Genomic DNA, 60948 nt, shown 5'->3' with positions numbered 1-60948 from the left:
TCTCCTGCCTCAGCCTCCCGAGTAGCTGGGACTACAGGCGCCTGCCACCTCGCCCGGCTAAGTTTTTGTATTTTTAGTAGAGACGGGGTTTCACTGTGTTACCCAGGATGGTCTCGATCTCCTGACCTCGTGATCCGCCCGTCTCGGCCTCCCAAAGTGCTGGGATTACAGGCTTGAGCCACCGCGCCCGGCCAGATCATTTTTAAAAAAACAATGTTCAGAAGCAAACCATCACAAATAGCACTTTTTATTTGACACTAATTGAAGTCTGAACTTTAAACAGATTCTTGGACTGGTGGTTCATATCCATCAGCTCGTTCAACTTTAGCACCTGTCTCGTCCCCAGTGGCTTTTCCAGAACTACTGCCTTCACCATGAAGCTCCATGAGCTTTCCCACTAAAAGGCAAAAAAAAAAAAAAAAAACTTGTTAGTGTATCTTGAAACAATGGTCATCAGTACTATGCAAGCATGACAGGAAGAAAAAGAAGGCCATGATATAGCCCCAAACTCCTCCTCCACCCAAAAACAATGTATTTGGCCCTACAGGAATCATGTGATTTCTCACTTACATTCAAACTTGGGCTTCTTCAGCATTTTTACTTTTCTAACGAAGACATCATGGAGAGGATAAATAGATTGGCAAGCCTTTTCTATGTCTTTTCCAATGCTGTCTGGAATCCTGCAAACCAGTAACAGTAAATTTTTTTTCTTAAAGTCCTAGTTATGAGATATAAGGGGATAAGTCATTTCCTTTAAATGTAGAGAAGCCTTGGAATAAACTTACACATGTAACACCTACCTCATTTAACCTGCATAAATCCTCCTGTAAGCTAAGCTATTATTTTCCTTTCACATGTAAAGGATAGATGATCTATCTGAATTACACTTAGTAGAGTCTTCTGAGTCCAAGTCTTATGCTTTTTCCATTACACCCTCTTAGCTAACTGTATATTGCATGGGAACATCAGAAAAATGTAAGTTATCACTGGCCATCATCTGGGACCGAAACTTTTTTCATCACTTATTCCCATGTGTTATTAATCATGAAAGGTTTTGTCTGTTCAGTATATTTTCTCTGTGTGTGTATATATATATATGTATGTTTATTATTTTTTGGAACAGGGTCTTCCTATATTGCCCAGGCTGGCCTCAAACAATCCTACCGCCTCAGCCTCCTAAGTAGCCAGGACTCCAGGCACATCCCACTGCACCCAGCTTATTCAGTCTATTTTCCAAGTAGGGGAAAAACATTTCCTGTCCTTCAACTCCATCTACTGTGAGACAGCTTCATTAAAAAAAAAAAAAAAAACAACTATTACCATTTACGGAGTACTAGCAGATCAACTGAAGTCAGGAGTTCAAGACCGGCCTGGCCAACATAGTGAAACCCCATCTCTACTAAAAATCAAAAAAAAAAAATTAGCTGGGCATGGTGGCAGTCCCCTGTATTCCCAGCTACTCAGGAGGCTGAGGCTCGAGAACTGCTTGAACCCAGGAAGCAGTGGTTGCCATGAGCCAAGGAGGATCGCACCACTGCACTCCAACCTGGGCAACAGAGCAAGACTCTGACTCAAATAATAATATTTACTGAGTACTTACTCTTTCACGTAAAGGGATATAGCTAGAAGGATTCACAGACAGGATTTCAACAGACCTTTACCTTGTCTCATATGCTTTCCCTTATCTGAGGAATAATCAATACTCAAGGTTCTGTTGTGTGAGGAAGCAAAGAAACACTTACAATTTATTGACCACTTCTTTCAAGTCATTTGTCTGCACCTCTCGGGTCATGATTTCCATCATCTTCTTCCGGATTTGGCGGACCTGTTGGTGCTGAGCATAAGAGGTCTTCCGTATCTGATTGTTGCGTTTTTTAGTAAAACCAACACAGAACAGACGAAGCAAGTAACCATCGGTAGTCTTGACATCAACATGAGCTTCAATCATTGTCTGGAGAAAAAAGATACTGTCAGGTTTAACAGGTTTTACGTTATCCATTTATCCCTGAAGTTCTAATTTTAAAAAGCTGGACTGTCACATTCATTATTAAATATAAAGTATCCTCATATAAATAACATCTCTTAAGTTTACAGAATTAACTTCCTTGAACCTACCAACAGTTACCCCCAAATTCTTACCCAATTAAATAACCAGGTCCTCTCAACTGCCCTCCCTCCTCCTTTCTACCCTCTATCACTACTACTATGACGGCACCCAAACCCGCATCCACTGCATATACATACACCCCTTTAAACAGCTCATCCCCCTTCAAGTATATAACTACGCCAGAGGAAAACAGATTCTGAGAGGATCCATGGTATTTTATGATATGAACTTCTACAGTGATTATGTCATTTTTCAAAAAACTGTGTTGTGAATGGGTGACTGCTATAATAACTCTAAATGTACACCTTGGAAGATGTCTTTTATGTTCCAAACTAAAGCCATGTTGATGATTAAATACCCAATTTCAGAGCTAAAATATAATTAAAAACCCCTAATTAGTGGTCATATTATTGCCTACATTGAAAAAACAAAAACCATCTTGGGTAGTGATGAAAACTGATTTACCTTGTTTGCGTTTTGTAAATTTTATTCCTTAGTATTAAAACAAAAAACAAAAAAAACTCATCAAATACAATTTACAGATAAGGGACCTTAAAATATTTCCAGAAATGTAAACCATGAAGCCTTAGAGGAATGTCAGGATAAAACGGTATAATCAGTATGTATCATTTGGGACCGAAACATTTTGTCATCATTCATTCCCACATACAAAATATTCAAACTATGCCAGGTGCAGTGGCTCACACCTGTAATCCCAGCACTTTTGAGAGGCTGAGGCGGGCGGATCACTTTAAGTCAGGAGTTCAAGACCAGCCTGGCCAATATGGTGAAACCCTATCTCTACTAAAAATACAAAAATTAGGTGGCGGGTGCCTGTAATCCCAGCTACTCAGGAGGCTGAGGCACGAGAATCGCTTGAACCCAGGAGGAGGAGGTTGCAGTGAGTAGAGATGGTGCCACTGCACTCCAGCCTGGAGCCTCAATCTCCCAAAAACAAAAAACTCCCACAAAATATTCCAACTGGATAGTTAGCCAAAAATATCTGAAATATTTTCATTTCATCCTCACAATTCAATAAAATGATACTCTCACCTGCACTTCACAAATAAAGAAACTGAGGCTTAGAAAACAAGTTACTTTCCAAAGAGAACACAATAGGGAAATGGAGCCAAGATTTTAACCTCACACCAGAGGCTCTGCCACAATTATGCTCTATTGCCACAGTTAATCAACACTCACTCAATTCTGAGGTCAAAAAATATCCTGAAGACAGGCAAAACCGTCCACCTGCACCTAAACGTTCCTCAAAAAACCACTGATCTATGCAGCAAGAAAATCTGACTTTGATTATACACCACTATTAAATCTTAGATTTAAATATTAAGTAAAGTATCATGGTGTGGCAACCCCAGAGTTAGCACTCAATAACGGCAAGAAAACAAAATTTTAAATGAACTTTGTGGACATTTCACTGGTCTCAGTCAATCAATCAATAAATAAATAAAATGAACTTGCTCCTTCCTGTCATATCAAACCATGCTATCCTTGGTCAAACACCCGTAGCACAACACACTCTAAGGAACTCTGGGTCTCACCTGCCACTTTTTGACCATGGAACACATTTTGTCACGGGTAAGATCCATGCCATGGAAGTTAGTCAGGCAGTTTTTGCCCTGAACATCTTCAGTAATCAGCTTGAATTTTCTAAATGCAACTTCATCATTCTGCAAATCAGCAAGACTCACTTCAAACACACGACCCTTGAGACCATCAGATGCAATTTCTACAAAAGAAAAAACAAGTATCTTAACATTTAGGAACCATATAAGCAAAAGTCAAGCCTGTAAACTGAGGGTAGAAATTAAGTTAATGGTAAATTGTAAAGACCTTAACCTTTGTGGTCAAATCCAGACACCAGAGACTTATCGACAGTACTTATTAGAAGCTCAGAACTACCTATGGCACATTTTCTTAATTCAAAAAGCACCATCTTGCTTCTCCAAGTGCTGTACTAAAAACAAGCACCACAGGAGCCAAGGCTGCAACCGAGAGCTGACATTCCCTGAAAGTCTCCCACCACAGGACCAACAACAGACCAAGATGCCTGCTACAATATACAAGCGCCAACTTAAGGAAAATACAAACCAAAAATAAGCTACTTACTGGTTCCTTGGGTCCTGGTGACGAGCGTCTTTCCAATATTTCTTATATTGAACATAGCAGGTGCTTTCACATCATACCAATCTTTCTTAGAAAATGGATCAACCCTGGATTTTAAGAAAATGCTTAAGTTCCATTGCAGATCATTCTTACTGTGTTTATTCTGTGCTTTCTTCACTCTAGTATCACTGTTAATGTTATTTCCCATCAATATTTTAAAAAGCTAACCGGCAATTTGATACTAAAGTGTATCACACAGTGAGGTGAGGGGCATAAACATAAACCTAGCTCTTCCCACTCTATGTTTCACTGCATGCATCAGACTTCGAAAGGTTATGTCCACTTCCCACCCTCATCGGTCCTTCCACTACACAGACACGAGGAACATCCATCGGTCCTTCCACTACACAGGTACGAGTAACATGCAATCTCATTAACTTTGCTGGTACGTAACGGCATGTACTGGTAACTAAGACCCTGCATGGCCTCAAAGCTTAGTAGGAGCTCGCAGATTCCAGCGGGACCAAGCAAAGGCAGGATTGCCAGGTCCTGAATGGATAGGAGGATGCTTTCCTCAACTCCTGCTGTCGCAGTGCCATCAAACACCCGCGGAATTGAGGCAGCACGTGAGCCCACAAAACAAACATTCCAGCCGAGTCGCGGCGGCAAGCCGGCTCAAATGCGAAGTGCGCAAGGACCAGAAGGCCTGGGAAAGGCAGCCGACCTGCCGCTACTCAACACCCAGACCCGCCAGGCCGCGTTCCTGGGTGCACCAACCCGCCAGGGCCCGCACAATCCGACTGGAATCCTCGCCATCCGGCCTACGCCGCGATCTAGGACCAGCCTGCCGATTCCAGCAGACATCCAAAAAGCAGGACGCCACGACAGTCGCCACTTACACTTTCTTCTTGGCTCCCTTTTTGCCGCCTTTCGTAAGGCGCTTGTTCTTGCCAACCGCCATGGTGCTGATCAGAGAGCCGAAAAGGCGGAAATGGAAGTCGCGCGAGAACTTAGGCGTACGGGGCGGGGCGCGCCGTCTACGTGACCTTTGCGCTCTCATTCTTCCGGCCTCAAGAATTCCGCGACAGTAGAGAGCGCCACTCCTGCTACTGTCTTTGCGACAGCGCCTTCGTGTGTGGGGAGGTCGCGCGGCATGCCGCGGCACTGGAAGCTGCGCTGTGTAGACCAAGGCGTTGGTGGCCTGACGTGCAGGCGTCTGGTTACCTGTGGTTTCTGTGGCTGTGACGTCTGGAAGTAAGTTTCTGTAAAACGAGATAAAACGAGACGCCCACTCAACATCGTTCAAAGCTGAACTCACGGTCTAACCCCCAAACCGGCATCTTCTCGAGAGTCAGTCAGCGGATCTGATTCAAATGTCGGTTTCAACAGGGCTTTGCTTGAGACCGACCTCTCCACGCTTGTTTCCTGATGCGTAAAATGGGGGTGATAAAACGGTCGGCTTCATGAGGTTTCGCAGGGTTAAATGAGTATCACTCCAGAGATGCTAGCAACGTTCTGCTTGTTCATGTGGGTGCTGGTTCATCTCAGGTGTTGTTGCTTTGTGAACATTCACTGAGCTCTACGCTTATTTGTGTCCTTTTCTATATGTCTGTTATATATTGATTAAAAGGTTTGTTAAAAGTGGAGTGAGACCGAACTCGGTGGCTCACACCTGTAATCCCAGCACTTTGAGAGGCTGAGGCAGGGGAATCAGTTGAAGCCAGGAATTGGAGACTAGCCTGGACCACACAGCCAGACCCCGTCTCTACAAGAAAATTATAAAATTAGCAGGGCGTTGGCTGGGCGCGGTGACTCACGCATGTAATCCAAGCACTTTGGGAGGCTGAGGTGGGCGGATCGCCTGAGTTCAGGAGTTCGAGACCAGCCTGGCCAACATGGTGAAACCCCATCTCTACCAAAAATACAAAAAATTAGCCGGGCGTGGTGGTGGGTGCCTGTAATCCCAGCTACTCGGGAGGCTGAGGCACGAGAATCTGAGCTCGGGAGGCGGAGGTTTCAGTGAGCCGAGATCACGCCATTGCCTGGGCAACAAGAGTGAAAGTCCGTCAAAAAAAAAAAAAAAAAAAGTGAAATCTCCAAATTTTTCCATTTTTGCAATTAATCCGACCTTTCCCTTCCCCATTTTTTTTAACTGTAAGGGTTAACAGAGCACATCTTGGCAAGATGTGGCTGACTAGCTCAAGTGTGCAGCCCTCGGAAAGCGTCTGGCCCATACAGGCTTGGTACTCAGCCAGTGGTGTGTTGAGTTCCTTTCTCTAACTTCCTGTCTGGCAGAAAACCCTGTGACCAAGCCAAAAACCAACCCTCACTTACAAGGCCCGCTGCAAGCTTTTAAACTTACAATCCCTTCCAGTCCTGCTGGCCTCCATCACCTACCTCCCACTACGCCCACCCCTAAGACAACCCTCCTAAACCTCTAGTAGGGTCCTGAAATCTTTCAGTAATTCCATAAATCTCCGTTGCCTGGAGGATAAATTCAAAGTCTTAGTTTCATAATAGTATGAATGTACTTAACACTACTGAACTGTACACTTGAAAAAGGTTAAGGTAGCCTTGCCAGGTTCCTTGGACCTGCAGTTCCAGGTATTCAGAAGGCTGAGGTAGGAGGATCACCTGAGGCTAGGAGTTGGACTCCAGCCTGAGCAACATAGTGAGACCCCATCTCTTTTTTAAAAAGATGGTTAAGATGGTAAATTTGGCCAGGTGTGGTGGCTCACACCTGTAATCCCAGCGCTTTAAGAGGCCAAGGCAGGAGGTTTGCTTGAGCTCAGGAGTTTGATACCAGCCTGGGCAACATTACAAGAGCTCATCACAACTAAAAATCAAAAAAAATTAGCCCGGCATGATGGCTCATGCCTGTAGTCCCAGCTACTCGGAAGGCTGAGGTAGGAGGATCCCAGCACTTTGGGAGGCCGAAGCAGATGGATCACTTGAGGCCAGGAGTTCGAGACCAGCCTGGACAACATGGTGAAACTCCATCTCTACTAAAAATGCAAAAATTAGCTGGTGGTGCACACCTGTAGTGCCAGCTACTCGGCAGACTGAGGCACGAGAATTGCTTGAACCTGGGAGGTGGAGGCTGCAGTGAGCCGAAATCACGCCACTGCACTCCAGTCTGGGCTGGACAGAGTGAAACTCCGTCTCCAAAAAAAAAAAAGTGTGTGTGTATAGATAGATAGATAGATAGATAGATAGATAGATAGATAGATAGATAGATAGATAGATAGATAGATAGATAGATAAAATGGGCCTCCAGTCTGCTTACTGCAGCATAAAAACCAAACTTACCTTCTTGCTGGTCTGATTCCTCTTTCTTCCTAAAAGTGAAAGCCACAGGGAGAGGCCTTAATGAAGTCAGCTGCATCTGATTTATTTTAGCAGCACCAACACCTAAGAGATTTGTCAGACGTCTGTATTTCTTTTTTTTTTTTTTTTTTTTGAGACAGAGTCTCGCTTAGTCGCCCAGGCTGGAGTGCAGTGGCGCGATCTCGGCTCACTGCAAGCTCCGCCTCCCGGGTTCACGCCATTCTCCTGCCTCAGCCTCCCGAGTAGCTGGGACTACAGGCGCCCGCCGCCTCGCCCGGCTAATATTTTGCATTTTTAGTAGAGACGGGGTTTCACAGTGTTAGCCAGGATGGTCTCGATCTCCTGACCTTGTGATCCGCCCGCCTCGGCCTCCCAAAGTGCTGGGATTACAGGCATGAGCCACCGCGCCCGGCCAAGGTCTGTATTTCAATCCTCAACTCTGTTTTGTAGTAAACGCTTTAAAAAATTTCTAATTAATATTTTCCTGACCCTGTTACATTAAATGGTGCAATAAGCAGTTTTAATGTAAGTATGTAAGTATGTTGAATACAGTTTAGGGGGTGTGAAATCAGTTTATTGGGTCTCAACCATCATTTAATATTTTCAGATGGAATAAAACGGAACAGGCCAGGCACGGTGGTTCACACCTCCACGTCTAGGGAGGCTGAAACGGGTGAATCTTTTGAGCTCAGGAGTTGGAGACCAGCCTGGACAACATGGCAAAACCCTGTCTCTACAAAAAATACAAAAATTAGTCAGGTGTGGTGGTGACTTGTGGTCCCAGCTACTTAGGAAGCTAGGTGGGAGGATTGCCTGAGCCCAGGAGGTTGAGGCAGCAGTGAGCCATAATGGCACCACTACCTGAGACCCTGTCTCTGAAAAAAAAAGAAGAAAATGGAACAGAAAAATGTCAGAATACATCAAACCTAGTAAGCTGTCAATGTTGTTTCATTGGCTGGGCATGGTGGCTCACACCTGTAATCCCAACACTTTGGGAGGCCGAGACGGGTGGGTCACCTGAGGTCAGGAGTTGGAGACCAGCCTGGCCAACGTGGTGAGACCCCGTCTCTACTAAAAATACAAAAATGATCCAGGCATGGTGATGGACGCCTGTAATCCCAGCTACTTGGGAGGCTAAGGCAGGAGAATCACTGGAACCTGGGAGGCGGAGGTTACAGTGAACCGAGATTGCGCCACTGCACTCCAGCCTGGGTGACAGAGCGAGATTCCATCTAAAATTAAAAAAAAAAAAAAGTACAGTATTATAATCTTATGGGATACTGGTATTGACTGGAAGTCATTATGTGGCACATAACTGTAGTAGACATTCAGTAACTTTAACTTTTCTTTTCTCTGTTCCCTAAAATAAATAATCCGATTTATTATCTAGCTTTCTCTCCCTGCCCACTGACATTTATATCAGCATCTCCCTGTCCTCAGCCCTGTGATAACTTTACGTCGAGTGTTGCTCTTGTTGGAGTCATCTCCCATCCCTGCCTCCCCCGCAGAGTTTGTTGTGATTACCAGGTAGGAAGAAAGAACTCGTTCCAGGATATAAAGCAAGAGAATTGAGAACAAAAGCTGAGATTAAATCTGTACATGGTGATATTCGTGTCATTATAAAAGTCCAGAGGTGCAACCAGACTGGATTCCTTCTTCATACCATTGCTGTTCCTAAGAGCAGCACACGTCCAGGGCAGGGGCACTCCTTTTGGTTCACTATCCACACTGCCATTGTTGCTGTTTTAACGTGGGAATTGAAACCAGTGCACTCCTGTGTGGGTGACAGAGAGACTCTGTCTCAGAAAAAAAAAAAAAATAAATAAAAAACACTTTGCTCATACTCTAAAAGCACAAGTGCCGGAACTTTCCTTCTGGTCAGCAACATTTCACAAAGTAAAAATCTAGGGCTAGAATCTAGAATCTTGTACAGTAACTATTTGGTATCATGTAGGTCTAGGTTCAATCCCACCTTATCACATAGTAGTTTTTTTTGTTGTCATTTTTGTTTTTAAACATTTACTTTAGGTTCAGGGGTACATGGGCAGGTTTGTTATATAGGTAAACCCATGTCATGGGGGTTTGTTGTGATTATTTTATCACCCAGGTACTAAGCCTAGTACCCACTAGTTATTTTTTCTGATCCTCTCCTTCCTTCTACCCTCCATTCTCAAGCAGGCCTCAGTGTCTGTGTTCTCCTCTTTGTGCCCATGTGTTCTCATTATTTAGCTCCCACTTATACACTTTATAAGTGAGAACGTGGTATTTGGTTTTCTGTTCCTGTATTAGTTTGCTTTGGATAATGGCCTCAAGCTCAATTCATGTTCCTGCAAAAGACATTTTCTTGTTCTTTTTGTATGGCTGCATAGTAGTCCATGGTGTGTATATACTACATTTTCCTTATCCAGTCTGCCATTGATGGGCATTTAGGTTGATTCCATGTCTTTGCTATTTTCACGTAGCAGTTTGACTTCAGAAAAATTTTTAATCTTTCTGAACTTGTTTTCTCATTGCCATATTAGTTCAGGTCAAGGCTGCCATGTTGGACAACTCCAGGAGAGCCACTCACATAGATTGCACAGGGAATTACACAACAACTTGGTTCAGAAGCTGTAACAGAGACTTAAATAACAGTGGCATCAACAAAGTAGAAGTTGGCCGGGTACGGTTGCTCACGCCTATTATCCCAGCACTTTGGGAGGCCGAGGCAGGCAGATCATGAGGTCAGGAATTTGAGACCAGCCTGGCCAACGTGGTGAAACCCCATCTCTACTGAAAATACAAAAATTGCCTGGGCGTGGTGGTGGGCACCTGTAGTCCCAGCTACTCGGGAGGCTGAGGCAAGAGAATCTTTGGAACCTGGGAGGTGGAGGTTGCAGTGAGCCGAGATCATGCCATTGCACACCAGCCTGGGTGACAGGGCGAGACTCTGGCTCAGAAAAAAAAAACAAGGTAGAAGTTATTTCTCACTTATGTGACAGTCCAAGTGGATGCTGCCCAGGGCTGATGTGTAGGCACCATAGTGTTAGTTACCTAGGTGACAGTGATTTCATCAGTCTTATTACTCTGCTATTCATGCTGTGCTCTCATCCATGTGGTCTGGAATGAAAAGTCAGCATTTAGGCTGGGTGTGGAGTGGCCCATACCTGCAATTCTAGCACTTTGGGAGGCCAAAGCAGGAGGATCGCCTGAGCCCCAGAGTTCAAGGCTGGAGGGAGCTGTGATATTACCACTGCACTCCAGCCTGGTTGACTTGTCTCTAAAAAAATAGAAAGAAAAGTCGACATTTAGTTCAACAGGGAGAGGGAGAAGCAAAGAGGAGGGCACATTCCTTTCCTTACACAATACCATCCACAAGTTATACACATCCATTCTGCTCATGTCACTTCCCTGTGTCCCTAGCTATGAGACAGGCTGATAAACGTAATCATAGAACTTAGCAGAAGAACCATGTGCCCACCAAAAATTCTGTTACTTTCCGAGAAGGGAAGAACCGATATTTAGGAACAATTATTATCTGTCTCCCTTACTTATAAGGTTTTTGTGAAAATTAAATGCATAGTAAAATATCTGGCGCAAAGTAGATGCTCAAAAAAAGTTGCTTCCTTTCATTTTTTTTCCCATTCTTCTTACCCTTACCCTTTTACCAAAAAAGGCAACTTATTTCCAGTAGTTGCTGATTAACAATCCATTTACAACAGATCAATAACAATTGTATGGAGTGAATTTTTTTCTTTTTCTTTTTCTTTTATTTTATTGAGACAGTGTCTCACTCTGTTGCCCAGGCTGGAGTGCAGTGCCACGGTCTTGGCTTACTACAACCTCTGCCTACTGCAACCTCCGCCGCCCGGGTTTAAGTGGTTCTCATGCCTCAGGCTCCCAAGTATTTGAGACTACAGGCATGCGCCACCATGCCCAGATAAGTTTTTTGTATTTTTAGTAGAGACGGAGTTTTGCCATGTTGGCCAGGCTGGTCTTGAACTCCTGACCTCAGGTGATCTGCCCACTTCAGCCTCCCAAAGTGCTGGGATTACAGGTGTGAGCCACCGCGCCTGGGCTGTACATCTTACATGTATTGATTGATGTCCTGTGTCCCCCTAAAATGTATAAAACCAAGCTGTAGCCTGACTGCGTTGGGCACAGGTTCTCAGGATCTCCAGGGCTGTGTCATGGCCCATGGTCACTCATATTTGGCTCAGAATAAATCTCTTTAAATATTTTGCAGAGTTTGACTCTTTTTATTGACATGCAGAAATTAAAGGCTTGGAAAATAGAACAAGCAGTAAGAACCTTGAATGTGCTGATTTCGATCAGAAGCTTGGGCTATAAAAACTGAGTAAGATACATTCCAGCACTTTGGGAGGCTGAGGCGGGTGAATCACGAGGTCAGGAGATCAAGACCAGCTTGACCAACATGGTAAAACCCCGTCTCTACTAAAAATACAAAAATGAGCTGGGTGTGGTGGCGCGTGCCTGTAATCCCAGCTACTCGGGAGGCTGAGGCACAAGAATTGCTTGAACCCAGGAGGCAGAGGTTGCAGTGAGCTAAGATCACGCCACTGTACTCCAGCCTGGTTACAGAGCAAGACCCTGTCTGAAAACACACACACATACACACACACACACACACACACACGCAAACTGAGTAAGATAATGGAAATGGTAATGAGCAAATATATGTGAGCAGTCCAGAAGACCCCAACATAGTCCGGGGCCAAATGACTGTGAGAGTCACTTTGAATCTGTCATTTATCTTCCCCTAGATTAAAGGGAAGAATGGATTTTGTTTCTGGAGGGAATTCAGTCTCGTCCTGGAGTGGAAATATTTTTGACTAAGGACAGAATAGCGGCCCAAAGGGTCAGAAGTAGAGAAAGGTACTTTTGACAAGATGAGTTGGAGAAGGATAATTTTAAAGAAAATGAATTTATTCACTCACTCATTTATGTATTCATTCATTAGTGCTAGGTACTGTGATGTGGATGTGAGAGAGATCAGGGTCTATCCTCAGGGATCTTGTGGTCTGGAATCTAAGGATATTGAATAATGTGTGTCTGTTTACGTACACACTCCCATATCCAGTGATACCTTCACGTGGTTTACTAAAACAACAATGTTCTGTACACACTACCATGAAGTCCATGTCAAGTCAAATTACAAAGCTTTCTTTTTTTTTTTTTTTGAGATGGAGTTTCGCTCTTGTTGCCCAGGCTGGAGTGCAATGGCATGATCTCGGCTTTCAGTAACTTCTGCCTCCTGAGTTCAAGCGATTCTCCTGCCTCAGCCTCCCGAGTAGCTGGGATTACAGGCGTGAGCCACCATGCCCGGCTAATTTTGTGTTTTTAGTAGAGACAGCGGTTTCTGCATGTTAGGCTGGTCTCGAACTCCTGACCTCAGGTGATCCACCCGCCTTGGCCTCCCAAAGTGCTGGGATAACAGGCATGAGCCACAGTGCCTGGCAAATTACAAAGCTTTCAAAAGATTCACTCATTTGGTTTAAACTTTTATTTTGTTTTACTTTTTTTGAGACAGAGTCTTGGTCTGTCACCCAGGCTGGAGTGCAGTGGTGGCATCATGGCTCACTACAGCCTCGACCTTCTGGGCTCACAGGTGATCCTCACAGTAACCTCTTCCTCCCAGGTTCAAGAGATCCTCCTTCCTCAGGCTCCTGGGTAGCTGGGACTACAGGCATGCACCACCATAAGCCTGGCTAATTTTTTGTATTGTTTTGTAGAGACCAGGTTTCACCATGTTGCCCAGGCTGCTAAATTTTGATCAGAATAAATATCCATACATATGCTTCCTACCCTCTGTTCCTAAAATCTGTATTGGAAATAGGAAGTTCATCTTAAATAGCATGGAGATCCTCTTTGCTTCCTTTCCTATGCAAATGGCATTCATTGTATATATGCAATGGTATTCACTGTAATAAGATTTTCACTGGCTGGAAGTGGGGCTCACACCTGTAATCCCAGCAGTTTGGGAGGCCAAGGTGGGTAGATGACTTGAGGTCAGGAGTTTGAGACCAGCCTCACCAACACAGTGAAAACCTGAGTCTACTGAAAAAAATAATATATATATATACAAAAATTATCCGGGTGTGGTGGCGAGCGCCTATAGTCCCAGCTATTCAGGAGGTTGAGGCACGAGAATTCCTTGAACCTGGGAGGTAGAGGTTGCAGTGAGCGGAGATCACATCACTGCACACCAGCCTGGGCAATAGACGAAGACTCCATCTCAACAACAAAAAATTTTTGTTTGTAATCCGATATTTATTTATTCAATAGCTGAATAATACAATAGTATTATACAATAATACAATTATACAATAATACAATAGTATTATTCAGCTATTGAATAAATAAATATCTAATTTATAAGTGCATAATGACCCTTATCCTCTCAGTATGACCTTTATTTTGAGATATTATCAAAAGCTCCAAGACTATGTAATTTGTAATTAATTGACATGACTTCAATTCCAGCTTCCTCATCAAATAGTTTTATAATCACAGACAAGTCACTCAATCCCTCTGTGTTTTAAGTCCCTGTAAAATGGAGGTAATAATGGCTGTCCTACCCACCTCAAAGGATTATTGGCATTCTCTCAGTAAAATAAAAAATACATAGAATGGTGATTTTTTTTCGGTTATTTTTATTTTTATTTATTTACTTTTTGAGACAGAGTTTTACTCTGCTGCTTAGGCTGGAGTGCAGTGGCGCAGTCTCGGCTCACTGTAACCTCTGCCTCTGGGCTCAGGTGATTCTCCTACCTCAGCTTCCCCAGTAGCTGGGACTACAGGTGCATGCCACCACGCCCAGCAATTTTTTTTTTTTTAGATGGAGTCTCGCTCTGTCGCCAGGCTAGAGTGCAGTGGCATGATCTCAGCTCACTGCAACCTCCGACTCCCTGGTTCAAGGGGTTCTCCTGCCTCAGCCTCCTGAGTAGCTGGGATTACAGGCACATGCCACCACACCCAGCTAATTTTTTGTATTTTTAGTAGAGACGAGATTTCCCCATGTTGGCCAGGATGGTCTCCATCTCCTGACCTCGTGACCCACCCACCTTGGCCTCCCAAAGTGCTGGGATTACAGGCGTGAGCTATCGCACCCAGCCTTTTTGTATTTTTATTAGAGACAGGGTTTTACCATGATGGCCAGGCTGGTCTCTCCTAACTTCTGACCTCAGGTGATCTGCTTGCCTTGGCCCCCCAAAGGGCTGGTACTATAGGCGTGAGCCACTGCACCTGGCCTTTTCAGTGATTTTTTTTATTTTTTTATTTTTATTTTTATTTATTTTTTATTTTTTTATTTTTTGAGACGGAGTCCTCGCTCTGTCGCCCAGGCTGGAGGGCAGTGGCGCGATCTGGGCTCACTGCAAGCTCTGCCTCCCGGGTTCACGCCATTCTCCTGCCTCAGCCTCCTGAGTAGCTGGGACTACAGGCGCCCACCACCTCGCCCGGCTAGTTTTTTGCATTTTTTTTAGTAGAGACGGGGTTTCACTGTGTTAGCCAGGATGGTCTCGATCTCCTGACCTCGTGATCCGCCCGTCTCGGCCTCCCAAAGTGCTGGGATTACAGGCTTGAGCCACCGCGCCCGGCCCTTCAGTGATTTTTTTAAAAAATTGCTATCATTGCAGGCTTTGAGCATACACCAGCATCCAGGGTGGTATATCAACTAATTTTTCTGAATACCTTGGAAAATGATCTCATACCGAATTTGTCTTTTTCTTGAAAATACCATACCTCATTTTTCTATTCCTATTCCTGCTTGTGCATTTTTCCTTCCCAATAATTGCTAAAATGAGTAGTTTAAGTAATTTAAGCCTCTGGTAGTTACAATAAAATAATGAGAAAACAGGTAGAAGCTTTCTTTATAATATAGTGTGATAGGAAAATAGAATAAATCTTGGGACCCCAAAATCACTAAGTCAAAGCTGGGAACTACTTAAAAACCGGACTTTCATTCTTTTTATTTTCATTTTTTAAAATTTTTAAGAGTCTTGCTCTGTCACCCAGGCTGGAGTACAGTGGTGCAATCTCTGCTCACTGCAACATCCGCCTCCTGGGTTCAAGGGATCCTCCTGCCTCAGCCTCCCAAGTAGGTGGGACTATAGGCACATGCCACCACACCTAGTTAGTTTTTGTATTTTTAGTAGGACAAGATTTCTCCATGTTGGCCAGGCTGGTCTTGAACTCCTGACCTCAGGTGATCCACCCACCTCAGCCTCCTGTGTTAGGATTACAGGCATGAGCCACCCCACCCAGCACCTGCCTTTCATTCTATTCCTTACAAATATGTATAGCTACTAAAATTAAAAAGCTACATACCAGGCTGGGCGCGGTGGCTCAAGCCTGTAATCCCAGCACTTTGGGAGGCCGAGACGGGTGGATCACAAGGTCAGGAGATCGAGACCATCCTGGCTAACATGGTGAGACCCCGTCTCTACTAAAAATACAAAAAACTAGCCGGGCGAGGTGGCGGGCGCCTGTAGTCCCAGCTACTCAGGAGGCTGAGGCAGGAGAATGGCATAAACCCGGGAGGCGGAGCTTGCAGTGAGCTGAGATCTGGCCACTGCACTCCAGCCTGGGCGACAGAGCGAGACTCCGTCTCAAAAAAAAAAAAAAAAAAGAAAAAGCTACATACCACCCTCACAAGGAATATCCTTGTGGACAAAGGACAGACAGAACTCAAAGTCATCCCCTTGCTCACTGAGATAAATGCATATTTGATTGCCTCCTTCGGAAAGGCTAATCAGAAACTCAAGAGTGCAACCATTTGTCTCTTAACACCTATGACCTGGAAGCCTCCTCCCCGCTTCGAGTTGTCCCACCTTTCCAGACAGAATCAATGGCCGTCTTACACATATTGATTGGTCTCTCATGTCTCCCTAAAATGCATGAAAGCAAGCTGTGCCCCAACCACCTTGGGCACATGTTGTTAGGACTTCCTGAGACTGTCAAGGGCGCATGTCCTTAACTTGGACAAAATAAACTTCCTAAATTGACTGAGACCTGTCTCACATATTTAGAGTTCACAATGGCAATGGGAAAGAAAACATTGTGGAAATCCTGACCTACTAGTATAACCGCCCAATGGGTTTCACCTTGACCACTGCCTAGACAGAGCTGATTGAAGACAGGAGAACTGCAATAGAGAAAGAGTAATTCACACAGAGCCGACTGTGTGAGAGACCGGGTTTTATTATTACTCAAATCAGTGTCAGACCGGGGTTTTATTATTACTCAAATCAGTGTCCCCGAGCATTTGAGCGTTCAGGAAGCAGAGTCTTTAAGGACAACTTGGTGGGTAGGGGGAATCCAGTGAGCTGGGAGTTCTGATTGGTCAGAGATGAAATCATAGGGAGTCGAAGCTGTCTTCTGTCTCTGAGTCTGTTCCTGGGTGGAGGCCACAAGATCAGATGAGCCAGTTTATCCATCTGGGTAGTGCCAGCTGATCCATAAAGTGCAGCGTCTTCAAAGTATCTCAAGCACTGATTTTAGGAGCAGTTTAGGGAGGGTCAGAATCTTGTAGTCTCCGGCTGCATGAATCCTAAACCATAATTTCTAATCTTGTGGTTAATGTTAGTCCTACAAAGGCAATCCAGGCAAGAAGGAGAAGTGCTTTGGGAAAGGGCTGTTACTGTCTTTGTTTGTTGTTGTTGTTGTTGTTGTTTTTAAGTCTTGCTTTGTTGCCCAGGCTGGAGTGCAGTGGCGTGATCTCAGCTTACCGCAACCTCTGACTCCCTGGTTCAAGCAATTCTGCTACCTCAACCTCCTGAGTAGCTGGGATTACAGGCGCACGTCACCATTCCCAGCTATTTTTTATTTTTAGTGGAGACGAGGTTTTACCATGTTGGCCAGGACGGTCTGGATCTACTGACCTCATAATCTACCCACCTCAGCCTCCCAAAGTGCTGGGATTACAGGGGTGAGCCTCCATGCCCGGCATCTGTCTTTGTTTTAAACTATAAACTACAAACCAAGTTTCTTCCAAAGTTAGTTCAACCTAAGCTCAGGAATGAACAAGGACAACTTGGAGGCTAGAAGCAAGATGGAGTCAGTTAAGTTAGATCTCTTTCACTGTCTCAGTCATAATTTTGCAAAGGTGATTTCAGTAGTAGAATTATTTACATGATCTCATTTAATCTCTTTTAGTCCTCAGGACACTGCTGCAGGGTAGGATTATTAAATGAGGAAAGAAGACTCAATGGTTTAGTGACTTGGCTGGAATCACACAGTTAAAAGTGTGGAGCTAGAATTCAAACCCAAATTTGACCTCAAAGATTAACTCTTTTTTTTTTTTTTTTTTTTGAGATGGAGTCTCACTCTGTTGCCCAGGCTGGAGTGCAATGGTGTGATCATGGCTCGCTGCAACCTCCTCCTGGGTTCAAGTGATTCTCCTGACTCAGTCTCTTGAGTAGCTGGGATTACAGGCACCCACCACCATGCTCAGCTAATTTTTGTATTTTTGGTAAAGACCAGGGTTTTTCCATGTTTGCCAGGATGGTCTTGAACTCCTGACCTCAGGTGATGTGCCTGCCTTGGCCTCCCGAAGTGCTGGGATTACAGGAGTGAGCCACCATGCCTGGCCAAAGATTAACCTTTTCTTTTTTTTTTTTTTTTTTTTTTTTGAGATGGAGTCTTGCTCTGTTGCCCAGGCTGGAGTGCAGTGGCACGATCTCAGTTCACTGCAAGCTGTGCCTCCCAGGTTCATGCCATTTTCCTGCCTCAGCCTCCCAAGTAGCTGGGACTATAGGTGCCCGCCACCACACCCAGCTAATTTTTTTTTGTATTTTTAGCTAATTTGTACTTTTGTGAAAATACAAAAATTAGCCAGGCATGGTGGTGCATACCTGTAATTCCAGCTACTCAGGACTCTGAGGCAGGAGAACCCCCTGAACCCCTGGGGGCGGAGGTTGCAGTGAGCCGAGATAGTGCCATTGCACCCCAGCATGGAAGACAGTGAAACTCCGTCTCAAAGATTAAAAAAAAAAACAAAAAAAAAACTGGCCAGCCTTGGTGGTGTGCACCTGTAGCCCTGCTACTTGGGAGGCTGAGGTGGGAGGATAGCTTGAGCCGGGGAGTTTGAGGCTGCAGTGAGCCATGATCACACAACTGCACTGCAGCCTGGGTGACTTGGTGAGCTTGTCTCAAAAAAGTAAAATAAAATAAATAATTGGGACTGAACACAGTAGCACATGCCTGTAATCCCAGCACTTTGGGAGGCCGAGACGGGCGGATCACGAGGTCAGCAGATCGAGACCAGCCTGGCTAACACAGTGAAACCCCGTCTCTACCAAAAAAATACAAAAAAAAAACTAGCCGGGCGAGGTGGCGGGCGCCTGTAGTCTCAGCTACTCGGGAGGCTGAGGCAGGAGAATGGCGTAGACCCGGGAGGCGGAGCTTGCAGTGAGCTGAGATCCGGCCACTGCACTCCAGCCTGGGCCACAGAGTGAGACTCCATCTCAAAAAAAAAAAAAAAAGGAAATAATTCTATTTACAATAGCATAAAAAAGAATAAGAAACTTAGGAATAAGTTTAATAAATGAAGTGTAAAATATATAGATAAACAGGAATAAACCCATGTGTATGTGATCAACTGATTTTTTTTTTTTTTTGAGATGGAGTCTCCCTCTGTCACCCAGGCTAGAGTGCAGTGGCACAATATCAGCTTACTGCAACCTCTGCCTCCCAGGTTCAAGCAATTCTCCTGCCTCAGCCTCCTAAGTAGCTGGGATTACAGGTGTGTGCCACCATGCCCGGCTAATTTTTTGTGTTTTAGTAGAAACGGGGTTTCACCATGTTGGTCAGACTGGTCTCGAACTCCTGACCTCATGATCCACCCGCCTCGACTTCCCAAAGCGCTGGGATTACAGGCATGAGCTACTGCACCCGGCCAACTGATTTTTGACAAAGGTGCCACGACAATCTAATGAGAAAGACTAGCCTTTTCAGCAAATGGTGCTGGGACAAATTGATAGCCACCTGCAGAAGAATGCTCTTTTTTTCCAGCCTGGCCAACATGGCAAAACCTCCTCTCTACCAAAAAAAATACAAAAATTAGCTGGGTGTGGTGGCAGGCACCTGTAGTACTAGCTGCCTGAGGCAGGAGAATCACTTGAACCAGGGAGGTGGAGGTTGCAGTGAGCCAAGATTGCACCACTGCACTCCAGCCTGGGTGACAGAGGGAGACTCCATTTCCAAAAAAATTAAAAAATGAAAAGAAAAAAGTGGCAATAGATTCTTAGACGTGATGCTAAAAGCACACACAACAAAAGAGGAAAAAATAGGTAAATTAGACTTCTTCAAAATTAAAAGCTTTTCTGCTTCAAATTATACTATGGGCAAAGGGAAAAGACAACCCACGGGATGGGAGAAAATATTTGCAATCATGTATCTGATAAGGGACTTATCTCTAGAATACATAAAAAAAACTCTATCAACTCAATAATAAAAGACAGAAAATCGAATTTTAAAATGGGCAAAGTCTCTGAGTAGACATTTCTCCAAACGAGATATACAAATGGGGCTGGGCATGGTGGCTCATGCCTGTAATCCACTAATTTGGGAGGCCAAGGTAGCAGTATCACTAAGTCCCAGGAGTTAGGTACCAGCAGGGCAACATAGGGAGACCCTGTCTCTATGAAAAATACAAAAATTAGCCAGGTACGATGGCTCGTGCCTGTAGTACCAGCTACTTGGGGGAGGCTGAGGTGGGAGAATCGCTTGAGCCTGGGAGGTTGAGGCTGCAGTGAGCCACGATCATGCCACTGCACTGCAGCCTGGGTGACAGAGCCAGACCCTGTCTCAAAAAAATGAAAACAAAAAAAGGGATATAATTGATGAATATGCAGAGATAAAACTGATCCCTGATAGTCTTAAGGGAAATGTAAATCACATTTCACCCATTTTACATTTTATCCACTAGAATGGCTATAACAAAAAAGTCAGATAATAAATGCTGGTGAGAATATGGAGAAATCAGAACACTTATACACTGCTATTGGGAATGTAAAATGGTGCAGCCACTTTGTTTATTTTAGTTAATTTATTTTTGTTATAGAGGCGGGGTTTCACCATGTTGGCAAGGCTGGTCTAAAACTCCTGACCTTAAGTGATCCACCCGCCTCAGCCCATGGTGCAGCCACTTTACAAAACAGACTGATGGTTTCCCAAAATGTTAAACATAAAATTTCCATATGACCTAGCAATTCCACTCCTGGATATATGTATCCTAAAGAATTGAAAATAAGGCGAGGTACAGTGGCTCATGCCTGTAATCCCAGCACATTGGGAGGCCAAGGCAGGGGATCGCTTGAGCCCAGGAGTTCAAGACCAGCCTGGGCAACATGGTGAAATCGTGTCTCTACAAAAAGAACAAAAATTAGCTGGGCATGTTAGCACATGCCTATAGTCCCAGCTACTCGGGAGGTTGAGGTGAAAGGATCACTGAGTCAGGGGAAGTCAAGGCTACAGTGAGCCATGATAGTGCCACCGCACTCCAGCCTGGGCAACACAGTGAGTGAGAGCCTGTCTCAAAGAAAAAAAAGAAAAAGGAAAGGAAAAAAATAAAATAAGTATTCATACAAAAACTTGTTCACAAATATTCATAGCAGCACTATTTGAAATAGGCAAAAGATGGAAATAACTGAAATGTCCGTCTTAGTATGACAGAGTTTTGTTCTTGTTGCCCAGGCTGGAGTGCAATGGCACTATCTTGGCTCACTGCAACGTCCGCCTCCTGGGTTCAAGCTATTCTGCCTCAGCCTCCCAAGTATTTGGGACTACAGGTACGTGCCACCATGCCCAGCTAATTTTGTATTTTTAGTAGAGACGGGGCTTCTCCATGTTGGTCAGGCTGGTCTGAAACTTCTGACCTCAAGTGATCCGCCTGCCTCGGCCTCCCAAAGTGCTGGGATTACAAGCATGAGCCACCACGCCTGGCCAGATCGATCTATCTATCTATCTATCTATCTATCTATCTATCTTATCTATCTATTTTTTTTTAGGAGACACAGTCTTGCTTTGTCACCCAGGCTGGAGTGCGGTGGCATGATCTCGGCTCACTGCAACCTCCACCTCCCAGATTCAAGCAATTCTCCTGCTTCAGCCTCCCAAGTAGCTGGGACTACAGGTGTGCGCCACCATGCCTGGCTAATTTTTGTGTTTTTAGTAGAGATGGGGTTTCACCATGCTAGCCAGGCTGGTCTCAAACTCCTGACCTCAGGCAATCGGCCTGCCTTGGCCTCCTAAAGTGCTGGGATTATAGGTGTGAGCCACAGAACCTGGCAGGTCCTTGTATTTTATTGTTTCTTTCACTTTAGAATTTGTACACTCAGAGTTTGTGAAAAAATAAACTCCCTTACAAAAGTATTTTTGGTGCTTTGATTCAGAAATTTTGCACTGTTTAATAGTTCATAGCTCTGTCAACACTTTAGCTTGGCCTTTGGCTTGGCCTGCCCAAGTAAAGACACAAATTCGCTAGTGAGTTTAGGTGCCTGGAAATAGTGATCTCTGGTAGGACTCAAACTTCTTTAACTTCTTGACTTCCTTCCAGAGTGAAAGGTAGGCATGCCAACGGATGGACACTGTGACTTCACCTGAAAGATACCATTTGTAATCTCTCAATGAACAACTACTCATCACCCCTTAATTTCTTGGTTCTGTAGTCTTTTTCTTATTATCTATATATTTTTGAGATGGAGTCTTACTCTATCACCCAGGCTGGAGTGCAATGGCATGATCTCGGCTCACTGCAACATCCGCCTCCCAGGCTCAATAGATTCTCCTGCCTCAGCCTCCCGAGTAGCTGGGATTACAGGCATCTACCACCACGCCTGGCTAACTTTTGTATTTTTAGTGGAGATGGGATTTCATCCTTTTGGTAGGCTGGTCTCGAACTCCTGACCTCAGGTGATCCACCCTCCTTGGCCTCCCAAAGTGCTGGGACTATAGGCTTGAGCCACTGTGCCGGGCTGGTCCTGTTTGCAGTCTTTATTATAAATTCAAATGTCATAATTTAACTACAACTTTAAAAGATTAACTTTGAAAATTTAACAATGTAAAATTTTTTTTTTTTTTTTTTTTTTGAGACGGAGTCTTGCTGTCACCCAAGCTGGAGTGCAGTGGCCAGATCTCAGCTCACTGCAAGCTCCGCCTCCCGGGTTTATGCCATTCTCCTGCCTCAGCCTCCCGAGTAGCTGGGACTACAGGCGCCCGCCACCTCGCCCGTCTAGTTTTTTGTATTTGTTAGTAGAGACGGGGTTTTACCGTGTTAGCCAGGATGGTCTCGATCTTCTGACCTCGTGATCCGCCCGTCTCGGCCTCCCAAAGTGCTGGGATTACAGGCTTGAGCCACCGCACCTGGCCACAATGTAAAATTTTTTTACAAATTTAACTTTGTCACAATGCCCCCTCTGACACCCTCTGCCCCTTAAGTACAAGTAAGTATTTAAATAATTAATTCTGAATCTTAATCATACCAGATTACATGTGACTAGACTGTTTCATCTGTGTATGCCATAGTTCATGTTCATTTATTTATCTCCCAGATAGTTTTTTATCACTTTATAAATTTAGTTTACAAGCCAAAGACTCAGAAATCTGTTTCCTTTTAGGTTATAGACAGTAGCATCTTAGGACTTCAGAGCTTGGAGGGGAAAAAGATAGAGGTTTTTTTTTAGAGACGGGTCTCACTCTGTTGCCCAGACTGGAGTGCAGTGGAGGGAACACAGCTCACTGCAACCTTGACTTCCCGGGCTCAAGTGATCCTCCCACCTCAGCCTCCTGAGCAGCTTGGACTACAAGCACATGCCACCATGCTCAGCTAATTTTCTTTTCCTTTTTTTGGTAGAGGAGGAGTCTCAACATGTCGCCTAGGCCAGTCTCAAACTCCTGGGCTCACTTGATCCTTCCGCTTCGGCCTCCCAAAGTGCAGGATTATAGGCGTGAGCCACCATGCCCGGCCAAGAACAGTTCTTTACCAAGACAGATGAGCAAAGAATATTGGCTGACATCTCTAGTAATATCAGTCAATAATTAATAAGTTATAGACAATTTAAGGGAAATTTAAGGAAATCCCAACAAAAGTAAAATTCAATTTTTTTTTTTTTGAGATGGAGTCTTGCTTTGTCACCCAGGCTGGGTACAGTGGCGCGATCTTGGCTCACTGCAACCTCCATCTCCCAGGTTCATGCAATTCTCCTGCCTCAGCCTCCCAAGCAGCTGGGATTACAGGCATGTGCTACCACGCCTGGCTAATTTTTGTATTTTTATTAGAGACAGAGTTTCACCACATTGGTCAGGCTGGTCTTGAACTCCTGACCTCAAGTGATCCACCCACCTTAGCCTCCCAAAGTGCTGGCATTACAGGTGTGAGCTACCACGCCCGGCCAGTTTTATTGAGTATAAGTAGTTGACTCCCTGTCATTTATTCCACCTCAGATAACTAGTCTAATCCAATTCTGGTTATTCTATCATCCCCTTGGCAGTAATTGGTTTTAGAGTAGGAGTGTGGCCAACTGTGCAGTATTCTTAGAAATACTTTCTTGTGGTCGGGCGCGGTGGCTCACGCCTGTAATCCCAGCACTTTAGGAGGCTGAGGCGGGTGGATCACCTGAGGTCAGGAGTTTGACACCAGCCTGATTAACATGGAGAAACCCCGTCTCTACTAAAACTACAAAATTAGCCGGGCGTGGTGGCACATGCCTGTAATCCCAGCTACTCGGGAGGCTGAAGCAGGAGAATTGCTTGAATCCAGGAGGCGGAGGTTACGGTGGGCCAAGATTGTACCAGTGCACTCCAGCCTGGGCAACAAGAACGAAACTCTGACTCAAAAAAAAAAAAAGAAAAAAGAAGAAATACTTTCTTACTCCTAAGAGTGCTCTTCTTCCTCTGCATACTGGCATGGCTGAGTTAAAATAATTTCTGCAGTTATCTTGCTACTGCCTGAGGATAAAGCTGTTACCAAGAATAGGATAGGGTAAAGGGATGGATGAATCCTGGATCCTTCATGACATTGTAATACAACTGCATCAGTCAACTCTGTCTATCTCTGAGCTTCCTTGTTGTATGACAGAGTAAATTTCCTCATTTTTTTTTATTATTCATAGTGTGAGTAGATTTTATTAATTATTTACAACCAAACCATTCTAACTGATCTGCTGAACATTAGTGCCACTTGGTAACACTGATTTTCCCTAGATTCAGGTAAAATGCTTTCTTCAACTCATCCTGTATTTTCCAGTATAGTTAGAGAACCCTCAGAAGAATACACATGGCTCCAACATTTTAGAAACTCTATCAGGTACCCAGTCCTCAACATCTTGTCAGGATTAGTTTACATCAGAAGCTGCGACTGTCTTCCTTTCAGCCAGATATTCCACTGACCTCCATGGCAAACTCAGGCCAGGTTGGAGAATTCAGTGCTTTCCCTAAGCATGTAAAAATTCCCAGGTGTGAAGATCCTGCTTACTGCTGGTGCCTTATATCTTTTACTTAAGTCTGCTTGAATTCCGAATCGTTTTGGCTAGACTTCTTGAATAGGTTCCTCATCCCCATATTGCCCTTCTTGCATGTGCTGCTGACCCAAGCTGATGAGACCGCTTCCAAACTTACCTTCAAGAGCTCGCCTGTTATTTCAACCTCACCTGCCTACCAGAATTCCTGATCCATTCCTTCTCCAACTTTCATATCTTCATTTTTATTTAAAGCACAGTAGAACATATTTATGGGAAGGAAATAAATAGCCCAAAGTACACTGGAGAAATATTTTAGCAGGCGTGACCACAATACTGGTTCATGGTTTTTATGCCTGTTTTCTTTCTTAAGATAAGGAGAATTTATAAGCTGTTAACTTCGTATGCTCTGCACGAACTGTTGTAAAAGTTTCAGATGCAATTGAATGTAGTTTTTTTAACTACTAAATATTCCAAAGAGAGAGGAAAAATTAATAAAAAAGTTTTATCTCAAGAGCAGTTTTTATTAATTAAAATATAACTAGCAATAGCTTATTATATAAAGTTAATAACTTCTTTAATATAGCCATTTGTCATTTATAGACATCAACCCCTTAACTTGAATAATCAACTCTGGTTTCCTTTCAGTCCCATTTAGTCAGGTTTAGGGGTTAGTATGGATTTTTCTCTGGCTTTTGTTTTGTGTAATAACCTTTTGCAATCTGCTTTATGTGCATTTACACATATGAAAAAAGTCCAAATATATTATCAAGCCTTTATTCTTATATGTTGACTATGTGAAATTTAATTTCCTACCCATTAAAATATTTTTCCTGCCGGGTGTGGTGGCTCACACCTGTAATCCCAGCACTTTGGGAGGCTGAGGTGGGTGGATCACCTGAGGTCAGGAGTTCAAGACTAGCCTGACCAACATGGAGAAACCCCATCTCTACTAAAAATACAAAATTAGCTAGGGTGGTAGTGCATGCCTGTAATCCCAGCTGCTCGGGAGGCTGAGGCAGGAGAATTGCTTGAACCCAGGAGGCGGAGGTTGCGGTGAACCAAGATCGCGCCATTGCACTCCAGCCTGGGCAAAAAGAGCGAAACTCCATCTTAAAAAATATATATATATATATTTTTTTTTTCCTTTCAATTAATTGTCAATTAGTTCCTCTTGTTCTTCTTGTAATACACTCCTGAATTACTTTCCTACTTGCTATAAAATTCTATGATACTATTCAGTATGTGTTAGGGACACCCTATCCTCTATCCAGATTTCCAAAGGAATTTTTAAAAAGCAATTTATCATCAAAATTTAAAAAAACCTTTTTTTCTTTTTTTTTGAGACAGAGTCTTGCTACGATGCCCAGGCTGGAGTGCTATGGCATTATCTTGGCTCACTGCAAGCTCCGCCTCCTAGGTTCAAGCAATTCTCCTGCCTCAGCCTCCTCAGTAGCTAGAACTACACGTGTGTGCCACCACACCTGGCTAATTTTTTTTTGTATTTTAGTACAGATAGGGTTTCACCATATTGGCCAGGCTGATCTTGATCTCCTGACCTCAGGTGATCCACCCGCCTCGGCCTCCCAAACTGCTGGGACTACAGGCTTGAGCCACCATGCCCGGCCCTCACTACTGTGAGTAGTAGAGACTACTACCCTGTCTCTACTAAAAATACAAAAAATTAGCCGGGTGTGGTGGCGCCTGTAGTCCCAGCTATTCAGGAGGCTGAGGCGGGAGAATGGCGTGAACCCAGCAGGCGAAGCTTGCAGTGAGCAGGGATCGCGCCACTGCACTCCAGCCTGAGCCACAGAGCGAGACTCCTTCTCAAAAAACAAAAATCAAACAAAACAAACAAAACACTTTTTTTTTTTTTTTTTGGAGACAGAGTCTCGCTCTGTCGCCCAGGCTGGAGTGCAGTGGCCCGATCTCAGCTCACTGCAAGCTCCGCCTCCTTGGTTTACGCCATTCTCCTGCCTCAGCCTCCTGAGTAGCTGGGACTACAGGCGCCGGCCACCTCGCCGGGCTAGTTTTTTGTATTATTTAGTAGAGAAGGGGTTTCACCGTGTTAGCCAGGATGGTCTCGATCTCCTGACCTCGTGATCCGCCCGTCTCAGCCTCCCAAAGTGCTAGGATTACAGGCTTGAGCCATCGCGCCCGGCACAAAAAACTTTTATGCTTCCAATCATACTATCCAGAAAATGAAAGGCTGGGCATGGTGGCTCATGCCTGTAATCCCTGAACTTTGGGAGGCCAAGGCAGGTAAATCATTTGAGGTCAGGAGTTTGAGACCAGCCTAGCCAACATGGTGAAAGCCCATCTCCATTGCAAAATACAAAAATTAGCCGGGCCTGTAATCCCAGCTACTCAGGAGGCTGAGGCATGAGAATTGCTTGAACCCAGAAGGCAGAAGTTGCAGTGAGCAGAGATCGCACAACTGCACTCCAGCCTGGGCAACAGAGTGAGACTGACTCAAAACAAAACAGAACAAAACAAACAAAAAACCAACTTACATCTATTAGTTATCAATTAAAAAAATTAACCCCCAAAACAACCCAATTAAAAGTGAGCTGAGGAACTGAATAGACATTTCTCCAAAGAAGATATACAAGTGTCCAATAAAGACATGAAAAGATGCTCAGTGTTATTAGTAACTGGGAAATGAAAATCAAAACCACAGTGAGATACCACTTCACACTCACTAGACCGGATGGTTATAATAAAAAAAGACAGACAATAGCAATTATCGAGAATTTGGAGAAATTGGAACCCTCATACATTGCTGGTGAGATTGTAAAGGTGTGCAGCCACTGGGAAAATCAGATTGGCAGTTCCTCAAGTGATTAAGTAGAGTTATTATATAACCTAGCAGTTCTACTCCTGGGTATACATCCAAGATAATTGAAAACATATATCCACATAAAAACTTGTACACAGATGTTCATAACAGCATTATTCACAATAGCCAAAAAGTGGAAACAAACAAATGTCTGTCAGCTGATGAATAGATAAACACAGGTGGTATGTATTATACAAACAGTGGAATATTTTTCTGTCATTTAAAGGAATGAAGTGCTGATACATGCTATACGTGGATGAAACTTGAAAGCATGCTAAGTGAAAAAAGTCAGACACAAAAAGCTACATATTGTATGATTCCATTTATATGAACTGTCCAGAATTGGCAAATCTATAGTTTGAAAATAGATTAGTGTTGCCAGGAGTTAGAGGGAGAAGGAGCCATGATGAGTGATGTAATGGGTGTAGGATTATTTTTAGGGTGATAAAAATGTTCTAAAATTAGATAACAGTGACTATTATCTGAATAACTAAATGGTTAACTCTGAATATGTTAAAAACCACTGAATTGTATACCTTAAAAGTATGAATTAACTAGGGATGGTGGCACATGCCTATAGTCCCAGCTACTTGGGAGGCTAGAGCTGGAGGGTTGCTTGAGACCAGCAATTCAAGGCTGCAGTGTGCAATGATTGTGCCTTTTTTTTTTTTTTTTTTTTTGAGACGCAGTCTCGCTCTGCCACCCAGGCTGGAGTGCAGTGGCCGGATCTCAGCTCACTGCAAGCTCCGCCTCCCGGGTTCACGCCATTCTCCTGCGTCAGCCTCCCGAGTAGCTGGGACTACAGGCGCCCGCCACCTCGCCCGGCTAGTTTTTTGTATTTTTTTAGTAGAGACGGGGTTTCACCGTGTCGGCCAGGATGGTCTCGATCTCCTGACCTCGTGATCCGCCCATCTCGGCCTCCCAAAGTGCTGGGATTACAAGCTTGAGCCACCGCGCCCGGCCAATGATTGTGCCTTGAACAGCCACAGCACTCCAGCCTGGGCAACATAATGAGACCCCATCTCTTAAAAAAAAAAAAAGCTTAAATTAAATTTATATCTATTCAGGTTCTGTTTTATATCTATTCAGGTTCTGTTACAGTAACAAAACTTTAATTCTAGAAATATATTCAGAATTGAGATAAGAAGTATATGGAAAAAAAATAGTCAACAATGAATCATGTACAAGTTCACATTTTAGTCTCTCAAGTATTTTCCCCATGATTGATACTCACATGTGTTTTCCCTGAAGTACTTACTGTTCTCTGCATTGAAATAACAAGGTAACTACCCCAGGAGACCTCTCTAAATGTCCTAAAGGAGGTAAAGGGTACCATTAGAGTAATAGACCATCTATTGCCACTAAGGGTGAAGTCAATATTAGCACTCATCTTTATCTGCTCTGTCCAATTTGTTTCCAAGCCTTCATAGATATTTAAAAGGTGTCTCTAGTTATCTACAGAATGCAATATTTTTCTCTTTTATAAAGTACGGTTTTTAAAAAGAATTATTTTAGGAACTTTAGAGTCAAATTAAATTTGCCATTTATTACATTTGCCACCATTCCTTAATAAATGTAATGAGAATCCCATAGATGATGAATACTTATAAGAGTATAAGTGAATCTCAGAAAAGATGCTAGACTTCACTGAAAATTAAGGAAGTGTACCTTAATATGCCTTTTTTCTTTTTTCTTATATTTCTTTTTTTTCTTTTCTTTTTACTTTTAGAGACAGGGTCTTGCTGTCTCATCCACGTTGGAGTGCAACAGTGCAATCGTAACTCACTGAAACCTCGAACTCCTGGGCTCAAGTGATCCTTCTGCCACAGCCTCCTGAGTAGCTACGACTATAGGCACGAGCCACCATGTCCAGCTGTGCACATTAATATAATAACAATAAATTATTTTACCCCCCTCAGATTAGCAAAGATTTAAAAGATTGATAATATTCAGTGTGGAAGAGAGTGTTTGGAATAAGCACTCTCACTTCACTGGTCATGAGAGGATAAAAATATATGATCATTTTGGGTGGTAATTTGCAATGTTATAATTTTAAATATGTACACTCTTTGACTCAGCATTTCCATTTCAAAAAAATGTGTTTCAGAAAAATGTATATAGATTTGGACAGGATCTTGCTTTGACAGCCAGGCTGGAGTGCAGCAGCATGATCTCAGCTCACTGCAGCCTCAGCCTCCCAGGCTCAAGCAATTGTCCCACATTAGCCTCCCAAGTAGCTGGCACTACAGATGTACACCACTATGCAGGCTAATTTTTGTATTTTTTTGTAGAGACAGGGTTTCATCATGTTGCCCAGGTTGTGAATTTTATTTTATTTATTTATTTATTTATTGAGACCAAGTCTCACTCTGTCACCCAGGCTGGAGTGCAGTGGCATAATCTCGGCTTACTGCAGCCTCCGCCTCCTGGGTTCAAGTGATTCTCCTGGCTCAGCCTCCCAAGTAATTGGGATTACAGGTATGCACCACCATGCCCAGCTAATTTTTGTATTTTTGGTAGAGATGGGGTTTCACCATGTTGGCCAAGCTGGTCTACAACTCCTGACCTCAGGTGATCTGCCTGCCTCGTCTTCCCAAAATGCTGGGATTACAGGCATGAGCTGCCACACCTGGCTAAGTTGTGATTTTTAAAATGTAGTGAATTGTGCTGTCTTTTTAGTCCAAAAATGATTGTGTCATTTTTTATTTGTATGCTCTCTTTGCACACTAAAAACCCTTTACCTAGAAAGCAAAACAAGTAGAGGATAAATCTCCAAGTGGACACTATATCTAACACTAATTTTATTTCAACTGGATTAGGAAAGTAAGGTTATTTTGTGTCGCAAATAAACAGTGATTTTAAGTAACGCAAATAAATTTAATTAACTACTGTTCTGTTCCTACAAGGCTTGGGTACTCAGAAATTGAAAGGGCCCTTACAGACCAACACAGATATAATAGTGTCCAGTCATCTTCTATTAATTTAATAAAGAATGTTTATCTAGTTTTATAAGAGACTTTGAAGGCTTAATAAGAATTGTATTTACTCGTGATACTACTTTAAACTCCCAACTCTCAGGAAGTATTACAGAAGTTACTGAAAGCAGCCAGGCGTGGTAGCTCACACCTGTAATCCCAGCACTTTGGGAGGCCGAGGTGGGCAGATCACTTGGGCGGGCCAGGAGTCTGAGACCAGCCTGGCCAACATGGTGAAACCCCATCTCTACTAAAAATACAAAAATTATCCGGGTGTGGTGGCGTGCGTCTGTAATCCCAGCTGCTCGGAGGCCAAGGCAGGCGAATCGCTTGAACCTGGGAGGCAGAGGTTGCAGTGAGCCAAGATCGCGCCACTTCATTCCAGCCTGGGTGACAGAGAAAGACTTTGTCTCAAAAAAAAAAAAAAAAAAAAAAAAAAGTTAGAGACAAATTAAATAAAATGTATTAGAGATAATATCCTGCATTTAGCTTCAAAGGATTAATTGCTAAATCAATGGCTCTTTTAAACAAGTAGAAGGCCGGGCTCGGTGGCACATGCCTGTAATCTCAGCACTTTGAGAGGCGAGGTGTGCAGATTCTTTGAGCCCAGGAGTTCAAGACCAACCTGGGCAACAAGAGTAAACCCTGTCTCTACAAAAAAATATAAAAATTATCTAGGCATGATGGTGCATGCCTGTAGTCCCAGCTACTTGGGAGGCTGAGGTGAGAGGATTGCTTGAGACCAGGAGGTCGAGGCTACAGTGAGCCATGATCACACTACTGCACTGCAACCTGGGTGACAGAGTAAGATTCTGTCTCAACATAAATAAATAAATAAAACAAGTAGAAACGTTTTGTCTTTTAGTTGACTAGAAGCTCAGTATAAACCATTGGCACAAAAACCATTCTGCACTCTTAGGCTGCATGCATAGAAGATGGTATTCAGGACTGAAGCAGGCAGCATCTAAGATGGGTCATTGCCTATGTGTAATCCTTTGGACTGGACCTAGTGGCTATTCTAACAAATAGAAAATGGCAGATGTGAAGGGATACTCCTTCTGAGATTATATTATAACAAGACTGTGGTTTCTGTCTTAGGTGTCTCTCTCTCTTTTCCTCCTTCCCTCGCTCTGGGATCCCTTGATCTAGAATTAGCAAGCTGCCACGATACATGATGGAGAGGCCTATGTGACGTGGTGAGTAATTGAGGTCCTCAATTTAATAGCCCATGAGAAAGTTAAATCTGACAACAACCCATGAGTGAGCTTAAAAGAGGATCCTCAACCCCAATTGAGTTTTTGTTTTTCTTGAGACAGAGTCCTGCTCTATTGCCCAGGCTGAGAGTGCAGTGGTGCTATCTCAGCTCACTGCAACTTACCCCTCTCAGGTTCAAGCAATTCTCGTGCCTCAGCCCCCCGAATAGCTAGGACCACAGGAGCATGCCACTATGCCTTGAAAATAATCTGATTGAACTTAATGTCTAATTACACAGTTACCCAGCTCATTTTCTTTTCTTTTTTTTTTTTTTGAGATGGAGTCTCACTCTTTTGCCCAAGCTAGAGTGCAGTGGTGCTATCTCAGCTCACTGCAATCTCTGCCTCCTGGGTTCAAGCTATTTTCCTGCCTCAGCCTCCCAAGTAGCAGGGGTTGCAGGTATGTGCCACCACGCCCAGCTACTTTTTGTATTTTTGGTAGAGACAGGGTTTCGCCATATTGCCTAGGCTGGTCTTGAACTCCTAGGCTCGAGTGATCTGCCCGCCTCAGTCTCCCAAAGTGCTGTGATTACAGGTGTGAGGCCTGGTGCCCAGTTGGGTTTTGAGATGACTACAGCCCTGGCTGATGACTTCAGTGCAACCTCGTGAGAAACGTTGAGCTGTTATGCTTCTCCTGAATTCCTGACCCACAGACTTGTGAGAAATAAATGTTTTGTTGTTGACCTAAATTGTTAATTTTTAAGGTAATTTGTTACTCAGGAATAGGTAATGAATGCAAGGAAAATGAAGTACAGTCATGCCCAGTATCTGACAGGGATTGGTTCCAGGACTCCCACAGATACCAAAACCTAGGGATGCTCAAGTCCCGCAGCTGGCCACATGGAACCTGTGGATATGATGGACCAGCTGTACTAGTAACATGGAACTCAGCAAGGACATCACATCTAGAACATTTATTTATTTTATTTAGTTTTGAGTGCTATCTTTAAGCATGTTGACAATTTGGAGAGTATGGGGGGCGCAGTAAGGATTGAGAGGAAGGTAGAAATCATGTCACAAAAGGAACCTTTGGCACTAGGGTGGGGAAAAAGTATACTTGGGAACACAATCACTACTTTCTGATATCATAAGATCCTGTTGAATGGCTACTAGATACATGGAATTTAAGAGCTAGAGGAGGGATCCAATGATCCAAACCCCTTCGTCTTACAGACCAGAAAAGTGAGACTCAGCATGATTATGATTCTGACCTAATGTCACATAGTTAGTTACTGGCTAATCTGGGAATCGAATTTTAGATGTCTGATAGAAGCAATAGAAAAGCAATAGGAAGGCCAACTTTAGTCGTGAGAAGAAACTTTCTAGCAATTAGATCTCTTTAAAAATGAAATGAATGAGGCTGGGCACTGTGGCTCACACCTGTAATCCCAGCACTTTGGGAGGCTGAGGTGGGCGGATCATGAGGTCAAGAGATCAAGACCAGCCTGGCGAAAATGGTGAAACACCGTCTCTACTAAAAATACAAAAAGAATTAGCCGATGTGGTGGAGGGCACCTGTAGTCCCAGCTACTCAGGAGGCTGAGGCAGGAGAATCACTTGAACCTGGGAGGCCGAAGTTGCAGTGAGCTGAGATCGCACCACTGCACTCCAGCCTGGGACAGAACAAGACTCCATCTCAAAAAAAAAAAAAAAAAGAAATGAATGGACTGCCATACGGTATAGAGGGCTCCCTATAACTTTCTATGGTTTAAAAAATAAGCTGTGGACAGGCGCAGTGGCTCACATCTGTAATCCCAGCACTTTGGGAGGCCAAGGCGTGTGAATCACCTGAGGTCAAGAGTTTGTGGCCAGTCTGGCCAACATGGCGAAACACTGTCTCTACTAAAAATACAAAAATAAACTAGGCATGGTGGCACACACCTGTAATCCCCGCTACTGGTGAGGCTGAGGCAGAAAAATCGCTTGAACCTGGGAGGCAGAGATTGCAGTGAGCTACACTCCAGCTTGGACAAGAGAGTGAGACTCTGTTTAAAAAAAAAAAAAAAGAAAAGAAAAGAAAATGAGCTGGGTAACTGTGTAATTAGACATTAAATTCAATCAGATTATTTTCAAGCTTCTCATCAACTCTAACATGTGATTCCATATTAATTTTAAGGTTGAAAAGAATGTAAAACAGATAAATATTTTTCATGTCATTGAAAACAAAATTCTAGGCGGGTGCGGTGGTTCATGCCTGTAATCCCAGCACTTTGGGAGGCCAAGGTGAGTGGATGACTTGAGGTCAGGAGTTTGAGACCAGCCTGACCAACACAGAGGAACCCTGTCTCTACTGAATATACAAAATTAGCCGGGTATGGTGGCGCATGCCTGTAATCCCAGCTACTCAGGAGGCTGAGGCAGGAGAATCGCTTAAACCTGGGAGGCGGAGGTTGCAGTGAGCCGAGATCATGCCATTGCTCTCTAGCCTGGGCAACTGAGTGAAACTCGGTCTCAAAACAAACAAACAAACAAACAAACAAAAACTTGGCATGGTGACACATGCCTGTAGTCCCAGCTACTCGGAAGGCTGAGACAGGAGGATCATTTGAACCCAGGAGTTCAAGGTGGCAGTAAGCCATGATCACACCACTGTACTCCAGCCTGAGTGGCAAAGATCATGTTGCTTAAAAAAAAAAAAGTAAATCTCTGAAAGCAAAGAGTTTTCTTTTTCTTTCTTTCTTTTTTTCTTTCTTTCTTGTTTTTTTTTTTTTTTTTTTTTTTTTGAGATGGAGTCTCCCTCTGTTGCCCAGGCTAGAGTGCAGTGGCATGATCTTGGCTCACCGCAAACTCCACCTTCCAGGTTCAAGAAATTCTCCTGCCTCAGCTTTCCAAGTAGCTGGGATTACAGACGTGTACCACCACGCCCAGCTAAATTTTGTATTTTTAGTAGAGACGGGGTTTTGCCATGTTGGCCAGGCTGGTCTCAAACTCCTGACCTAAAGTGATCCATCCCCCTTGGCCTCCGAAAATGCTGGGATTACAGGTGTGAGCCACCACGCCCGGCCGTGGCTTAATCCTAGTACTTTGGGAGGCCGAGGTGGGCGAATTGCCTGAGGTCAGGAGTTCGAGACCAGCCTGGCTAACATGGTGAAACCCCATCTCTACTAAAAATACAATAATTAGGCCAGGTGCTGTGGCTCACGTCTGTAATCCCAGCTACTTTGGAGGCTGAGGCAGGAGAATTGCTTCAACCCAGGAGGCAGAGGTTGTGGTGAGCCGAGATCGTGCCACTGCACTCCAGCCTGGGTGACAGAGGGAAACTCTGTCTCAAAAAAAAAAAAAAAAATTATTAGCCGGGCATGGTAGTGCACGCCTGTAGTCCCAGCTACTCAGGAGGCTGAGGCAGGAGAATTGCTTGAACCCAGGAGGTGGAGGTTTCAGTGAGCCGAGATCACACCACGCACTCCAGCCTGGGCAACAGAGCAAGACCCTGTCTCCAAAAAAATAAAAAAATAAGAAATGAAAAGGGATTAGATCTGGATTGGTGGCCCTAATTGAAAAGAAAATTTAAAAAAAGGAAATGAAAAGGGAAGAGAAGAGCATATATTTTTAGATTTAGATTATTTGTAGAAATACAAAGGGATCCTACAGTGAAATATGCCCTTCTGAAATTATCAATAGAGAATATATTCTTGTCCTATTCACATCATAATTAATAAGTTTAAGAATTACGTATATAGAGCAATGGGTAGTCACTGTAGAAATTCTGTGTATAATTCTCTTTAAAGATAAAGGCTGGGTGCGATGACTCACACATGTAATCCCAGCACTTTGGGAGGCCGAGGTGGGCAGATCACCAGAGGTCGGGAGTTGGAGACCAGCCTGACCAACATGGTGAAACCCTGTCTCTACTAAAAAATACAAAAATTAGCCGAATGTGGTGGTGGGCCTCTGTAATCCCAGCTACTTGGGAGGCTGAGGCTGGAGAATTGCTTGAACCCAGGAGGTGGAGGTGCCAGTGACCAGAGATTGTGCCATTGCACTCCAGCCTGGGTAACAAGAGCAAAACTCTGTCTCAAAAAAAAAAAAAGTAATTTAAAAATCAGAAGATAGGCCAAGAGATAATTCCTGCAATTAAAGTGCTATACTGACAGTAACAGCATGTATCACCCCTACTTTATCACCCACAATACAATAAGTCAACAAGGAGTTGAGCAGCTCAACTAGAACAAAGATTGCAAACTATACTTAACAATTATATTAGAAGTGTTTGTTTAGAAGGACGATTGTGAATGTTTTCTCATTTATAAGATCCTCAGGAATAAAAAAAATCACATTCTGATTTAAGTTGCTTTGTAGTTAGAAATAATTATTTCTCACTGTAAAGTACTTTGCTCAGTAATGAAACGTTATTTAGAAATAAATTACAACATTTGTAAACCTGGAGGCTCATATTCATGACAGGATGTGCCCTTCCCCATCTCAGTAATGGCAACTGAATTCTTCCAGTTGATCAGGCATAAAACTTTAGAATTTTTCTCAACTCTTATCTTTTCCATACCTAAAACCCATCTTCAAAATATATTCAGAATCTGAACGCTTCTCACCACTTCCGCTGCTACAACCCTGGTCAAAGCCATCATCGTCTCTTGCCTAGATTTTCCTAGCTAGCCATTCTACTTTAGCTCTTGCCCCAGACCTTTATTCTCAATCCAGCAGCCACAGCATTTCTTTTAAAATATATGCCAGCAGCCCTCCTGAATCCTAGCGCTTCGAGACCTTCCACGGTGGAGGGGCGTTTTTCAAGTATAAGGTGACATGTTTTTCAGCATATTTCAAGTATCAGGTGAATTGCAGTTTGAATGAGTAATGGACCAGACAACCCCTAGGCATAGGTAAAAGTAGGTATTTGCCTAAGCCAATATGTACAGAGAAAAATTAAAAATTTCTTAACTATAGTTTAGTGAAACTAGAAAAATATTTGTGTGTTTTATGAACCTCCGTAAACTTCCTTTACCTGACTTCAGCAAAGATTCAGGGATTAAAAATAAACCAAAATCCAATACACAGACATCAGAATATCACAGAATTTCATCAACTAATCTCAAATTGAAAAATTTGCAGATTCACTTAAGATTGCCACAGCTAATTTTTATTTTTATTTTTATTTATTTTTGAGATGGAGACTGTTACCTCCGCTTCCCAGGTTCAAGCGATTCTCTGTCCTCAGCCTCCTGAGTAACTGGGACTACAGGTGCACACCACCATGCCTGGATAATTTTTGTATTTTTAGTAGAGATAGGATTTCATTACGTTGGCCAGGCTGGTCTCGAAATCCTGACCTCAGGTGATCCACCTGCCTTAGCCTCCCAAAGTACTGGGATTACAGGCGTGAGGCACTGTACCTGGAGCTTTCTGTTTTCTATATAGCAGCAATATTGGTGTATCTCTTTTGAATGGAATGGTCTGGATATAGGGGTTTTATAAACACTGAGTGTCTTGTCCTGTCCTGTCTTTCCTTTCCCTTCCCTTCCCCTTCCCCTTCCCCTTCCCCTTCCCCTTCCCCTTCCCCTTCCCCTCCCCTCCCCTTCCCCTCCCCTTCCCCTCCCCTTCTCCTTTCCTTCCCCTTTCCTGTCCTTCCCCTTTCCTTTCCTTTCCTTTTCTTCTTTTTTGAGACAGGGACTCACTCTGTTGCCCAGGCTGGAGTGCAGTGGTGCAATCACAGCTCACTGCAGCCTCAACCTCCCACATTCAGTTGATCCTCCCACCTCATCCTCCCGACTAGCTGGGACTACAGGCATGCACCAGGATGCCTGGCTAATTTTTGGTATTTTTTGTAGAGACAGGTTTCCATCATATTGCCAACCAGCTGCTGGATGGTCTCCAACTCCTAGACTAAAGCCATCTGCCCACCTCAGCCTCCCAAAGTACTGGGATTACAGGCGTGAGCCACCACACTCGGCTGGAGGATCTTGAGCTCTTTTCTTTGTCTCTCTGTTTTTTTTTTTTTCTTTTCCCAGAGATGGGGTCTTGCTCTGTCACACACGCTAGAGTGCCATGGTGCAGTCATAACTCACTGCAGCCTTGAACTTTCTTTCTTTCTTTCTTTTCTCCCTTCCCTTCCCTTCCCTTCCCTTCCCTTCCCTTCCCTTCCCTTCCCTCCCCTCCCCTCCCCTCCCCTCCCCTTCCTTTTCTTTTCTTTCCTTCTTTCTTTTTCTTTTATTCCCTCCCTCCCTCCCTTCCTTCCTCCCTCCCTTCCTTCCTCCCTCTCCTCTCTCCCTCCCTCCTTCCCTCCCCTCCCCTCTCCTTCCCCTCCCCTCCCCTCCCCTCTCCTTCCCCTCCCCTCCCCTCCCCTTCCCTTCCCTTAGACAGAGTTTCACTCTTGTGGCCCATCCCTTCCCTTCCCTTTCCTTCGTGAGACAGAGTCTGGCTCCTGTGGCCCAGGCTGGAGTGCAATGGCGCAGTCCTGGCTCACTGCAACCTTCGCCTCCTGGATTCAAGCGATTCTCCTGCCTTAGCCTCCCAAGTAGCTGGGATTACAGGCACCCGCCACTATGCCCGGCTAAAAGTGCTGGTTTTACAGGCGTGAGCCACCACCCTTCTGGCCTCTGAATTTCTTTTTCTTTTTCTTTTTCTTTCTTTCTTTTTTTTTTTTGAGATGGAGTCTCACTCTGTCACCCAGTCTGGAGTACAGTGGTGCGATCTCAGCTCACTGCAACCTCCACCTCCCGGGTTCAAGCGATACTTGTGACTCAGTCTCCCGAGCAGTTGGGATTACAGGCATGTGCCACCACGCCCGGCTAATTTTGTATTTTTAGTAGAGACGGTGCTTCACCATGTTGGCCAGGCTGATCTCCAACTCCTGGGCTTAAGTGATCTGCCCGCCTCGGCCTCCCAAAGTGCTGGGATTACAGGTGTGAGCCACCATGGCCGATTCCCGGCCCTGAATTTCTTTAAGATCTGAAATCAGGCCGGGGGTGGTGGCTCACGCCTGTAACCCCAGCACTTTGGAAGGCCAAGGCAGGTGGATCACCTGAGGTCGGGAGTTCGAGACCAGCCTGGCCAACATGGAGAAATCCCGTCTCTACTAAAAATACAAAATTAGTTGGGCATAGTGGTGCATGCCTGTAATCCCAGCTACTTGGGAGGCTGAGGCAGAAGAATCACTTGAACTCGGGAGGCTGAGGTTGCATGAGCTGAGATGGTGCTATTGCACTCTAGCCTGGGAAACAAGAGCAAAACTCCATCTCAAAAAATTTAAAAACAGAAAGAAAAATCTGAAATCAAAGTTGGTAATGAAACAGAAGCATCTTTTAATAAAACGCAGTTAAATAAATTTAATAAAATGCCTATTTAAATTCTTTTTTTTTTTTTTTTTTTTTTGAGATGGAGTTTTGCTCTTATCCCAGCTGGAGTGCAATGGCGTCATCTTGGCTCACCGCAACCTCCACCTCCCAGGTTCAAGCGATTCTCCTGCCTTGGCCTCCCAAGTAGCTGGGAATACAGGCAAGCGCCACCACGCCTGGCTAATTTTTGTATGTTTAGTAGAGACGGGATTTCTCCATGTTGGTCAGGCTGATCTTGAATTCCTGACCTCAGGTGATCCGCCCGCCTTGGCCTCCCAAATTGCTGGGATTACAGGCATGAACCACTGCGCCTGGCCAAGATGTTTTATTCTGAAATGCATCATATATATGGAGCACAGTGTTAAATGTATAGATATAGTTTAAATAATCATGATAAATCTATGTAACCACCACCTGGGTGAAGAAGTAGCATTAACAGTCCGGGTGCGGTGGCTTATGCCTGTAAACCCAGAACTTTGGGAGCCAAGGCGGGAGGATCACAAGGTCAGGAGTTCGAGATCAGCCTGGCCAGTATGGTGAAACCCTGTCTCTACTAAAACATATAAAAGTTAGCTGGGGCCGGGCGCGGTGGCTCACGCCTGTAATCCCAGCACTTTGGGAGGCCGAGGCGGGCGGATCACAAGGTCAGGAGATCGAGACCACGGTGAAACCCCGTCTCTACTAAAAATACAAAAAATTAGCCGGGCGCGGTTGTGGGCGCCTGTAGTCCCAGCTACTCGGGAGGCTGAGGCAGGAGAATGGCGTGAACCCGGGAGGCGGAGCTTGCAGTGAGCCAAGATCGCGCCACTGCACTCCAGCCTGGGCGACAGAGCAAGACTCCGTCTCAAAAAAAAAAAAAAAAAAAAAAAAAGTTAGCTGGGCCTGGTGGCGCACGCTTGTCGTCCCAGCTACTTAGGAAGCTGAGGCAGGAGAATCGCTTGAACTTGAACTTGGGAGACAGGTTGCAGTGAGCCAGGATCATGCCACTGCACTCCAGCCTGAACGACAGAGCGATACTCCGTCTAAAAAAAAAAAAAAAAAGAAAAAGAAAACATACACAGGAAAACATTTTTGAGACCTTGAATGTCTGAAAATATATTTGTTCAATGCCCATTCTCTTTGTAAAATACTATATTAAATTTATTACGAATCAGCAGACAACATCATTGCTGATGATAAGACACTGAGGGCATACTATGGGCACATAATTGCACACTGATTTAACCGTACTGACTGTCTACAGCTGATATCTGGGTTTTTTTGTTTTTTTTTTTTTGAGACAGAGTCTTGCTCTATGACCTAGGCTGGAGTGCAATGGCTCAATCTCAGCTCACTGCAATCTTTGCTGCCTGGGATCAAGTGATCCTTCCACCACAGCCTCCCAAGTAGGTGGGACTACAGGCGTGTGCCACCATGCTCGGCTAAATTTTTAATTTTTTATAGAGATGATGTCTCACTATATTGCCCAGGCTGATCTTGAACGCCTGCACTCAAGTGATCCTCCTGCTTCAGCCTCCCAAAGTGCTGGGATTACAGGTGTGGGTCACTGCACCTGGCCCTGATATCTGTTGTGACTTGTGCCTCTATTCTGGCTGGTCAGGGCCCTCGCCTAGTTTTTACATATTTTTAAAATGTCATCCCTGAAAATATTATTAATACCAAGAACAAGATAAAGTGGGTAGCTGTCACCATTTTGTAAATAATAGCCAATTTATTAGACAAGGAAATGAAATAAGAGATATAAATATTAGGAATAAATCATCATTACTTACAGATGATTTGACTTTCTATCATCTGCTCAGAATTTTTCCATTTCGCTGTGGCCCCAGGAACTATCTCATCCTCATACCTGACCTCTGAGTTGCTGCTGGTGAAAATCCCAGTGCTATGTATTTGTTTATGGTTTTCTGGTCGGAGGAGGAGGGGGGTGAGTGAAGCCAGTTTGCCTCTATGCTGCCATTTTGGAACTGGAAGTCCTCAATCTCCATTCTTGCTTGGTAATTTCTAAGGACAAAATTCTAGGTTGGAGATCATTTTCAGGATTTTGAAGGCATTTCTCTTGCTTCTTGAAAAGCTGTCTTCTTGTTTCCAGTCCTGCTGTTGGGAAGTCCAGAGCTGTTTTGTTTCTTCATTCTTTGTATATAACCAAACTGTTTCCTTTGTTTTCCCCTGGAAGTTATTCGAATTTCTTTGTCCAGTTGTTCTGAAGCTTCAAAATGGGTGACTTGTTATGAATCTATCTTCGTCAGTTTTCCTCAGCACTTGGTGGGCCCTTTTAATCGGAACCCTCAAGTTCTTAAACTGGTGATTTTTCTTAAGTTATTTTGATTATTTGCTTTGTTCTACTTTTTCTGTTCCTTTGGTTTTGTTATCTGTTTTCTCCTATTTCCACCTCTGTTTTGTTTTGTTCTATTTTTATTAATACTTCATCTTCTCCTCTACTAAGAGTTGTTTTTTTGTTTCTATCATGTCTTTAATTCCCAATGACTCTTTTTTTCTCTGAGAACTCCTGTTCTATGGCATCCTATTCTTGTTTTGTAGATGCTGTATATATTTTTTTATAACTCTAAGGATATTAATGACTTTTTTTTTCTTTCTAAAGTTTTATTTTCCCTGAATAGTCTTTAATTCCTCCTGATTGCTTTTTTCTTTCTTTCTTTTCGTTTTTTTATTTTTATTTTTTAAATAGAGATGAGGTCTTCTGTGTTGTCCAGGCTGTTCTGGAACTCCTGGCCTCAAGTGACCCTCTTGCCTCGGCCTCCCAGAGTGCTGGAATTACAAACATGAACCACTGCACCCAGCCCAGATTGCTTCTTTCTGTTTGTATTTCCCTGTATTTTTCATATTAGAAGACTTTTTCAATGACTTGTAAACTTTTATTTTATTATTATTTTTTTAGACGGAGTCTCCCTCTGTCATCCAGGCTGGAGTGCAGTGGCATGATCTCGGCTCACAGCAACCTTCACCTCTCAGGTTCAAGTAATTCTCCTGCCTCAGCCTCCTGAGTAGCTGGGACTACAGGCATGGGTCATCACACCTGGCTAATTTTTGTATTTTTACTAGAGACAAGATTTCACCATGTTGGCCAGGCTGGTCTCGAACTCCTGACCTCAGGTGATCTGCTCACCTTGGCCTCCCAAAGTGCTGGGATTAAAGGCGTGAGCCACCGTGCCAAGCTGGTAATCCTCGATCACATAATCATATGATTAAAGCATGGCAATTTACCCCCATGATTAAGCGTGAGAGAGTAAAAACTCAATGGAAGTGCAAAACATGGGGCTTTATTTTTTTTAAAGAGACAGAGTGTTGCTATGTTGCCCAAGCTGGCCTCTAGGCCTCTAATTCTTGGGCTCAAGCAATCCTCCCACCTCAGCCTCTAGAGTAGCTGAGACTACAGGCTTGTGCCACCGGGTGTGGCTTGCATATGGGGCTTGCTGACTTTACAATTCATTACAGAGTGCCTGGAGTGGGCAAGTTCACCAGGAAGAAACTTCCGATCTCCTGCTAGGTGGACAAATGCCTAGTTGCTAGCATTCTGGATGATAAGTGAGGGGAGAGGAGTGGGGAGGTCTGTGCAGTAAACATTCAACATACATAAGCACTAAGTCCCGCTATTTGGGATATAAGACCTATAACTCAACTGTGCAGGGAACTTTCATAGTCTGAAGACTTTTGGTTTTACTTTTATCAGAGAATAAATGTCTGGTCTTATTACTTAGACATGTTTGCAAAGTTTGACATTGCTTGCTATATTTCTTTACCTGTTTATTTTATTTTTATGATGGAGCCTTGCTCTGTCGCCCAGGTTGGAGTACAGTGGCGTGATCTTGGCTCACTGCAAGCTCTGTCTCCCACGTTCATGCTATTCTCCTGCCTCAGCCTCTGGAGTAGCTGGGACTACGGCTCCCGCCACCACACCCAGCAAATTTTTTGTATTTTTAGCAGAGATGGGGTTTCACCGTGTTAGCCAGGATGGTCTCGATCTCCTGCCCTCGTGATCCACCCACCTTGGCCTCCCAAAATGCTGGGACTACAGGCATGAGCCACCGTGCCCGGCTACCTGTTTCTTTTTTTTTAGACAGAGTCTTGCTCCCTCCCCCAGGCTGGAGTGCAATGGCGCGATCTCGGCTCACTGCAACCTCCGCCTCACAGGTTCAAGAGATTCTCCTGCCTCAGCCTCCCAAGTAGCTGGGATTACAAGCGCTCACCACCACGCCCGGGTAATTTTTGTATCTTCAGTAGAGATAGGGTTTCACCATGTTGGACCAGGCTGGTCTAGAACTCCTGGCCTCAGGTGATCTGCCCTCCTTGGCCTCCCAAAGTGCTGGGATTACAGGCGTAAGCCACCACCCTCCTCCTCTTTACCTGTTTCTTAATTCGAAGTCACTTATTCTTGAGATCAGAACTAGCAGTGGAGAAGGATGGTGAAGCATTCATTCCTATGCTAAGGGCTCTGGTGGGTCCCTCCTTTGGTATATCAAGAAGTGGGCCATTGTCTCTAGCAAACTTTTTCTTCATAAAAACTTACCTGTTATATGTGCCATTTCTTTGGGACCGTGGTGACATGAGTAGTAACAATTCATAGGTAAAATTATCAAGAGTGACATAATACAGTTAAAGTGTTTGCATGCTAAGAAAGCCTTTAATGACTAATCCCACTGTTGACTTTGAAGGTGTGGTAGAACACTGATGGGGAGATGATTTTTGTCCCATTTTATCACATCACTTATGCGTAGGTTCAGTATGTATAAGATTCAATAAAATGTTGAGATGTGTCAAAGTATCCCCAAATTTTACACACACACAAACCTGAAACTGTTTCTCTTTTATTATAGTTTATCCTATATAATCGAAAAATCATTAGTAAATGTATTTTTTATCACAAAACATATAAAGAAATAGTTACAAATGTTTTTGTCATCCCTCACCACATGAACACTCATTATTTTTAAAAAATGAAAGTGGCCAATTTCACAAAGCTGGGCTTTTGTGATATGTAAGAAACAGTAACTGAAAGGTTTACTGAAACTGCACTTAGAGGCAAAGACAAATGCCTCTGCAAGGTGGCTTCTAAATATACATGGGACACATAGTTATTAGTGACTGTCTGACTCAGTTCAGCCAAAGCTAATGAGGGAAAAGGGCAAGGAGCTGTTAAGTGGAAATTTGTACCTTTCACTTTTGGGTTTTATTTCTGGATCCATCAGGAAGAGAAGCATTTTGAGATAGGATACTGTTTATACTTAACACATTCTAGTCATGGAAAAAGATACACCCTTCTTTCTTTAACTTAGTACTTTCTTTGACTTAGTATCATCAAATTTCATCCCCCTCAAACAATTTTTTTTTCATTTTTAAAATAGTTTTCTTTTTGCGTGAAGAAATAATTTAGGCTGGTTACGGTGGCTCATGCCTGTAATCCCAACACTTTGGTAGGCCAAGGTAGGCGGATCACTTCAGGTCAGGAGTTTGAGACCAGCCTGGCCAACAGTGAAACCCAGTCTACTAAAAATACAGAACATCAGCCGGGTGTGGCACGCCTGTAGTCCCAGCTACTCAGGAGTTTGAGGCTGGAGAATTGCTTGAGCCAGAAGGCAGAGGTTGTAGTGAGCCGAGATCCTGCCACTGCCCTCCAGCCTGGGTAACAGAGCCAGAACCTGTCTCAAAAAAAAAAAAAAAAAAGGTCCTACAGTTTAATAAAGATTTTCACTAAGAGTTTCCCCTAATTATATTTATTTTTTCCACAGTATTTTTTTGATACAGGGTCTCACTCTGTCGCCTATGCTGGAATGCAGTAGTGCAATCTCTCACTGCAGTCTCACTGCAGCCTCAACCTGCGTCAGCTTCTGAGTAGATGGGACTAAGAAAGAGACTGGTGCCACCATGCCAGGCTAAGTTTTGTATTTTTTGTAGAGACGGGTTTTTGCCATGTTGCCCAGGCTAGTCTCGAACTCCTGAGCTCAAGTGATCCACCTGCCTTGGCCTCCCAAAGTGTTGGGATTACAGGCGTGGACCACTGCACCCAGACCTAAATGTTTTGATTTTTTTTCCCCCCCTAGACAGAGTCTTGCTCTGTCACCATGGCTGGAGTGCAATGGCACGATTTCGGCTCACTGCAGTTATTTCAATGAATATAAAAGTTGAAAGCTGAAAAGAACTGCAGATTATCTGTTAAATTAGCCATTTTTAATATTTTTGTACATTGTTTTGCTATTCAAAGACATTTATATGGCCAGGTGTGGTGGCTCATGCCTGTAATCCTAGCATTTTGGGAGGCCAAGGTGGGCAGATTGCTTGAGGCCGGGAGTTCAAGACCAGCCTGAGCAATATGGTGAGATCCCGTCTCAATTATTAAAAAAAAAATAAAAATAAAAGAAATAGATTTAGAAATAAAAAGAAATATACTCAGGCCGGGCACGGTGGCTCATACCTGTAATCCCAGCACTTTGGGACGCCAAGGCAGGAGGATCGCCTGAAGTCAGGATTTGGAGACCAGCCTGGCCAACATGGTGAAACCCCTTCTCTATTAAGAATACAAAAAGTTAGCAGGGCGTGGTGGTGCACGCCCGTAATCCCAGCTACTCAGAAGGCTGAAGCAGGAGAGTCGCTTGAATCTGGAGGTGAAGGTTACAGTGAGGCGAGATCATGCCATTGCACTCCAGCCTGGGCAACAAGAGTGTAACTGAGTCTCAAAAAAAAAAAAACAAAAAAACATATTCAAAGATATTTATAGAATGAAATGAATGAAAGAAAATGTGTATCAGATAAACACAAATTAGACTTACGCAAGCAATCAGTGAATAAATTGAGAGTGCTTTTTATGAGCCAGGCACTGTTCTAGGAGCTAGAAATTCAGTAAGATCAAGATGGAGGCCATGACCTCCAGGAGATTCCCTGTGGGTAAGAAAAGGCAAGATTCTTGGGATTCTTCCTCTCCTTAACCAGGAAACCATTTATTGAGCACCTATCGTCAGGCCCCATAAGGCCCCTGGGGCTAGCACTGACACGAAAGCGGGGCAGGGAAGTGCTAGGTAGAGAAGAGAGGGGTCCCTGGCTAGGGCTCCACCCCCAGGCCTGTGCCCACGAACCTAGGTGAGGACGGGCATTTTTGTTTTCCTGTCTAAACGTTGCATTTCTCAAGACCATTCTGGTCGCCATGCCCCCATCCTGTGCCTGTAAAAGCACCCGAGACCCTGGCAAGCCAGCAGGAGCGGCTCCACTTGGAGAGGAACACACAGGCGGGAAAACACACAAGCGGCTGGGCCCTGGCGGAAGAGCACACCTACTTCCGCCATTCCGAAGAGACTGCGGCAGGCCGTCCTCCAGCAGGCAGTCCTCCAGCAGGCAGTCCTCCAGTGGGACCACGGAGAGTTTGGCCAAGATGGTTGGAGGAGAGGCCCGACTCCAGGAGAAAACCACTTCCCACTCCACCTCCCTTCTGGCTCTCCTCTCTGCTGAAAGCTACTTCCGCTAAGTAAAACCTTACACTCATTCCCCAATCTAACGTGTCCTCTGATTCTTCCGCTACACCATGGCGAGAAACTCCGCGACAGAGAAAGCTCTCCTCGCAATAAGGCAGGGGTCTAAGTGAGCTAACACAAGCCGCCTGCGGATAGCTAAAGTGAAACAGCACACGGTAACACCGCCCCCTGGGGCCTCGGAAGCTGTAACTCCATCCCAGCGGTAGCAATCCGACATCATGCCTTAGTGGACTGGCAAATTACTGCATTTCCTGGAGTTTCAGGGCGACTTGTGATATTTAAAAGCTCAAATGTTAAATTACGGGATGCTGGATCTCTCTGGTAAGCACTATGTTTGGGGTAAAAACAGGCTGTCATGAGAGCACATTGGAAGGACACCCTCCTGGGGGAGGTCTCAAAATAGACAAACAAACAAACAAAAACAAAGCAGAAGAGATTGGGCAAGTAGGAGAAGGTTAGAGAGGGAAGCTTGCTTCTTTTGTTTTTTTTTTTTTTTTTTTTTTTGAGACGGAGTCTTGCTTTGCCCCAGGCTGGAGTGCAGTGGCGCAATCTCGGCTCACCGCAACCTCCACCTCCTGGGTTCACGCCATTCTCCTGTCTCAGCCTCCCGAGTAGCTGGCACTATAGGCGCTCGGCACTATAGGCGCTCGGCCTGGCTAATTTTTGGTATTCTTTAGTAGAGACGGGGTTTCACTGTGTTAGCCAGGATGGTCTCGATCTCCTGACCTCGTAATCCGCCCGCCTCGGCCTCCTAAAATGCTGGGATTACAGGCGTGAGCCACCGCGCCCGGCCGGGAAACTTGCTGCTTTAGAGGAGCCACAGGTATTTCAGTAGAACTAGCGCCTGAGAAGGGACTTTGAACCTTTTTGGTGTCACAGTCTACTTTGTCCATCTGGTAAAACCTACGCACTTGTCTCAGAATAACGGCTTTAAATGTATAAAGTAGGAAGCTATTATATTGCAGTGCAGTTACCAGAATATTTAAAATACAAGTGCAATATATCTATGTATTTGTCAACCCATTAATAAGAAGGTCTAGCAGTGGGTATAACTACTATAATTTCACAGTAACGATGAAGATAAATAACGTTTTAAGATATTTGTAGTAACCAGGTGTGGTGGAGTGCACATGTATTCCCAGCTACTCAGGCTGAGGCAGGAGGATCCTTTGCATCCAGGAGCTTGTGGCTGTAGTGTGCTATGATCATGCCTGTGAAAAGCCACTGCACTCCAGCCTGGGCAACCTTGTGAGACCCTGTCTGTAAAAGTTAAAAAAAAAATTTTTTTTTAAAAGATGTGTTTGGCCGGGCGCAGTGGCTCACGCCTGTAATCTCAGCACTTTGGGAGGCTGAGGCGGGTGAATCACCTGAGGTCGGGAGGTCGAGACCAGCTTGACCAACATGGTGAAACACCATCTCTACTAAAAATACAAAATTAGCCGGGCGTGATGGCGCGTGCCTGTAATCCCAGCTACTTGGGAGGCTGAGGCAGGAGAATCGCTTGAACCTGGGAGGTGGAGGTTGCGGTGAGCCGAGATTGTGCCGTTGCACTCCAGCCTGGGCAACAAAAGCAAAATTCCATCTCAGAAAAAAAAAAAAAAAAAAAGTTTCAAGAACTGGGATGTCTTGCGAAAATGACTTCTGTTGGTTGTAGAGTCACAGCTGTTGTTAATAATACTAGAGTTTATTGCCTATATTCATAATAGGAGGAAATCTTAAATTTCAATTAGAGATTAGTAAACTGAGTTTTGTTTTTTTTTTTTTTTTTGCATCCAAGTTCAATCTACCATAGATCCCAGGTTATGACCCCCTGGTTTTAGGTTATAGTTTCTAAACAGGGCTTCCTGCCTTCAGTCAGATGTACCTCTATTCCAGTTGTCCAGTTGTCTAGTTTGGGAATGTAAGAGACTTCAGTATAAGTCTCTTTCCACTCCCTTACTCCTCCTCTTTTTCCCAAACAGAACTTGTCAAACAGAATCCTGTTTTGCCTTCTCACTCGCAGCTTTTTTCTGATTGGAAACCTCTTTGACTCTATCCCTTCTCTGCCTCAGTCATCACCTCCTTCAGAAATCTGTTCATGGCCGGGTGCAGTGGCCTGTAACCTGTACATACATGTTACATGTGGCCTCACGTCTGTAATCCCAGCACTTTGGGAGGCCAGGGTGGGCGGATCACTTGAGGTCAGGAGTTTGAGACCAGCCTGGCCAACGTGGTGAAACCCCATCTCTACTAAAAATACAAAAATTAGCCTGGTGTGGTGGTGGGCTACTCGGGAGACTGAGGCACAAGAATTGCTTGAACCTGGGAGGTGGAGGTTGCAGTGAGCCAAGATTGTGCCACTACACTCCAGCCTGGGTGACAGAGCGGAGACTCTGTCTCAAAAGAAAAGAAAAGAAATCTGACTTAACATCTACCTGGTTCCTGGCCTCACACTGGGAGAGACAGATAATTAAACATGTCTTTGTAACACAATGTGAGAACTGCTTTATCCATTGTTTTATTTCCAGAGTTTGCACCGTGCCTGAACAGTACCTGCTTAGTGCTTAAGTGTTACACAGCTCCAGAGGGTGCATTCACACTGTATTCTTTGTGAATGGGCCCTACACCCCGACCCTCCCCCAGAGTTCTGTAACTATTAGCCCTGGCCTGACAGTATTTTATTGATGAATAAACAAGTGAATAAGTGGCCTCAACTGGGTGTGGAAAAATCCTGCAGGTACTGAATTTGGGCAGGAAGCATTCTTGGATTATGTGTACAGTCCTGTGTTCTTAATGACCAGGATATGTTCTGAGAAAGGCATCATTAGGTGATTTTCTTGTTGTGGGAACATCACAGAGTGCACTCAAACGAACCTAGATGGTAGAGCCTACTGCACACCTAGGCTACATGGTATATAGCCTATTGCACCTGGGCTGTACACCTAAGCAGCATGTTACTGTACTGAATACTGTCGACAACTGTACCACATAAAAATATGATATAATCTTTAAAATTTTTAATTTAAATTTTTTAAATAAATAAAGATGAGGTCTCACTATGCCACCCAGGCTCATCTAGAACTCCTTGGTTCAGGCGATCCTCCTGCCTCTGCCTCCTTAAGTGCTGAGATTACAGATTTGAGCCACCTCACCTGGCCTGGTATTATAATCTTATAGGACCACCACAGTATATGTGGTCCATCGTTGAACAATTATTATGCAGCACATGACTGTACTCAGTTTTTTAAGTTAATCATCATAATTTTTTTTGTGTGTCTACGTATTATAATTTAGAAGCGTTGAGTATTTCAAGGGCTTAAAAAAAGCCACTTATTTTTCTGAATATAGAAGTATTACAGGCTGGGCACAGTGGCTCATGCCTGTAATCCCAGCACTTTGGGAGGCCAAGACAGGCAGATTGCTTGAGACCAGGAGTTCAAGACCAGCGTGGGCAACATAGCAAGACCCCATCTCTACTAAAAATAAAAAACCCAGCATGGTACATACCTTTTGTCCCAGCTACTCAGGAGGCTGAGGCTGCAGTGAGCCATGATTTTGTGATTATGACACTATACTCCAGCTTGGGTGACAGATTAAGACCCTGTCTGGGAAAAAAAAAAGCATTACAAATGCATTTGTAGGAAACTTGAAAAATATGGTAAAATATACAAAACTAAAATCAAAAGTCACCCCAAAACAATCTTACGACTGAACAGAACTGTCTTGGGGTATTTTATACCAATGGCATTTAATTACAATTATAAACCAGATTGAATAGATATTTGCACAGTTTTCTTTCTGTGGTTTTTGATTTTTTTTTTTTTTTTTTTTTTTTAAGACAGACTCTTGCTCTGTTGCCCAGGCTGGAGTGCAGTGGCGTAAAAATGGCTCACTGCAGCCTTGGCCTCCTGGGCTCAAGTGATTCTCCCACCTCAGCCTCCCAAGTAGCTGGGACTACAGGCACACACCACAACACACAGCCAATTTTTGTATTTTTTTTGTAGATATGGAGTCCCACTATGTCACCCAGGCTGGTCTTGAACTATCGGCCTTAAACATTCCTCCCATCTTGGCCTCTGCAAGTGCTGGGATTACAGGCATGAGTCACCATGACTGGCCTGCACACTGATTTTTGATTCCAAAAGTGTTAATTGTGTAAGACATACAGAATATATAGTTACCATGGAGATGTGGTTTTTCTTTTGTTAATTCTTTAACTTTGCAAATATTCTCTGAATGTAAAACATGAGTAAGACACTGGAGTGGACATTCTGGGTAATGTAAAGATAAATTGGACATTGATCCCATTACCCAGGCACTTACAGGCTGTTGGAGAGATCAGACACATTTGGAACCTTAATACAGTCATGCACTGCAGAGCAGCCTTTCTGTCAACAACTGACTGCATGGTGGTTCCGTCAGATTATAATGGAGCTGAAAAATTCCTATTGCCTAGTGATATTGTAGCTGTTGTAATGTCGTACTGCAATTATTTAATTTTAAAATATATTGTAGCCTAAGTGTTCAGTGTTTATAAAGTCTACAGTAGTATGCTGTAATGTCCTAGGCCTTCACATTCACTCACTACTTACTCATTGACTCACCTAGAGCAGCTTCCAGTCCTGCAAGCTATATTCATGGTGAGTCTATTTTTTCCTTGGAGATGGTTTTTTCGCTAGATATGTAGTCTCACTGTGTTGCTCAGTTTGGACTGAAATTCCTGGGCTCAAGTGCTCCTTTTGACTCAGCCTCCTGAGTACCTGGTACTACAAGCATGTGCAACTATACCTGGCTCATCTTTAAATCTTTCATACCATATTTTTATTGTACTTTTTCTATGTATAGATACAGAAATACCATGGTGTTACAATTGCCTATAGTATTTACTACAATGACATACTGATGTACATCATACAGTACATCATAACGAAGAACATCATACAGTTCTTCGCCTAAGGATGCATTTCTCAGAAAGTATCCCTGTTCTTGACACATGATTGTACAAGGCAGTAAGGTCATATGATATAAGAAAGCCGCAGTAACCCAGAGTGAACTTTTTTGTTTTTTTGAGATGGAGTCTTGCTCTGTCGCCTAGCCTGGAGTGCAGTGGTGTGATCTCAGCTCACTGCAACCTCCGCCTCCTGGGTTCAAGCGATTCTCCTGCCTCAGCCTCCCAAATAGCTGGGATGACAGGTGTGTGCCATCACATCTGGCTAATTTTTGTATTTCTAGTAGAGATGGGGTTTCTTTTTTTTTTTTTTTTTTTGAGACGGAGTCTCGCTCTGTCGCCCAGGCTGGAGTGCAGTGGCTGGATCTCGGCTCACTGCAAACTCTGCCTCCGGGTTCACGCCATTCTCCCGCCTCAGCCTCCCAAGTAGCTGGGACTACAGGCGTTCGCCACCTCGCCCGGCTAGTTTTTTGTACTTTTTAGTAGAGACGGGGTTTCACCGTGTTAGCCAGGATGGTCTCGATCTCCTGACCTCGTGATCCACCCGTCTCGGCCTCCCAAAGTGCTGGGATTACAGGCGTGAGCCACCGCGCCCGGCTTGTAGAGACGGGGTTTCACCATGTTGGCCATGCTGATCTTGAACTCCTGACCTCAAGTGATCCACCCAACTTGGCCTCCCAAAGTGCTGAGATTACAGGTGTGAGCCACCGTGCACGACCTCTCTACTTAAAACTTTTAATGTGTTCTTGTTGAATTTATTTTTATTTTAATTAACAACTTTTTATTGAAATACAACTCACATACCATAAAATTAACTTTTTTTTTTTGAGACAGAGTCTCGCTTTGTCACCCAGGCTAGAGTGCAATGGCACATTCTTGGCTTACTGCAACCTCCCCTTCTTAAATTCAAACAATTCTCCTACCTTAACCTCTGGGGTAGCCGGGACTACAGGTGGGTGCCACCACGCTGGCGAACATTTGTATTTTTAGTAGAGACGGGGTACTAAGTGCTGGGATTATAGGTGTGAGCCACCGTGTCCTGCCAAGATTCACTTTTTTATTCCTTTTTTTTTTGAGACAGAGTCTCGCTCTGTCGCCCAGGCTGGAGTGCAGTGGTGCAATCTCAGCTCACTGCAACCTATGCCTCTCAGGTTCAAGTGATTCTCCTGCCTCAGCCTCCCCAGTAGCTGGGATTACAGGCGTGTGCCACCATGCCAGGCTAATTTTTGTAATTTTAGTAGAGACGGGGTTTCACTATGTTGGTCAGGCTGATCTCAAACTCCTGACCTCATGATCTGCCCGCCTCGGCATCCCAAAGTGCTGGGATTACAGGCGTGAGCTACCATGCCCGGCCAAAATTCACTTTTTAAAGTACATAATTCACAAAGTTGTACAACCATCTCATTTTTTTTTTTGTTTGTTTGTTTGTTTTGTTTTTGGCTCAGGCTGGAGTACAGTGGTGTGATCACGGCTCACTGGAGCCTCAACCTCCTAGGCTCAAGTGATCCTCCCACTTCAGCCTCCTGAGTAGCTGGACTATAGGCATATGCCATTATGCCAGGCTAAGTTTTTTCACTTTTTGTAGAGACAGCGGTCTACCTATGTTGCCCAGGCTGGTCTTTAACTCCTGGCCTCGAGCAATCCTCCCACCCCAGCCTCCCATAGTGCTGGGATTACAGGTGTGAACCACCATGTCTGGCCCTATCTCATTGTATTTTAAAATCCAAAGCATAACCATGGCCCATTTTTTCATGTAATATGGTTCCTGCCTACCTCTCCAACTTAATTTCATGATATGTTTGCCTTTCTAATTGCTGTTTCCTTAACCTGGAATCCTGGAATACTTTTTCTATTTTTATTTCATATGGCTGGCTCATCCTGATGCCTTCAGTTGAATACCTCTACAGAGAAAATTTTTCAAACACATTATCCAAAATACCCTCTCATCCACACAACTACCCTCTATCAAATCATCCTATTTATTTTTTTATTTACATTTACAATCTGTAAATGCATTATATTACCTATTTGTTATTGGTATATTCTATGGCTTTCCCACTAGAATATACTCCCAGGCTGGAGTGCAGTGGCACAATCTCAGCTCACTGCAAGCTCTGCCTCTCGGGTTCACGCCATTCTCCTGCCTCAGCCTCCCGAGTAGCTAGGACTACAGGCGCCCGCCACCACGCCCAGCTAATTTTTTGTATTTTTAGTAGAGACAGGGTTTCACCGTGTTAGCCAGGATGGTCTCGATCTCCTGACCTCGTGATCTGCCCGCCTCAGCCTCCTAAAGTGCTGGGATTACAGGCATGAGCCACTGTGCCCGGCCCTTTTGATGATTCTTGAATCAATTTACAGTGGTAGTTGCAAAATGATAATTTTTCTTTTCTGGCTTTATTTTTAGTTTTTATTTTTTTGAGACAGGGTGTCGCTCTGTCGCCCAGGCTGGAGTGCAGTGGCGTGATTATGGCTCATTGCAGCCTCAACTTCCTGGGCTCAGCCTCGCAGTAGCTGGGACTACAGGAGCTCACCACCACACTTGGCTAATTTTGGTTTTTGATTTTTGTTTTGTTTTGTTTTTTGTAGAGATGGAGCTTCACAGGGTTGCCCAGGCTGATTTCAAACTCTTGGGGTCAAGCCATCCACCTGCCTTAGCCTTCCAAAGTGCTGGCATTATAGGCGTGAGCCATGGTGCCCAGACTTCTGACTTCTTCACAGCTCTATCATCAGTGCCTGGCACAGTACTTGCAATAAAGTTGACACTGAGTGAATATTTGTTGAATAAATTAATGAAAATCCACCTTATATCAGATATGTTGATCACAAATTCTGTCAAAATGGCAGTAATGTGGTAGGTTATTTTGGTGTTAAGGATAGAACTTTGGCATACATCTAAGTGAACTCTCTATTTTTTGGATTGGGGTCAGCAAACTATGGCCCGTGGAACAAACCTGGTCTGCCACCTGTTTTTGTATGGCCCACAAGCTAAAAATGTTTTTTCACACTTTTAGATCATTGGAGACAAAAATTCAAAAGTATAAGTGTATCATGGTATGTGAAAATTATATGAAATCAAGCTTCAGTGTTCATAAATTATTATTGGAACACAGGTACCCACATTTGTTTAGATAATGTTATGGATACCTTCTCACTACAAATGGTAGAGTTGAGTTGCTGCAACAGAGATCATATGGTCTGCTAAGTCTAAAATTTAGTAGTTTTACTATCTTTTATCAAAAATGTTTGCTCCACTAGGTGTGGTGGTTCATGCCTGTTACCTCAGCAGTTTGGAAGGCTGAGGTGAGAGGATCACTTGAGCCCAGGAGTTTGAGGTTACAATGAGCTATGATTGCGCCACTGCATCCCAGCCTGGGCAACAGAGTGAAACTCCATCTTGGGAAAAAAAAAAAAAAGGAAAAGAAAAGAAAAGAAAAAAAGTCTGCATTAGATCTTAAACCCCTTGATGGCACAATGTTTTGCACATAAAAAGCATTCAATACATGTTTTTTGGATTAAATTGAAACTCTAAAGTCTGCTGATTTAATTTTTCTGATCTGAATTCCTTGCCTGGATCTACACAACTACTACCTGTTTGAATGGGTAGTGTCTTTTTTTTTTTTTTTTTTTTTTTTTTTTTTTTTTTTTTCGAGACGGAGTCTCGCTCTGTCGCCCAGGCTGGAGTGCAGTGGCGCGATCTCGGCTCACTGCAAGCTCCGCCTCCCGGGTTCACGCCATTCTCCTGCCTCAGCCTCCTGAGTAGCTGGGACTACAGGCGCCCACCACCGCGCCCGGCTAATTTTTTGTATTTTTAGTAGAGACGGGGTTTCACCGTGGTCTCGATCTCCTGACCTTGTGATCCACCCGCCTCGGCCTCCCAAAGTGCTGGGATTACAGGCGTGAGCCACCGCGCCCGGCCATGGGTAGTGTCTTATCTTGAAAAGTAGTTTTAGTATTTGTCAAAGTTTATTTATCCCTTATAGATTCGAAAGGGAAGTCATACATTTACCTATCTCTAATACCAGGCTGAATGTATTAAGAGCCACAAGAAAGTTATAGTTTATATGTTCCTGGCTTCAGGATGAAACAGAATTCGTCAAACTGGAGTAATTTGGAAAAGACTTCAGTTTCGGAGTAGTTGACATTGGGTTATCAGATCGTGTGGGAAAACCAAGAACAAAACTGGAGATGGGCTATCATAAGAAAGAAGCTGTGATACTGTTACCAGAAAGGGGTCCCCATCCAGACCCCAAGACAGCACTCTTGGATCTCGTGCAAGAAAGAATTCAGGGCAAGTCTATAAAGTGAAAGCAAGTTTGAGAAAGTGAAGAAAGAAAAGAATGGCTACTCTCTAAGGCAGAGCAGCAGTTTGGGCTGCTCAACTGATAATACTTACAGTTATTTCTTGATTATATGCGACACAAGGGGTGGGTTATTCATGAGTTTTCCAGAAAGAGACAGGCAATTCCTGGAACGGAGGGTTCTTCCCCTTTTTAGACCATATAGGGTAACTTTCTGACATTGCCATGGAATTTTAAAACTGTCGTGGTACTGGTGGGAGTATCTTTTAGCATGCTAATGCATTATAATTAGCATGTAATGAGCAGCGAGAATAACCAAAGATCACTTTGCTCGCCATCTTGATTTTGGTGGGTTTTGGCCAGCTTCCTGTTTTATCAACAAGGTCCGTGTGACATGTATCTTGTACCAACCTCCTATCGCCTGTGACTTAGAATGCCTTAACCTCCTGGGAATGTGGCCCAGTAGGTCTCAGCCTCGTTTACCCAGCCCCTATTCAAGATGGAGTCACTCTGGTTCAAATGCCTCTGACAATACGCCTGGCTTGGCTAGGGCATAGAACTCTGTGAAGGGCGCTGATGTGTCATGCTCAACCCTGAAGGAACTGCATATTCCAGAATTAAGGTCTACATTCTGTTCCAGGCATTTGTAAACACCTTCTCTTTTCTTTCTTTCTTTCTTTTTTTTTTTTCCTTTGGCCTCTTGAACCTGGTAACACTACTCACTTTCAAGCTTTCGGTAATCTGGCTTTTCCTTTGTCACTTCACTGGGACAGTACTCTTGAAAGTTACTTGTAGTCACCAGAAAAACCAGGGGACTTTAATTAGACCTCATCCTTCCTTGTCTATCTGCAGCATTGAACACTTTAATTTTCCTTTCTTAAAACACTTTCCGGGCTGGGCGTGGTGGCTTGCCTGTAATCTCAACACTTTGGGAAGCCAGGGTGGGTGGATTGCTTGAACTCAGGAGTTTGAGACCAGCCTGGGCAACATGGGAAAATCCCTATTTCTGCAAAAAAATGAAAAAATTGCTTGGACTTGGTGCATGCACCTGTAATCCCAGCTACTTGTGAGGCTGAGGTTGGAGAATTGCTTGAGCACAGGAGGCCAGGGTTTCAGTGAGCCAAGATGGTGCCACTGCACTCCAACCTGGTGACAGAGCAAGACCTTGTCTTTAAAAAAAAAAAAAAAAATCGGTTGGGCGTGGTGGCTCACATCTGTAATCTCAGCAGTTTGGGAGGCCAAGGCGAGCGGATCAGTTAATGTCAGGAGTTCATGGCCAGCCTGGCCAACGTGGTGAAACCCTGTCTCTACTAAAAATGCAAAAATTAGCCAGGTGTGGTGGTACGTGCCTGTAGTCCCAGCTACTTGGAAGATTGAGACAGGAGAATCATTTGAACCTGGGAGGTGGAGGTTGCAGTGAACCGAGATCACGCCACTGCACTCCAAAGCGAGACTGTTTCAAAAAAAACAAAAACAAAAAGCAACGCTTTCTGATGGCACCTATACTCCCTCCTCTGGTCTCTTTTCATTGATAAATAAAAAGGGGTTACAATCAAGATATGGCTGTCAATTGGAAATAGTGAGGTTCCAAAATAGGTTTTATATTTGGCTTTATCTTTTCATTTCAACACAAAGTTTTATGGAAACACTGGATGTTTCTGCAAAGTACACAATATCCAGATGTTGTAAAGGAAAAAAAGACTCCTGGAACGTTCAGTTTTGTGGAGGAAAGAGATTGGTAAATAAGTAGTTAAAACTCAAAGAAGAATAAAGTGAGGGTTGATAAGCATAAGTAGCATTCTGTGGATGTGAAGAGGAAGGAGCAATTAAAAGTGACTTGAAGATTAGAATTGTTCATGTCTTTCTGTTTTTTGTTTTTGTTTTTTGAGATGTTGTTTCACTCTTGTCGCCCAGGCTGGAGTGCAATGGCGCGATCTCGGCCCACTGCAACCTCCGCCTCCCTAGCCTCAAGTGATTCACCCGCCTTGGCCTCCCAAAGTGCTGGGATTACAGGCGTGAGGCACAGTGCCTGGCCGAACTGTTTATGCCTTTCTTAGTATGAAGGATATATTGCCAATGCCCCATTGGTTAAGAAAAAACTAAGTAATAAAGTTTGTGTGATTCTTAAAGAAAAATTTCCTGCATTATTTGTTCATTATATTATGAACATTAAAAGTGCCTTTTTAAAGGATTGATAAATCTAGGCCGGGCGCAGTGGTTCACGCCTGTAATCCCGGCACTTCGGAAGGTCGAGGCGGGTGGGTCACCTGAGGTCAGGAGTTCTAGAATAGCCTGGCCAACATGGTGAAACCTCATCTCTATTAGAAATACAAAAATTTGCCAGGTGTGGTGGCAGGCTCCTGTAATCCCAGCTACTTGGGAGGCTGAGGCAGGACTATTGCTTGAACCCGGGAGGTGGAGGTTGCACTGAGCTGAAATTGTGCCACTGCACTCCAGCCTGGGAAACAAGAGGGAAACTCTGTCTTAAAATAAATAAAAATAAGGCCAGGCGAGGTGGCTCATGCCTGTAATCCCAGCACTTTGGGAGGCCGAGCCAGGTGGATCATGAGGTCAGGAGTTCAAGACCAGACTGGTCAAGATGGTGAAACCTCGTCTCTAGTAAAAATACAAAAATTAGCCGGGCATGGTTGCAGGTGCCTGTAATCCCAGCTACTCAGGAGGCTGAGGCAGAGAATTGTTTGAACCTGGGAGGCAGAGGTTGCAGTAAGCGGAGATCATGCCACTGTACTCCAGCCTATATGACAGAGCGAGACTGTCTCAAAAAAAAAAAAAAAAAAGGGATTGCTAAATCTAATGATCATCATTAATTGATCCTCAGAACAATCCTCTTTGGTAGGTATTATTATCTGTGTTTCATGGGTGAAAAAAGTGAGATTCAGAGGAATTAAGTAAAGAATATAGGAAATGGCTGTAAATAGAATTTAACTTCCCTTTCTCTTATTATCTGAAATGAATTCTTTAGGAAACTAGCGGTAAAGGTTTAAGTATACTCCTTTTGGTTTCTACTAAATAGGGAACCTAAATTATAGCACTTAAACTGAATGGACTCACAGGCCCCTGGATGCGGTCCTTTTTTTTTTTTTTTTTTTTTTGAGACAAAGTCTTGCTCTGTCACCAGGCTGGAGTTCAGTGGTATGATCTCGGCTCACTGCAAACTCCACCTCCCGGGTTCAAGCAATTCTCCTGCCTCAGCTTCCTGAGTAGCTGGGATTACAGGCACCCACCACCATGCCTGGCTAATTTTGTATTTTTAGTAGAGACGGTGTTTCTCCATGTTGGTAAGGCTGGTCTCGAACTCCCGACCTCAGGTGATCTACCTGCCTTGGCCTCCCAAAGTTCTGGAATTAAAAGTGTAAGCCACTGCACCTGACCATCTTTCTCTTTGATTTCTTTTTCTTTCTCTCTTCCTTTTTTTAATTTAAACTAGGGTAATTAGTCATCTTCAGGCAGTTGAACCAGTCTGATGGGTACGCCTCCCACTTCTCCCATCAGAAACTGGCTTGAGATCTTACTGTTCATTGGCTGATGGTTAGAGTTGGATCGACAGGTGCAGCAGTGAAAAAAAAAAAAAAAAGCTTTGCAAACTCTACAAAGAGATTTTGTAAATAGAAATGAAGGCTGTGTAAACACAAAGTACCTGTACTGTCTCTAGTTTCCATGGCACACTGAACCAAGCACAAAGGGACCACAGTAGACAGCCTACAATCCACAAAACAGTCTTTTTGTGGGGTGGGAAAGATTTCTGGCTTCTCCTGTTTTTGTCTAAAAAATCTACTGACCAAAACTTTCTGATTCCAATAGCTCACATGTAGGAAGCCTGAAGAATTTTCAGTGATTAATAAAAAGTGACCAAGACGTAAGTGAGAACTCAGTTCTCTACAAAGGAGGTCAGAATAATTATTTGTTGGTACTAGAGCAAAAGGATTTTATAACACTGGAAATTGAATGCAGTTTGTAGTCTATGAGCAGTTGTGGGAGTGCTAGAGGAGGGTCTAGGGTGTTGGGGTGGTGCATTCTGCAGAATGGAATTCGGTAACTTTATTCTTCTCACTAGATGTGGTATGAACTTTGCTTAGCCTTCTCTCCTTTCATTACCTACAAAAAAAAGTGACAGAGAGGAAGTAGGCAACAGTGGTAACTGAGCAGGCAGAGCTGAAGTTTGTACTAGTTTGTTATGTTTAGTTCTAGATTCTTTTTTGACATATTTTGAAAGATTAGTACTTATTATGTGTTTTGAAAGAGTTGCATTAGAGATCTGATTCTGAAAAAAACGAGTATTTTTGATTCATAGAAACTAACAGTCTGAGTGAGCAGAGAAGAAATCATTGTCAAGAGTTCCCTCTTTTGATCCAAGAAATTAATGGAATTTGCGACTGAATCAAAGATTATATGGATGTTCCAAAGGCTAACCAGATTGGCTGGCAAATAGAACACTAAACAGATAAATTGATTGGAAATTTTTTTTTTTTTTTGAGACAGAGTCTCGCTCTGCCGCCCAGGCTGGAGTGCGGTGGCATGATTTCAGCTCACTGCAACCTCCGCCTCCTGGGTTCAAGCGATTCTCCGGCCTCAGCCTCTTGAGTAGCTGGGACTACAGGCATGCGCCACGACGCTGGCTAATTTTTGTATTTTTAGTAGAGACGGGGTTTCACCATGTCGGCCAGACTGGTCTCAAACTCCTGACCTCAAGTGATCCACCTGCCTTGGCCTCCCAAAGTGCTGGGATTATAGGTGTAAGCCACTGCGCCCAGTCTGGAAAAACTTATAATTTTTTCAAAAAATGTAAAATACAGCCAGGTGTGGTGGCTCATACCTGTAATCCCAGCACTTTGGGAGGTTGAGGCAGGCGGATCACCT

The 60948-nt window shown here is 43.9% G+C and overlaps 1 protein-coding gene, 1 long non-coding RNA gene and 2 other non-coding genes across 4 annotated transcripts; 1 reads left to right on the top strand and 3 right to left on the bottom strand.

The window, feature by feature from the left end:
* Positions 1–231: 231 nt before the first annotated feature.
* Positions 232–5213, bottom strand: LOC703455 (small ribosomal subunit protein eS1). Its single transcript, XM_015139331.3, has 6 exons — positions 5128–5213; positions 4232–4335; positions 3664–3851; positions 1743–1951; positions 571–680; positions 232–397 (listed from the first exon to the last, which is right to left on the bottom strand). The coding sequence occupies exons 1-6, from the start codon at positions 5187–5189 to the stop codon at positions 276–278; spliced, it is 795 nt and encodes a 264-aa protein (XP_014994817.1). The 5' UTR covers positions 5190–5213; the 3' UTR covers positions 232–275.
* On the bottom strand, positions 962–1027 carry LOC114678559 (small nucleolar RNA SNORD73). Its single transcript, XR_003729995.1, has one exon. It is a non-coding gene; the product is annotated as a small nucleolar RNA SNORD73 (small nucleolar RNA).
* On the bottom strand, positions 2701–2768 carry LOC114678558 (small nucleolar RNA SNORD73). The gene has a single exon (XR_003729994.1). It is a non-coding gene; the product is annotated as a small nucleolar RNA SNORD73 (small nucleolar RNA).
* Positions 5214–5304: 91 nt separating the features above from the next.
* On the top strand, positions 5305–22165 carry LOC144340852 (uncharacterized). The gene is made up of 3 exons (XR_013417321.1): positions 5305–5482; positions 21251–21345; positions 21565–22165. It is a non-coding gene; the product is annotated as an uncharacterized LOC144340852 (long non-coding RNA).
* The last annotated feature ends 38783 nt before the right edge of the window (positions 22166–60948 follow it).

Source organism: Macaca mulatta, chromosome 5 (assembly GCF_049350105.2).
Source record: "Macaca mulatta isolate MMU2019108-1 chromosome 5, T2T-MMU8v2.0, whole genome shotgun sequence".
Lineage (NCBI taxonomy): Eukaryota > Metazoa > Chordata > Mammalia > Primates > Cercopithecidae > Macaca > Macaca mulatta.
The sequence above is the reverse complement of the archived record's forward strand: the minus strand, read 5'-3'. Positions and strand labels throughout refer to the sequence as shown.

Bases quoted from the DNA above. Each gene is read 5' to 3' on its own strand.
- LOC703455 (XM_015139331.3), bottom strand. From the start codon at position 5,189: ATGGCGGTTGGCAAGAACAAGCGCCTTACGAAAGGCGGCAAAAAGGGA. The intron at 3,852-4,231 runs GTAAGTAGCTTA...TTTCTTTTGTAG, and splicing joins CACCAGGACCCAAGGAACCA to AAATTGCATCTGATGGTCTC. The intron at 681-1,742 runs GTAAGTGTTTCT...ACTGGTTTGCAG, and splicing joins AAAGAAGTGGTCAATAAATT to GATTCCAGACAGCATTGGAA.